General features: G+C 35.3%; 1 protein-coding gene and 1 long non-coding RNA gene across 4 annotated transcripts; one reads left to right on the top strand and one right to left on the bottom strand.

Annotated features, from left to right (window-relative positions):
- Positions 1–39,338: 39,338 nt before the first annotated feature.
- Positions 39,339–55,929, top strand: LOC136232797 (protein PHOTOPERIOD-INDEPENDENT EARLY FLOWERING 1). Of its 3 annotated transcripts, XM_066022217.1 has the most exons (22): positions 39,339–39,545; positions 39,718–39,754; positions 39,890–39,935; positions 40,768–40,848; positions 40,936–41,043; positions 41,218–41,298; positions 41,388–41,476; positions 41,574–41,701; positions 41,788–41,852; positions 42,572–42,707; positions 43,028–43,102; positions 43,179–43,252; positions 43,336–43,470; positions 45,397–45,435; positions 45,578–45,646; positions 45,778–45,840; positions 45,927–49,020; positions 49,541–49,605; positions 49,687–49,751; positions 51,564–52,335; positions 53,196–53,722; positions 54,944–55,929. In XM_066022217.1, exons 3-22 carry the CDS (start codon positions 39,891–39,893, stop codon positions 55,389–55,391), a joined length of 6,159 nt encoding a protein of 2,052 aa, XP_065878289.1. In that variant the 5' UTR covers positions 39,339–39,545; positions 39,718–39,754; position 39,890; the 3' UTR covers positions 55,392–55,929. The 3 variants fall into 3 exon arrangements, with proteins under 3 accessions (XP_065878289.1, XP_065878290.1, XP_065878291.1); XM_066022218.1 differs by having other exon boundaries at positions 39,339–39,754; XM_066022219.1 differs by lacking the exons at positions 39,339–39,545; positions 39,718–39,754; positions 39,890–39,935; ... (5 more) ...; positions 41,788–41,852; positions 42,572–42,707 and having other exon boundaries at positions 43,045–43,102; positions 43,179–43,259.
- An 11,783-nt stretch (positions 55,930–67,712) lies between these two features.
- LOC136234068 (uncharacterized) lies at positions 67,713–69,293 on the bottom strand. The gene is made up of 3 exons (XR_010691030.1): positions 69,106–69,293; positions 68,173–68,370; positions 67,713–67,908 (listed from the first exon to the last, which is right to left on the bottom strand). It is a non-coding gene; the product is annotated as an uncharacterized lncRNA (long non-coding RNA).
- Between the last annotated feature and the right edge of the window lie 2,796 nt (positions 69,294–72,089).

Here is a 72,089-nt window from a genome sequence, read left to right as displayed (position 1 = left end):
TTTTCAGCGGTCAGTAGGTACTCAAGCCTCCATCTGCCTCTAATTTCAATGATAATCAAACACTTTATATCTCTGGTTTAGAGTAAAATATAAAAAAGATAGAAGGACCAAATTGGTTATTAGTAATTTAATAATTATTTTAATATTTTCAAATAAACTGAACTAACTTAACCTTTTGTTGTGCTTGGTTGTTGAGAAATGCCAAGGAAAGTGCTCTTTTTTTAGTTAACTAAGTAACCAAACTCAACTAAACACTATGCTTTTCTTTATTTCCTTAATTAATTATGACTTTTTTAGTTTTTTTTAAACAAGAAAATTACTTTTTTTTTAAATATATATAATAAAATGGCATGTGATGAAATAGATACAAATTATAATAATTATGGATAGGGTACAAAAATACCTTTATACGTTTACAATAAGGAGCAATTTTACCCCTGATGTATGTATAAAATGGTGTAATTTTATTTTTAATATTGGCAGCTAATAATAATTTTACTCTAATGTTCAAATTTGATTCAATTTCAGACATTATTATAAAACACAGATATTTTGTTTTTTATTTTATACCAATTATATATCAGTTTGTTTAAAAAAATCATATCTTTTGTGATTTAATAATAAAATTGAGAATTAATATTTAAAAATTCGATGAAATATTTTTGTCAAACTCATACAAAAGACAGTATATTTCTTATTTTATTTTTTTAACTTTTTCATATTTAATCATATGTTTATGAACTGTTACTACTGGGTGATAAAATGACTTACATGTGAAGTATAGATGATAATATTTACGATGGATAAGACATTGTGATAAATTATTTCTCAAATTGACAATATTAGGGGTAAAAAAACTCTTGGCTGCCAACATTAAGGGTAAACTTATACTATTTTAGACGTTAAAAATCAAATTGCTCCTGACTGTAAATGTTAGGGATATTTTTGCACTTTGTACATATAATAATTATGATGTTTGGTTACTAAAAATAACAAATTTCTTTTTTTTTTCTTGTTTATAAAAAAAAGGGTAAAGTTCAAATAAAAACTCATGTGGTTTTATTAATTTTCAGATAAAGGATTGTGGTTTACTTTTTGTCAAAACGATGACTGAGGTTTTCAACTTTAGCAAAATAAGGACTTTTTCGATTCATATTATTAAAATCACCCTTAACAACTTCAAAAATGACATATTTTAAGAATTACTAATATTCTAAGCAACTTTAATTCTTCAACTTTTTTATTTCGGGATTATTTAGATGATATTTGATAAAGAGAGAGAAAGTTTTCTAAGCAACTTTAATTCTTCCACAGAAAATATGACATTGAACAACTTTAATTTTTGAAAATTTTCATTTTCAGGTCGTTAAAGATAGTTTTAATAGCATTATTAAAAGTACGAAACCTCAGTCCTTGTTTTGACAAAAAATAAACCACAGTCCTTTATCTGAAAATTAGTGAAACCAAATAGGTTTTATTTTAACTTTCCCCTAAAAAATAACAAATTTCTAATGGAAAAATGTACTCCAAAACCATTATTTACTATAATGATCTCAGAAGATCACATTCTCATTATTATATATATATATAAAATTAACCCAGTATTTTTTACAGTATATTAATGTATTATTACTCAAATTTTTCGGTTCAAAATTTATAAATTTATTTTAATGTAGATATTTTACTGTGCAGTTAAATCTCTTGATATATCTTCTTCAAATTATATTTTCTTGTGTATATTTTTTCGGTTAAACATTTTCTTGTGTATATTGAATCTCAGAGTTGAGATAAGAGATCTACAACTCTTAACCTTTCAACCCAAATTATTTGGTTGTACAGTTTATTTAATTTTTACCAGCTAAAAGCAACGTTTGGTAAGTGTAAAATTGCTTTCCATAAAAACTCGGAAAACTGCTTGGTAAGTGTAAAATTGCTTTCCATAAAAACTCGGAAAACTGCTTTTTAGAAAAGCTATAATGATCTTGTGTGGCAAATAGTTGTTAGATGATTACATTAGCTGTTAGCTTATTATCTTTTTTATTAGCTGATTCTATAAACTTGTTTGGTAAACCTTAGTTGATTACTAATAGTTGTTCGTGTAAAAAGATAAATAAAGACATGGTAAAACCTCTATTTGGAATTAAAGGGTAGTAATTAAAAGTAAAAATGACATTCAAAAGAGATGGACTAATAAGTTAATTGAAAAAGCTCCTAAAACTAGTTTTTTCAAAACTAGTTTTTTTGAATCCAATAACATCTTTCAAACCTCTTTTCACTAAATATCATTATCAGAGGTTTGATTAGTCAAAACTTGTAAAATGGCTTAAACTTCTAATTTTACACCAAAAAGCTCTTCACCAAACACGACCAATTTGTAACTTTTTTGCGAAAGTAGTTTTCACAACTTATCTAGAAAAACTGATATTATTATTTGATTAGGTATATGAATCTGGCCCGTTAGGCCCAGTCTAACCTCGAAGGGTCTAATGGCTAACCCGAAAGGCCCATAAGCACAGGCCTATAAAGACACATCCAGACCCTCCTCAATGGTACGTTCTTGAACCCTAACACCTCGACTGTATTCTTTGTGCACCTTGCCTAGAACTACTAACTGTCTTAATCGTCGGAGTGTTTCCAGGGACCGATCCCCCCACAGGGACGCAACTCAAAGACCCAAGCTCACAAAGGACCATCGGAAAGCCATACGAGCCGACCTCGATCACTGTATAGTCTTACGCCTAATTATTTGGTGCAGTGATCATGGACTACAAGTGACCTCAGCACATCGGAAGAATGCAAACACCAACTGAGTCTACCCCGGCGAAGGAGCCTACGACCGGAGCAGCGAGCTCCATGACAAATGAACCCCGACCTGCGCCAGCGCTCTCCATCTCTCCCAGGAACCTAGCTCCCCTGTTGGAGGAAGTCGACCCAGCAGAAGAAGAAGCATACAACACCTCGTAGCTTCTCAGCGCGATACGCGGTTTCCAAACTACTCAAGTTGTTCACACGGCGGTCCAGATGAAGATCATCGAGCAGCAGAGAAGCCTGCAAGACGAGAACCCTAAAATCTGGCAGTACCTCAGACGTCGCGGAACCCCGACGAGCGGGCATGGCCACTAGAGAACCCACCGGCCTAATTACCTTTACGGAAGGCCTGCCAAGGATTTCCAGAATTTCACCAGCAAGAAAAGCAGTAAGCTTCGAGCCCCCGGCGGCCGCGAGTAGCGAGGATCTGCTGGAGCTGAAGATTCAACGTTTCCTTGATAAGCGGGCCCTCGGAGGAGTTATGGGGGGCAGTATCACATCCAGCAAAACTCTACTGGAGCAAAGAATTATTGAGACCAGGTTTTCGCGAGACTAGAAGGCGCCTCGCCTATCGTAATATACCGGAACCGAGGATCCCAATGACCACGTGGCTTCTTTTATGAGCACCATAAACCTCTACTCCAAGGATGAGGATATTATGTGCAAAGTTTTTCCCACAACCCTCTCGGGGAGCGCACAAGAATGGTACCGGGGCCTGGCACCCGAGTCTATCAACTCCTTCGATCTCCTGAAGGATCTTTTCCTCTCGAGATTCACCGCGGCCGTAAAAGTAAGAAAAATCAACTCCGACCTTAACGGTCTCAAGCAGCGATCGATGGAACCGCTACGCAACTTTCTCTCCAGATTTCATCACATGGCTTCCCAGGTCAAGGGCCTCAACCTGGAGGTCGCGCACGATGCCCTAGCTAAAGGGACCTCATGCGAACCCCTCAAGCAAAAGTGCTTCCGAAAGATGCCTTGATCTTTCGAGGAACTAATGACCATGGCTCAGACTTTCATGTAATACGACGACTACGACTGCCCACCAGGATATGAAGAATCAGAGAAAGACAAAGCCAGTGGAGATGCCAGGAAGGAGGAAAAGAGCAAGGCCTTATCGGAAGCCCGCGATGTGGTGCGAGGATGCAGGGATGATGCCCCCGTACTCCACCACCCGCGAGGGGTGCAGTCGCACAGGACATGAGAGGTGACAGGACATAGGGAAAGGAGGTCCACTACGCCACACAGCTCGACCCGAGGAAATATGGACACCAACTCTCACCTGTTGATAAAGGAAAATCCCGCGTCGAAAAAGAGTATTACAAATATCACAAGTCCTCCGATCACTCAACAGAGAAGTGTCACCAGCTACAAAAGGAGATCGACAGGATAACTGAACAAGGGGCACCCCCGAGCTTCTCTAGACAGTGAGAGCCCAGCCTGAGGCAGAGAGATTCCACCAGGTAAGACGATGCCAAAAGACCAAAATTTCAGGGTGAAATCCATATCATCAGCGAAGGGACCCCACACACGGCGAAACCTCAGGAGCATCTCGCAAAAGAAAGATGACGGGAGAAACCCTAATGCTTCAGCCTCCCCTCCGAACCGCCAATTTAGAGGCCCTCATAATCACGCTCAACATTGCGAATTTCAGCGTGTATAGAGTGTTGGTAGATACAGGGAGCTCGGTAAACCTGCTCATCTGGGCGGCTCTGAGCGCCATGAAGAACGTTGGCGATGCCCTACGGGCGGGCACCTTCCCATTGGTCGGACTATCCGACATCGAAGTACCAGTAAGAGGGATCATTTCACTCCCGGTGACCCTAGGCCAGGGTAGTAAAGAGCAGGAGTGCATAGCCGATTGGGTGGTGGTTGACATTCCTTTGGCCTACAACGCCATCATCAGACGACCCTTCCTAGCGACTGTAAAGGCCACCATCAACATCTGTGACCTCTGCCTCACCCTACCTTGCCAAGGCAGCCTCATCACAATACCCAGCGACAGAATGTTGGCCCGAAAGATCTAGTGGCAGGACATGCAACCCCGAGCAACAATGTATCTAGAGGATGACCTGATGGACATGAGGGGCTACAACCCCACGCCCATCGAGCAGGTTGGCGACTGCTCCCACGGCCATAAGCAAAATGTGAAGCTCGGAACACAGATGACAACCGACCTCACTGAGGCAGTAAGTATGGTGCTCACCCGGAATGCAGACGTGTTCGCTTGGCGCACCGAGGATATCACTGGTGTGTCTCCCGACCAGGCCACGCACAAGCTTAACATTGACCCCACCTTCGCATCGGTCAAGCAGAAGAAGAGGATGCAGGCGGTAGATAAGCAAATGGCTGTCAAGGCCGAGATATAAAAATTGTTAGCTGTAAAATTTATCTGCGAAGTACACTATCCAGACTGGCTTTCTAATGTCGTTCTTGTAAAGAAAGCCAACAGAAGTACCGAATGTACGCTGACTTTACCGATGTTAATAAAAGCGTGTCCCAAAGATTATTACCCTTTGCCTAATATCGATCAGTTGGTCGGCCAAACAGCTGGTCGCAAGATCCTATCACAATTTGACACCATCGCAGGTTTTCAGCAAATACCGATGGACCCTGCCGACACTGAAAAAACAGCTTTCATTATCCACGAGGATACTTACTGCTGTAATGGCATGCCTTTCAGCCTCAAAAACGCGGGAGTGACATACCAGCGGCTCGTTGATAAAATGTTCTCCCACCTCATAGGAAAAACAGTGCAAGTCTACATGGATGACATGATTGTTCTCAGCACAGATGAACGGGAACACCCGCAAGACTTAGAGGAAGTATTTACCATCTTTTAGAAGTTCAACTTGAAGTTAAACCCAGAAAAATGCTTTTTCGGCATCCGGTCAGGGAAGTTCCTCAGCTCACAGTTCGACATTCGCTTCGAGCCACGAACTACCATAAAGGCACATGTGCTCTCTGATTTTCTCTTAGATTTCAGTGGAAGCACGACCAAGGACGCGACACGCACTGACAATGCATCCTTAGCCGACCAATGGAGCATGAGCGTCGATGGCTCATACGGACCTGGCCGAGCCAGTGCCGGTGTCGCAATCCGAGTACCGAACAATCTTCACCTCCGATATGCTATTCGGCTCGATTTCCCATCCACCAACAACCAGGCCGAATATGAGGCACTAATAGTCGCACTGAAGCTGGCAAAGACCTTAGTAACATGACAACTCACCATCTACTCGGACTCTAAACTAGTGGTATGTGACGTGAATGGCCCTTACAAAGCCAAAGATCGTGTCATGATCTTGTACCTGACGTTGGCAAGAGCCTCATCCGAGACCTCACAGATAAAAAAATCGCTTTCACACTGATCCTAATCCCCCGAGAAGAGAACGAGGAAGCAGACGGCATTACCGCCCTAGTGGCAGGAGAACGATCCAGTGATGCAAACACACTGATCGAGGTAGCCTCTACTCCCGCAATTCAGCTCGAGTGTTCTCTTCATATCGACCAAACAGGCGTCGGGACCACCGGTTGGAGGAGCAATATTATCAAATTCCTTCAAGAGGGAACACTCCCCAAAGATAAGATGCAAGCCTCTCTCATCGTGCGAAGGTCCTGGAGGTATGCCTTGATCAACGAGGTGCTCTATCGGAAGGCTTCTTGCCAGCCTTGGCTAAAATGCATTTCGGAAGAAGAGGGGGACCACTGTCTGAAGGAGATACACCAGGGTGTCTATGGTTCCCACTAGGGGGCTCGATCCATTGCCAAAAAGGCCCGACTGCAAGGGTTATACTGCCAAACGATGGACTCCAACGCTGTCAAACTCGTGCACAGCTGCCAAGCCTGCCAAGCCCACGCCAACACTTACCACGCCCCCGGAGCACCTTTCAAGGGTATCATTATACCCTGGCCCTTCACCGTATGGAGCATCGACTTGCTCGGACCCTTTCCTATTGCCCCAACGCAGAAGCGTTTCGTGGTAGTGGCGGTCGATCATTTCACTAAGTGGGTCGATGCTAAAGCAATTGAGAAGATCACCACGGAAAATGTCATTTCTTTCATGAAAAATGCAATCATCTATCAGTTCCGGGTCCCCCACTCTTTCATAACCGACAATGGGAGGCAGTTCGACTGTAAGGAGTTCTATAATTTTTGTTCGGCCTGGAACATTAAAGGTTGTTTCACATCAGTAGCTCACCCGTAGAGTAACGGCCTCACCGAGGTTACGAATCGAACAATCCTTCGGAGGATCAAGTCCCGACTCTACGACAAGGTCCAAGATTGGCCCGATCATATCCCATCCGTGTTATGGTCATACCGAACCACACCCCATTCGGGGATGGGAAAAACACCCTTTTTCCTCACCTACGGGGCAGAAGCCATGGCTCCCGCGAAGGTGATACTACAGTCTCCACGGTGCGAAAGTTTCACCGAAATGAGCAATAACGAGGCTCTCTTTGATGCCGAAGACAGGCTCAAAGAAGAGCGTCTGAATGTGCTACTACACATTACTACTCACAAAGCAAGCCTTCTGATGAGTGTCGAATTCACCAAAAATAAAATACCTGCTCTTGGAATCCAAAAACTGTAGTAAATATGGGGTAGGGTCGAATCCTCAGAGACTGGTAGAATTATAACTTTTCAGAATTAACAATTAAAAGTAAAAGGGGGGTTTTTTTTTGTTTGTAGAATGAAATAAATAGAAAATAACAAATAATAATAAAATAGGAGAAAAATTAAATAGTTGAGAAATATATATGAGAAAGATTCCAGCTAGAGGTTAGATTTGAGTCTTGAATTGAACAATTGATCATCGATCATAGAAAATATAAATTTCAACCCTTCAAATAAATTAGCTATGGTTATTAAAAAGCATTAACAACCTATCTCTTCTTACCGATTGGACAATTAAGAAAAGCTCATTAATTTTCCCTAATCAATTAAACAGTTCCAAACAAGCTTCGAAATTTAATTTGATTGAAAACATTAAAGTATGAAAGAGATACCAATTCTACTCAATAATCACTAAAGCATGATTATTTAAAGCATATCAATTACATTCACAACATAGGTTAAAAGTTTGTCCACAATTAACTATGTTATTTGCTACTTGCATTGGATGAATTAAACGATTACGTATTTAAACATCTAATTAGCGAAACGATTACAAGTAAATAATCAAATCAAGGATTCAATTAAATCATGCAATACGAACAAGAACAGAATAGAAATTGATTACTTGAAATAGATGAAAAAGATTAAGTACAGAATGATCTCCCAATTGATTGTTCAAGACCTAAAAACCTCTAGCTAGAAATTGGAAATTAGTTCATATTGGAGGAAGAAGAAGCCATGGAAGAATGATGATACATGAAAAGCCTTTGATATTTTTCTTGTTCTCTCTGTGTGTGTCTGTCTCTATATGTGTGTCCTCCTCCCCAAATGTGGTTCTGACTGTCTCTTTTTATAGCTTTCACAATTGTGCCTCTTGGCTTTCAGGAGAGAGAAAACTGACTTTTATTAATTCCTCATAAAAATATTAAGAGAAACTCTCCTTTAGAATTAAACTCTAAAAGAAACTTCCTTCTAGAATTAAACTTTAAAAGAAACTCATCTTTAGGATTAAACTCTAATTAGGACTATTTAAGAAAATCCTAATAGAGTTAAAATCTCATAAATATTATATATGTTAAGAATCTCATAACATAAGTCATCAATTCTCCATTAAATACTTATTGATCCACAGGTATAGGTTAGGACAGATCATCATTTGAAACTCCTTTTCAGCACATGACTTGACAAGTTTCTTCAAATTCTCTTTAAGCTCCATAAAATCACCATTTTAACCATCAATTTTAAATGAGTCTAAAAAAATACCTACAAAACAGAAAACGAGGTAAACTTGCACCTAAACAATAAAACTTAAAACTAAACCCTAAGGAATTAAGATATAAAAATATGTATAAATACGGACCTATCACCTTCGTACAGTATCACGACAGACGGATGCGCCCTCGTAATTTCCAAGTGGGAGACCTAGCGCTCCGAGACGCCGTCGCTTCACAATCCCCTCTCGCTAAAGGCAAACACGACCAAGCATGTGAAGGCCCTTACAAAATTCACACAATTCTTCACAATGGGGCATACAAGATAGCCTCCCTAGACGGCACGCCATTCGACAACAGTTGGAATATCCAAACTTTGTGGAAACATTATCAATAATCCATGTAGTCAATGTAACAACCACATCTGAATAAAAGAATTACCACAATTACCTCCGCAATTCATTTCAGTGGTCACAAAGTTGTCAATTGAATCACAATCAATTAAAGCTCGTTTCTCATCATGCTCGAAATACCCGTTCAATGACCCCATGTCATTGTCAACAATGGAGTAGCAGAGCAACGCTCGACTTTCGAGCATAGAGCACTAATTCATAAAATCATGCTCAAAATCCCCGTTCAAATACCCCATGTCATTGTCAATGGTGGAGCAGCGAAGCAAAGCTCGACTCTCGAGCATTAATTCATAAAATCATGCTCAAAATCCTCATTGAATGACCCCATGTCATTGTCAACAGTGGCATAACGAAGCAAAGCACGACTCTCGAGCACTAATTCATAAAATCATGCTCGAAATCCCTGTTCAAAGACCCCATGTCATTGTCAATGGTCGACTCTCGAGCATCAGTCACAAGATCATGCTCAAAACAGTGATTCGCAAGATCATGATCGAAACCCCCATTCAATGATCCCATATCTTTGTCAATGGAGAAGAGAAACAAGGCTCACTACTCGAACGTCGACTCGCGAGCACATGCCCACATTACGTTCGATAGGGCTCACTACTCGCTCACCACTCGATCTTCGAAGCTGATGAACTTGCTCACAACATAACAAAACAAAATGCCAGTTCATTCAACAGAACGAAACAGATCTCATCAGCCATACACCTTTTTTCATTCACTACGTTAGCAAATGCCAACACACTACACACAAGAATGAAATAACCATAAACAAAAAGGCATTACACATCTAACATGAACATTACAAAAGGTAACACCACTAACAACATCAGCTCTTGCATCCACGACAATCAGTACGGACCAAGTTGATCGGGATTAGGGATGGCCTCGTCATCCATCAAAGCCTGATGTACGGATCTCCACTCATGGCACTCGTCGGTATTGTGACCATTTTGTCGATGATATAGACATGCTTTTCCAACATGAGTAACTCGATGCCCTGGGTCCGCGGGAATCGACCCTATCACTCCTTGCCTTGAAAACTCCAGAAAAATCACACTTCATGGCTTCAAGGGATCTATGTACGTTAGACTATTAGGTCTCGAGGGCGAAGGATGCCGCCCTATGCGGCAGTAGTCCACGTCTAGAGGAAGACCTAGCACACGATCCATCTCGTCCACTAAAAGCCGCTTAATCTAGAAAGGATGAGGGTTCACCACGGCTACGGATGTCTCATCAGGGCCTAAAAACCCAATCACCTCTTTCGTCAGCGAGTCCTTTCCGCTAGCAGACCACCCACTCGCCACAACATCGCACGAATCAGTGGCGAACCCCATATAAGGCGCCAAACTCTCACTATCAATCCTGCAAGCTCGAGAAATATCGGTTTGCCTTGTCCAAACCGGCGATGCATATCGAGCCCCTCGGTCACTCACACGATCGGCCGAAGGAGGCGGATAGTACACATATGAATGGGGCATCGCAGAAATAGCTTGCTGAACCTCCAAACCTTTTGCAGAATTAACAACATCACAGAGAGACATCTCAACAGTATTGCTAAGGAAAAAGCACAATAACCTATTTATAGAACAAGCATGACAAGACATGAAAGACAACTATAAACAACACATGTCATATCGTAAGTAGAGCATCATTACTAAATTGACAAAATAGGGGCGAGATCTGCAGAAAAGATTAAAAAGTACAATAGGTTCGGGATTTCATAATTACTTAATTGACTAAGAGCAAAATCAGACTTAGTTTGAAAGGTACACAGGTTCGACAAAGCAAAACATCACAACCCTAGTCTACCTAACTACTTTTCTTTTAAAGAAGCTGACAATGGTCTACAGCCTTCTCCTGCTCCACTTTGTCGTACACATTGGGCCCAAATACCACCTCGGCAGGGATTGCGAAGCCAGCAGCATGCGCGGCGCTGAGCACCATCATCCGGTCCATCTTAACCAGCGTATCCTCGTGTTTCACAACAAAGGCCCGAATGTCAGCCGCTTCCTTTCGAGCCACCTCGAGCTCTTTCTCCAATTTTTGCTTCGCCGCTAGCAATTCCATCTTTTCATCAGTCGCAAAGGCTAGCCGCGTTTTCTTCTCTACGAGGACAACACTTATACGGCGGACCCAGCGAATGGAAATCTTCATGATTAGCTCACGGCTTCGAAGCTCCTCGCCAGTCGATCCAAGGCTTTCTTCCACCTCAGAGCATCACCCTCTCACCTGTTTCAGTTGCGACCGAAGCCTCTCTATCTCGGCAATCTGCCCATCAAGGATCTTCTTCGCCTCAATTATCTTCACATTTGACTTCTCCAGATCAGCGAGGGCACCGTGTATTCCTTTCTTAAGCGTCTCGATAGTCTCCTCCTCTTCCCCACACATATCGAACACGCGATTCGCATCCATCAGAGCCTACGCATGTTAAAACAAAGTTAAGAAAAAGAAGATCAGGAAAGGCTAGGCATAATTGCGAAAGCTTACCGTTCCTAGTGCCGTCATCACCTCCAACAACAGCTCCATCTTAGTCATCCCACCGACCCTCTGCGCCTCGCTAGGAATATTTCCCAACCTCGCTAGAGCATGAGACAGGCCGGAATTCAACATCTCAGCGCCAACGAGCAAACTCTGGACATACTCAATATACAGAGACACCTTGCCCTCCATTCTCGCCATCATCTCTGGATGGGCTCCGATCAAATCATACTCCATTTCAGCAACCGTAGCAGGGGTCTTTTCAATACGAGGTTTCTTAGAGCTCTTGACAACATCATCCGCACGAGCATCCACATTCGACTCTAGCATCTTCATTTTCTCCTCATGACCGATTCTCCTTTTACTCTGTTCGGGACGCTCGAGCTGTTTCTCCTCTTCCTCTTCTTCCATGTTGATGATGCCAATCGCATCAGCCACTCCTTTCTCCCCCTGATCGGTAATCGGCCTCGCAACAGGGATATCACTAGCGACCCCCCAGGTCATCCTCAACATCGAACACTCCTCCTATGCTCTGAACCACTTGGTTCGCATCCTCCAAAGAGCCTAAGGAGGGCAATGAAGTTGAAGTACCCTCAAACGCCTCACCAGGTGTAACCAGACCCACGCTAAACTCCTTCATGTCAAAGTCCATACTTACTCTTGGATCACCAGCACCTACGAGAAACAAAAATCAGCACCCACAACAAGCTTAATATTAGCATGAAAACACTAACTACAAAATAAAAAATCCTCACTCATCCGCACAGCTCACCTCGAACAACAATGTTCACCATAATCAACTCAAGCTCGGTCAACTCCCCATTTGTAAACTGATGCCCTTTCTTCCACGCCTCAAAATCCTTCGTCGACCACCCTGACAAGTGAGTCATTCGCCACTGATTCCAAATCGAATAGCCGCATGCAATATAATGGCCGATCAACCTATCAACAACCTGCTTACTCTCTTGTCATCCAGTAAGCTTTTGAGATAGGAAACTAGCCGCTTCTTCGGCTCCAATATCTCTCGAGTCACCAACCAATAAGCAAAATCCATCGGGTCGCTATTCCAGTTCACTCTCAAAGGGAATACACCTCGCACCTAGCGAATCAGGAAATATCGATGTCACCACTCCTGGATCTTCTCCTGTAAACCCCTGAGCACGTTGAAGTTAGGATATGAAAAGGTCACATGTTGTGATCGCGGCCCCTTATTCGGGCGAAAGAACTTCCGGAACACCATGCCCGCTGCTCGAAAACCCGCCAATCGGCACAGAGAATAGAAGCCAACCAGCATCCTCCACCCGTTGGGATGGATCTGCCCCCTGACATAGATCAAACTCTCGCATTACCTCGACGAAGAAAGGTAATAACGAGAGCCACATTCTAGACTCGAACTACTCCTCATACATGACTAACACATTCACTTCTCCCAAATGGTGCGCTCGATCCTCAGGACTCAGCGCACTGATCTCATAAGGCACCCCAATACGATACGCCATTGACAATGATGCGAGATCCATCGACACTATCATGTTGTATACATCCTCAATAGCGAAACTGTCAGGACACTTGGGACGTCTTGACTTCTCGAATCATTTACCATCCGAGTCCACTGCGCATAGGCAACCTAGTCTATACTTTATCCCTCATCCGTTTGTATAAAGTTTTGAGGTTATTTCCCTATTGAATGAGCTTCTCGAGTACCTTGACTGACACCTCGTATATACCTGCTTTGACCCCACCACAGGGACGCGGAACGCTGAGATCTACACGCGGAATGACAGGTCACCGACTCTTCACTTTCATCTCTCACGAAGGCCCCACGCCAGCCTCCTTATCTCCCTGTCTCTTGCGTTTGGGCACTCGATTACGTGAAGCGTCACGAAGGGTAAAATCACCCGTACTCACTGGGGCGAACTTCACCAACGTTCCTCACGAGGAACCCTCTGACATAATACCCTAAACCCCCCAATTAAGCTTTATATTTTTCGGGGGTTCCTACTACTTAAATCCTAGGATATGATAAAACCTTTATTTGAGGCTAAAAAGTAGTAATTGAAAAACCTGTTAATCAGTTTGTTTAACACAATAAACTATTTCAAACAAATCTTCAAACACGAGGTTGTTTTAATGATGACCGAAGCCATACATACAATTCTTTTCCTCATCAGCTTGCCTAGTAACTTTTTATTGGAGTTTGTAATATCTTTGAGGTGCTCTTTCTTAACAATACACTCTATCTGTTTCATTATCTAAGTCCTTTTAGAAAATGATTTTTTTTCAAAAATACAAGTCATTCTAGGTTCCAAGATTTTTAGTTTAATTTTTTGGTCCAAGCATTGTATTTTTATCTCGATTTTCAATGTATTTATGTGTTCTCTAATATTCCAGGGCTTATTTTCCAACCATTAAATGAGAGAATTTTTTTAAGTTAACCTGTGTAAATTCATTAATTTGACTCTATATTCTATATTAATTGTATTCTTAATTTGTGTGAAACATCTTAGAATGACTTTTATAATGTAATAGTTTGAGTATTCAATATCATATCTTCAAACTATTTCATTCCAGTCCTTGCATATTTCTGCAAAATAGACCTTTGATATTCCTAGTTAGTTCTCTTGTAAGAATTTTTTTCTTCCAAACTATTGAGCACAAAAATCCTTCACTACCTATTTAAACACCTTGTAAATCTGTTTGACACTTTCAATTTGTCCATTCCCCTTTATATATGGCAGCTCACCCAATCAGCTCCTCCTGTTCGAGGAGGGTCCACTTCCAGTCTTCTAGAGCTCGAATGTGGTCCTGTAAAAATAGCATCCTTCTTGTCGTTCGGCCTCCTCGTTCTCAATTAAAAAAAATTCTTGATTGATTTGAGAATGTCTTTCTACGATAGTTGTGGATCCATCTCCCTTTGCTTTGCCAAATAGAGAAAGAAAAGTCCTATATGGTTTGTTATAATGTAGAAAGGTAGAACTTTTCCTTTTAATTAATTCGTTGCTTTTAATATGGGCTTAATACATCCTGACCCCTGAACTTGTTCCAAAACGCCAATCTATCCATTATATCTGATACCGTTACCGATCTGATAAATAGTGAAAATATTTTTTGAATAAATATTTAAATTTCTTTATTGAAATTTATGGTATTTTTGATGGCTTTGTAATGCGTGTACCAATCAAACTCTCTCTATTTATTACACTCCATAATTTCTCAGTCTATACAGTACAGCCAATGAACAACGACGTTTTTAATTGTTGAATTTTTCTGAAGAAAATCGTTCAACTCGCTACCTCGAAACTAGAAAAAGCTTTATAAGCAAGCTTTGTGTTTGAAGTTTATAATCGTTAAACTCCCTACCCATTCTCTTCACTAGCCAATGACAGTTTCTTTAGTCTGTATCAGCGTAAAATAACAGGTTATTTTAGTATTATTAGATTGCTTTTGTTTGTTTTCTTTTTATTATAAGCGTTTCCATTATTTGTCTTATTTTTCTTTTGTAGGAAAATGGCTGGAAAATCTCAAGATGTAGACGGTCTTATTGTGTCGGAGCTGGTAACTTCTTTGAATACAACCGTTCAAAATACTGAAAAAGCTTTATTATCGGGTGATAGAACTCCTGAAAATATTGTGATTTTTTTTAAAATAAATCAAACAGAGCAGAACACTAACTAAGCACACAAAACCACCAAGCATTTTACAGCACGAGAAGGAAATGTTGATAAAGGATAAATGTAAATGTATGTTGCAAAATTCTTTAGTATGCACACCACGCGATTGAAAAATCTGTTGTATTTATAAGGAATTAGTTTTTTTTCACGTATCAACAAGCTAGAACTAAATTAGGGGGTCCAACTCTTAACCCGAGCCCTACAAGGACCTTAAATAACACTACCAATATCAATACCAATGTTGCATCCATGAGCTCGTGTGGATAGTTTTCAGGTAAATTAGACTACGGAAAGAGGGATGAGTTTCTTTGCATCTATCAAACCTTTTGTAGTAGGGACCTTTAGTAGTATGGACTTTGATTAGTACAGACCATGTGAGGATTGTGACTTGTCTTGGATTCATGATGTAAAATCAAACATATTTAAAGAAACAAATTTATATTAAGATTTTGTAGTAGAATTTTAAGGAATAATTGTTTAAATTGTTCCCAAATAAATCTTTGGGGTATCAACTTGACTCTTAAAATTGGTCGGAAAGGTCAAATTAAACAGGATCAAATTAGTCTTGAAAATATAATATATTTTTATACCTAAATTTTATCATGCCGTTGATATATCGTTTTGTCGTTTTGTCAGGAGCAATTTTACCCATAACGTTGGAAGCTAAGAGCAATTTTACCTCTAACGTTGATAAATTGGATCAATTCCAGACACTATTATAAAATATAGATATTTTTGTTCATTACTCTGCACCAATTGCATAACGATTCGTTCTAAAAAAAGGATTTCATGTTTTATATAATTTAATAATAGAATTGGAGATTAATATTTATAAATTCTGTAAATTTTTTGATTTTTTGTCTAATTCGTGCAAAAAGATAGTATGGTTTTTTTGTTTTTTTCCACCTCCTAACATATGTTTGTGATTTGTTACCGATAAAATGACGCACATGTGAAGTGTAGATGACAAGATTCATGACTGAGAAGACAATTTGATGAATTATTTCTCAAATTGGCTCAATTTATCAACGTTAATCAATATATATGTTTGTTCTTAATTAGTGGATTTTATATAGTCTAATTAGAGATTAATATTTATAAATTCGGTAAAAAAATTTATTTATTTTTGTCTAAATCGTGCAAAAAGACAGAATGTTTTTTTTAGTTTTTTCCACCTCGCAACATATGTTTGTGATTTGTTACCGATAAAATGACGCACGTGTGAAGTGTAGATGAAAAGATTGATGACCGAGAAGACATTGATGAATTATTTCTCAAATTGGCCCAATTTATCAACGTTAATCAATATATAGTTTTATTATGTTTGTTTGTGCTTAATTAGTGGATTTTATATAGTCTAATTGGAGATTAATATTTATAAATTCGGTAAATTTTTTGATTTTTTGTCTAATTCAAAAGACAGTATGTTTTTTTTTCCACCTCCCAACATATGTTTGTGATTTGTTACCGATAAAATGACGCACGTGTGAAGTGAAGATCACAAGATTCATGACCGAGAATACAATTTGATGAATTATTTCTCAAATTGTCCCAATTTATCAACGTTAATCAATATATAGTTTTATTTTGTTTGTTTGTGCTTAATTAGTGGATTTTATATAGTGTAAGGATTTATTTGTTGATTTGTATAGAAAAGGGGGTTAATTGATTTTGACCCTATAATTTAAGGGGCTTAATGAGCTTTATGCCTATTAATTCTGTTGTAAGTGTAAATTATATCTCTTTTAAATACTTTGATTCGGAAATCGGAACCAGTTGAAATGGAACTCGAAACGGTTGCTTGGGAAATCGGAACCAGTTGGAAATCGGAACTACCAGTTGATTTGTAAATTATATCTCTTTTAAATACTTTGACCCCTCATACGTTGCTTGGGAAATCAGAACCAGTTGAAATGGAACACCTCAAATAAATTCTCCACTTTGCTGTCAAACTATAGTCTTCCTCTCGCTATCATCACTCTGTTTCCCTTTTCCTCCTTCAATTTAAGTTAGCTCCGGCTCCAGCTCCAGCTCCGATGAAAATGAAAGTATCGGATGTTACCGAAGCACTCATGCAGTATGAATTTAAAGATAAGGATCTTCTCCGGGAAGCTTTAATTCCTTTTGAGGAAAGCTCAAAGCTTAATGATGCTAAGGAGGCTGCCCAGTTATCCCATGTGCAATCTGAGCAATTTTGCATTAATCAGCCAAAATACAATTTGGATATTCTGTGTGATCAGATGAAATGGCCAAAACCAAATTATACGTATGTACAACTTCTCTTCTTTATTGATTATTTTTAGAATGGCCAAAACCAAGTTAACAATCATAGTTTTTTGATTTATTATTTTTATTGATTATTTCCTTTAACATGCAGTGCTAAAGAATCGGGTCCTCATCATAGAAAGAAATTTACATGCCTAGTTGACGTTGAAACATCATAAGTTCAGTGATTATAGAAGATCTGCAACATTGACTATGATCATTTGCTAGAGGTTTGCTTTTACAAAGTTCAGTTGGCTTCTCATCCTCTTCTCTCATACAATTTATTCTCATCTCTTAACTCCTCCTCCAATACAATTTCAATTTGCGCAGCTGTTTGGTTTTCTTAAGAACATTAATTTCAATTTATATATATTCAAATTAGCTCCACTTTGTTTTTATGCTCTCTTTTATTGTTTTGTTTTTCTAGCAATTAAGTGTTTTTGAAATAGGGACGTATAATTACGTGTATTAAATATTAAAATGTCATTGAATTTGCTTTTAAATTAAAATGTCGGGGTATTTAAGATGGTATTAATATTTTTTGAAGCGAAATAATGTCATAACAAATAGGGTAAATAATTATGTTCACTTATCATTCTAGTTTATTCAACCAAACAAACAAACAATAGACAATAATAGCAAATTGGCCCAATTTATCAACGTTAATCAATATATAGTTTATTTTGTTTGTTTGTGCTTAATTAGTGGATTTTGTATAGTCTAATTGGAGATTAATATTTATAAATTCGGTAATTTTTTTTATTTTTTTTGTCTAATTCGTGCAAAAAGACAGTATGTTTTTTTTTTGCTTTTTTCCACCTCCCAACATATGTTTGTGATTTGTTACCGATAAAATGACGCACGTGTGAAGTGTAGATGACAAGATTCATGACCGAGAAGACAATTTGATGAATTATTTCTCAAATTGGCCCAATTTATCAACGTTAACCCATATATAGTTTTATTTTGTTTGTTTGTGCTTAATTAGTGGATTTTATATAGTGTAAGGATTTATTTGTTGATTTGTATATAAATAGGGGTTAATTGATTTTGACCCTATAATTTAAGGGGCTTAATGAGCTTTATGCCTATTAATTTTGTTGTAAGTGTAAATTATATCTCTTTTAAATACTTTGCTTCGGAAATCGAAACCAGTTGAAATGGAACTCGAAACTGTTGCTTGGGAAATCGGAACCAGTTGGAAATCGGAACTACCAGTTGGAAATCGGAACTACCAGTTGATTTGTAAATTATATCTCTTTTAAATACTTTGACCCCTCATACGTTGCTTGTGAAATCGGAACCAGCTGAAATGGAACACCTCAAATAAATACTCCACTTTGATGTCAAACTATAGTCTTCCTCTCGCTATCATCACTCTGTTTCCCTTTCCCTCCTTCAATTTGAGTTAGCTCCGGCTCCAGCTCCGATGAAAATGAAAGTATCGGATGTTACTGAAGCACTCCTGCAGTATGAATTTAAAGATAAGGCTCTTCTCCGGGAAGCTTTAATTACTTTTGATGGTCCGGTATTATATCAGCGGCTGGGGTTCATAGGATGTTGTGCTCTAGGACACGCCGTTGATAAAAAAATTCCTTACTTGTCCTTAACTTGATCTTAGCCAGTTGAATCTTTTACATGCCGCTAATATCAGCAATGAGAAACTCGCCCACACTGCCGTTATCCATGATCTCTGTGGCTTCCTTATGCATGATGATACGATAAAACTAAACTCAGAAATCTCTATTAATTGTTGAAATTGCGCCTCATTCTTTTCTATAACATGTTAGGGATTTTGATGGTGCTGTTAATCAATGAAACAAAGCTGTAGCGCACGGCGAAGCAGTTAAATCGTGTAAAATATTGTCTCATCTTGTGGAGTCTTTGGCGGGTGCTGTCTACGTTGATCTCGGTTATAACCCTGAAATCTTTTGGGAGGTGCCTAATTAAAACTTGTGTATTTGTTAATTTTAAAGCATAGATTATGATTATTTCTTTGATTTGATTATGGTATTGGTAGAAATTTGGGCGTCTTTTAGAGCCCCTTGTTTCACATGAAGACTTGCAGAATAATCCAGAGCCAGTTACTTTGTTGAATGAGAAGGGAAAGGAAGTTGATATTGTTGTTGTCTCCGATCCTTCTAAAAAAAAGGAAAGCTCAAAGCTTAATGATGCTAAGGAGGCTGCCCAGTTATCCCATATGCACTCTGAGCAATTTTGCATTAATCAGCCATAATACAACTTGGATATTCTATGTGATCAGATGAAATGGCCAAAGCCAAATTATACGTATGTACAACCTCTCTTCTTTATTGATTATTTTTAGAATGGCCAAAACCAAGTTAACAATCATAGTTTTTTGATTTATAATTTTTATTGATTATTTCCTTTAACATGCAGTGCTAAAGAATCGGGTCCTCATCATAGAAAGAAATTTACATGCCTAGTTGACGTTGAAACATCAAAAGTTCAGCGATTATGAAAGATCCGCAACATTGGCTATGATCATTTGCTAGAGGTGAAATTGATGATAATTTGCTTTTACAAAGTTCAGTTGGCTTCTCATCCCCTTCTCTCATACAATTTATTCTCATCTCTTAACTCCTCCTCCAATACAATTTCAATTTGCGCAGCTGTTTGGTTTTATTAAGAACATTAATTTCAATTTATATATATTCAAATTAGCTCCACTTTGTTTTTATGCTCTCTTTTATTGTTTTGTTTTTCTAGCAATTAAGTGTTTTTGAAATAGGGACGTATAATTACGTGAATTAAATATTAAATTGTCGTTGAATTTTCTTTTAAATTAAAATGTCGGGGTATTTAAGATGATATTAATATTTTTTGAAGCGAAATAATGTCATAACAAATAGGGTAAATAATTATTTCACTTATCATTCTAGTTTATTCAACCAAACAAACAAACAATAGACAATAATAGCAAATTGGCCCAATTTATCAACGTTAATCAATATATAGTTTATTTTGTTTGTTTGTGCTTAATTAGTGGATTAATATTTGCTAGAGGTGAAATTGATGATAATTTGCTTTTACAAAGTTCAGTTGGCTTCTCATCTCCTTCTCTCATACAATTTATTCCCATCTATTCCCATCTCTTAACAACATTAATTTCAATTTATATATATTCAAATTAGCTCCACTTTGTTTTTATGCTCTCTTTTATTGTTTTGTTTTTCTAGCAATTAAGTGTTTTTGAAATAGGGACGTATAATTACACGTATTAAATATTAAAATGTCGTTGAATTTGCTTTTAAATTAAAATATCGGGGTATTTAAGACGGTATTAATATTTTTTGAAGCGAAATAATGTCATAACAAATAGGGTAAATAATTATGTTCACTTATCATTCTAGTTTATTCAACCAAACAAACAAACAATAGATAATAATAGCAAATTGGCCCAATTTATCAACGTTAATCAATATATAGTTTATTTTGTTTGTTTGTGCTTAATTAGTGGATTTTATATAGTCTAATTGGAGATTAATATTTATAAATTCGGTAAAATTTTTGATTTTTTTTTGTCTAATTCGTGCAAAAAGACAGTATGTTTTTTTCCCACCTCCCAACATATGTTTGTGATTTGTTACCGATAAAATTACGCACGTGTGAAGTGTAGATGACAAGAGTCATGACCGAGAAGACAATTTGATGAATTATTTCTCAAATTGGCCCAATCTATCAACGTTAACCAATATATAGTTTTATTTTGTTTGTTTGTGCTTAATTAGTGGATTTTATATAGTGTAAGGATTTATTTGTTGATTTGTATAGAAAAGAGGGTTAATTGATTTTGACCCTATAATTTAAGGGGCTTAATGAGCTTTATGCCTATTAATTTTGTTGTAAGTGTAAATTATAACTCTTTTAAATACTTTGCTTTGGAAATCGGAACCAGTTGGAAATTGGAATTACTAGTTGATTTGTAAATTATATCTCTTTTAAATACTTTGACCCCTCATACGTTGCTTGGGAAATCGGAACTAGTTAAAATGGAACACCTCAAATAAATACTCGACTTTGCTGTCAAACTATAGTCTTCCTCTCGCTATCATCACTCTGTTTCCCTTTCCCTCCTTCAATTTGAGTTAGCTCTGGCTCCGGCTCCAGCTCCAGCTCCGATGAAAATGAAAGTATCGGATGTTACCGAAGAACTCATGCAGTATGAATTTAAAGATAAGGATCTTCTCCGGCAAGCTTTAATTACTTTTGATGGTCCGGTATTATATCAGCGGCTGGGGTTCATATGACGTTGTTCTCTAGGACACGTCGTTGATAAAAAAAAATCCTTACTTGTCCTTAACTTGATCCTGGCCAGTTGAATCTCTTACATGCCGCTAATATCAGCAATTAGAAACTCGCCCACGCTGCCATTATCCATGATCTCTGTGGCTTCCTTATGCATAATGATACGGTAAAACTAAACTCAGAAATCTCTATTAATTGTTGAAATTGCGCCTCATTCTTTTCTATCACAGGTTACGGATTTTGATGGTGCTGTTAATCAACGAAACAAAGCTGTAACGCACGGCGGAGTAGTTAAAGCGTGTAAAATATTGTCTGATCTTGTGGAGTCTTTGGCGGGTGCTGTCTACGTTGATCCCGGTTATAACCCTAAAATCTTTTAGGAGGTGCCTAATTAAAACTTGTGTATTTGTTAATTTTAAAGCATAGATTATGATTATTTCTTTGATTTGATTATGGTATTGGTAGAAATTTGGGCGTCTTTTAGAGCCCCTTGTTTCACATGAAGACTTGCAGAACAATCCAGAGCCAGTTACTTTGCTGAATGAGAAAGGAAAGGAAGTTGATACTGTAGTTGTCTCCGGTCCTTCTGAAAAAAAGGAAAGCTCAAAGCTTAATGATGCTAAGGAGACTGCCCAGTTATTCCATGTGCACTCTGAGCAATTTTGCATTAATCAGCCAAAATACAACTTGGATATTATGTGTGATCAGATGAAATGGCCAAAACCAAATTATACGTATGTACAGCCTCTCTTCTTTATTGATTATTTTTAGAATGGCCAAAACCAAGTTAACAATCATAGTTTATTTATTTATTATTTTTATTGATTATTTCCTTTAACATGTAGTGCTAAAGAATCGTGTACTCATCATAGAAAGAAATTTACATGCATAGTTGATGTTGAAACATCAGAAGTTCAGCGATTATAGAAGATCTGCAACATTGACTATGATCATTTGCTAGAGGTGAAATTGATGATAATTTGCTTTTACAAAGTTCAGTTGGCTTCTCATCCCCTTCTCTCATACAATTTATTCCCATCTATCCCCATCTCTTAACTCCTCCTCCAATACAATTTCAATTTGGGCAGCTTTGGTTTCTTAAGAACATTAATTTCAATTTATATATATTCAAATTAGCTCCACTTTGTTTTTATGCTCTTTTTTATTGTTTTGTTTTTCTAGCAATCAAGTGTTTTTGAAATAGGAACGTATAATTACGTGTATTAAATATTAAAATGTCGTTGAATTTGATTTTAAATTAAAATATCGGGGTATTTAAGACGGTATTAATATTTTTTGAAGCGAAATAATGTCATAACAAATAGGGTAAATAATTATGTCTACTTATCATTCTAGTTTATTCAACCAAACAAACAAACAATAGATAATAATAGTTTGTATATAAGTTACAAATTTATTCTATAAATTACAAAAGGGAGCCGCCTCATGGTTTACTTACAAAAAAAAATATAATCTAAAGCTTGACGTTTAATAAATTGCGCAATTTCAATCTCATTAGCTGAAAATGTGTTTTTTACAAAGAAAATGACTTAACTTTGTGATGTTATATACTTTACTTTATTTCTTTCTTTATAATATATATATATATATATACACACACACACACGTGAAGTATAACAAAAAATATGCATTATATTAAATTTATAAAAATTATATGTTAAAGAATCAATTTAATACGAATAAAGTATCGGTTCTTTCAATCCAATTGGTTTTGGTCCAGTTTGTCGATAAAAAGTCAACAGTTCATTCTAGTTTCGCATATTTTTACTCGGAGATTCGATCCAATCCCGTTTCTCCAAAATGTGTGCCAAGCCCTAGGACACAAACAAATTGAAACAAGGGGTTTTGCGGTCGTCCATTAACTAGGCGCCAGTACACTAAATATGGCGCCAGTAAATGAAACATTGCGCCAGTCCATAACCGTTTTTTTCTTTTGGAATACTAATAAGTATTTTTTGATTCACATGGCCCTTTAAATTTTTTTATAATATATATATACACATGAAGAATAACAAAAAAAATACGTATTATATTAAATTTATAGAATTATATGTTAAGGAATCAATTTAATACCAATAAGGTTTATGAGATTGTATATAAACTATATGAAGTTTACCCTCTGGTGGGTAACTATGGTTATTCAACATACATTCATGGATATACTTTATATATGTTTTGAACAGAATAAGCATATAAAAAGACTATAACCCGCCGATGGGAAATGAGAATGTTTATAAGCTATATGAAGTTTACCTGCTGGTGGGTGACTTATGGTTATTCAACATACATTTTTGGATATATTTTACACACATATTCAACAGAATACTAGATAAGCGTATAAAAAGGCTATAACCCGCGTGGGTAAATGAAAATGTATATATTTTATCTCAATGTTCATCTTTTTTCTTTTGCAACTGTGGGAGAGGTTTATCAGGACTAAATGATAGTCAAATCTTTCAAAAGATTAGTTTCATTATTCTAATTGATAACCATATAATAACCCTCAGGTGGGTATATGAGAATGTTTATAAACTATATGATGTTTACCCTCTGGTGGGCGACAGATGGTTATTCAACATACATTTATGGATAGATTTTATCCTAATGTCCAGAATAATGGATAACCATATGAAACCCAATAACCTGGAAGTGGCTTATATTACTATAACATAAACATGTATATTTTATCCTAATGTTCAGAATACTTGATAAGCATATAAAAAGCCCACAACCCGCTTGGGATGTAAATAAAAAAACAAAATACCTTTACATCAAAATCTAATAAGCATATACAAAGCCTATAACCCACTGGTGGGATATGAGAATGTTTATAAACCATATGAAATCTGCTGGGGGATGTACATTTATGGTTTTAGCTGAATGGTATTGCATCAAAATCTGCTAAATTCATTGTTGGGGAAAAAAGTCTAGATGTGGCCACTCAAAATCTGCCAAATACATTTCTCAATTTCTTTCAACTGAAGATTTCTCAATTTCCTCATCATACATCAAGGAATTTATGGCTCGGTCCCTTGCAATCTCCCAACCGATAAATTTCTTTGGAGCTTGTAAATCAACCTGTACATACAAATTTCAAATCAGGTAAATATCCTACAAAAAGAATCACATGATTCGTCATGCTTACCTTTTCTAGAAATGATGGTTTATATCCCATTGCCCATGATTGAAAAATCTTCAATGTGAGAGGTCCACAGCTGTGTGAATCTTGTTGTTGTGAGATGTTTATAACAATCTTGAAGGTCCATTGTCAATCTTTCTTAGTTAATTGATTAAAAATCCATCCCTACACCCAAAAACGAAAATAAATTGATTCATTCATTTTATGATTTTTCATAGTAAGAGAGGTTGCAATTAAGTTTGTACATACCATAAACTCTTTAAGTGTCGCATAGTAAGATGATTCCCTAATGTTAGTATCCAACATAAAGATTTGATGTGTCTGCACTTCACCAATCATTGAGAACCAATGATTTCCCGTGTTTACTGGCATAAAAATCTGCAATATCATACAATAAATAATCATACAACATATACACTTTATCTTATATCACAAATTGCTTTACTTTAATAAATAATGTGGTTACCTTTGTTGCGTTTTCAAAGGTGCTCATGGGAGTGTTTAAGTAACACCAATCACAAACCTCGAATTTCGGATAATAGAATATTTGATTCTAAATGCAAATAAAAGAAAGATTCAGAAATAAACTTGTTAGCTACAACTGAAAATGGTCTTAATTGCACACAAGTAATTCTACAATATGAGAACTTATAATTAAAATGGGATATATATATGCACAATTCTGATTCTCTTTGGAAAGTAATTGCATGTACACAATCATTATCTATAATATTAAAAAAAAGGAATTTATAGAATTTATAGAGTTGATAGAATTTTTAAAAAACTATTAACAAAAAGAGATAAGAGTTCAAAATCGTAACTGAGACAGTGTACCACAATGCCTGTTGGGCTTATGGAGACTAATATATATAGGCCCGACTGAAGCGATGGCCCAACTGCAGCGATCCAATTTTGGGCGATTAGGGTTTCAGACGGTTAGGGTTTCAGGAGTATAAATGTAACCTCTTTCTCTGCAATCCGTATCTCATTCATTATAGTAAATATCCTGGCTTGGTAGTGCCCCCAGACGTAGTCATTCATATTGAGTGACAAACTGGGTAAACAATTCTTGTGTGTTTGCTTATTTTCATTTATCGTAATTTCAATTATTCCTAACATCGTCGTCCTCCGAGACAACTCGATCCACATTTGTGAATGTTTTCAACATATGATTATTAGGATTCCATACACAAGTCACCTTTGAAAGTGCACGCCAACTAGTGACAATAAAATAGAAAATTAAATAAAAATGACATATTCTTACTAAATAAAGTAAACAACAGGCAGCTTACTCTTCTGGAAGCCCATTGATGTGGCGGATGACAAGGTCATCCAGTTTGTCACATCAAACTTTGGTATTTCTACTTCTTCCAGAAAAATCAATTCTTCCAACTTGACATTGATCAGCGGTTTTGTTTGAAAATCCTTTTCCTTTCTTTTAGCTTTTCAGGCTAAAAATGATAAAAATCAAAGTCAAATAAAGGCATTACATTAAAAAAAATTACAATTTGATTAGAGTTTGACATACAATAGACATAAGGCTCTTGATGCTTTCGCTATTCATCATTTTGCATTCCTGTTTTAGAACAAAAATAAGATATCAACATTTTTATTCATCTCTGTCCTTACACGTATTTAAAAAAACACTATTCCATAAAGTATATAAAAGTTACCTCTTCCTTTTTGTCCTTTGTTATTTCACTCTTCACCTTCGATTTTCTCACATATATTTTAGATGGCTTCGCTAGTTGAAGTGGCTTCACATATAAAAGATAAATCGGGTTAGCCATATACCAACCCTAACATATTTAGAAAGCATTATTCCATAACGTATATAAAATATATGCAGAACCAAACACTATTCCATAGAGGTAATTCTCACATTCAGTTGACTTTTCAATTATTGTTTCCCAACACGAGTTTTTTCCCCCAACACCATTGTTGTTTCCCAACACGATTCCATAATACAATTTTGCTGGTTGCCGTGGGCGAACTTTTTCTTCAGGGGTTGCAAATGGCCTAGCTTTTATGGTATTCTCCAACCACTTTGGTTTTACCCCTACCTTAATATGACATAAGAGAAAGAAGCATCAAAGTCAAGGCAGTATATGAAAAAAAAATACAGTTAGACATACAAACACAAGTTTCTTACCTTTCTCTTTGCTTTCTTTCTTGTTATTTTTCTCTCCTCTTTCGTTCTCTCTTTTAGTTGACCTTTCGCTCGTTTCCTTAGTACAAATCGTACAATTCTAGGAAAAAATTGTGCTTGCTTCCGTTGGCGAACTCTGCCTTCAGGGGTTTCAATTGGCCTATCTAGTATGGTCCGTTCGAACCACTTTGGTTTTACCTTTTTCATTCCCTCACCATGACTCTCAATCTCAGTTGTATGTTCAGATTGATCACAAAAAATTTCTGTTACCTCTGTGGCATCATCAAAAAATTTATTTCTCCGTAATTCCGAATTGTCTTTTGTACCTTCTCCAAATAAATAAAAAATAGAAGTGAGACTAAATTATTGCATGAAATAATAAGACTAATTATACATCATTAGTTTCATTTATACCATCATCTTCCTCATCTTCCATATTCTCACTATTAGTCTCAATCTCAGTCGTATCTTGTTCTTTATCTTGTCTCCAAGATTGATCAGAAAATTGTTCTCTTACCACCATGACTCCATCAGAAAAATTCTTACTCCATAATTCCCAGTAGTCTTTTGTATTGTTTCCTAATAAATAAAAAATAGAAGTGAGACTAAATTATTGTATTAAATAACAAGATTAATTAAAACTTTGACCAATCCAAAATATGCACCTTCTCCTAATAAAAAAAAGAAGTGAGACTAAATTATTGTATGAAATAACAAGACTAATTAACACTTTGACTAAATAACAAGACTAATAAATAAATAATAAGAACAACAGACCTTACAAAACTAATATACAGAGAATAACGTTACCTTTGAATCCTCTACACTTTCTTGAAATCCATCTGTATTTACTGGGTTTAGAATTCTTGTATGCTTCCATCTCTCTCTCTTCCTCTATGGAGAGCTGAAACTGCTTCCCACAAATGATGGGGCTATGCAAAAGGCAAATGTTCACTTTGAAGATTGGCATTATTATCAATCCCATATGCTTTTAATTTCTGTAGTGGGATGGCATAAGCTTGAAACTATTCTCATATGGATTCCAAAAAATGTCATCCTACACACCAAGCATGCATTAGAATACGAACTTTTCAAAGTAGCCTTTTCTTTGACTAGGAATCAAATTTATGCCTACATATGTATGATGCCGTTTATGTAACTAAAAGTAGTGATATCAACTTACATCTTTGATTCTATCCAAGCATTTAAGTACTTTCTTGGAGTGAGACTTCCTATATGTGTTTTGCAGTTCTGTGTATAGCGTGTTAGCCCATCCATTTGCCAATGGGAATGTTGATGGCGGTAAATCTACATTGTAAAGCTGCCGTAATGGTTTAATGTATTGCATAGCAAAAACCTGAAAAATAAAACATAAAATAAATGTCTTGTGCCAAAGAAAATATGATTAAAGAAAATGCAAAAATCAATTCAATGTACTTACCATTAGAGCAAATGCACAACCTCCTATGCCCTTCTTTTTCTTAGAATTATACTCATCTAAGCAACTGTGGATCTCCACTAAGGCAGCCTCTCCCCAAGCAAACTCTTTAATTTCATTAACATTTGTTACAAATTGTGCATAGATTGCACTTATACCTACTTTAGAAGAATTAGGAAAAAGGAAATTTCCTAGTAGATATAAAACAGTTGCTCGAATCTTAGTATTCAAATCTTCGCTATTCAAGGCAATCTTCTTTAACATTGCCAACTTTATGCCCCAATCTACATTATAAAGTCCAAGTAGTTGCGAAATAGATTATTAACTAGTGTTTTTGAGTCGTCTCTCCTTGTTACTAGTGGTTTTCCAGTAATTGGCAAACCAAGGATATTTAGAATATCCCTCAGACCAGAATATAGTTTAACTTCATTTCCAAAAACAAACGTCTTCTTTTTACCATCATACTTTAAAGCAAGAGCTTCAATCAAAGACATGCAATGGAGATGGCTAGTCTTGGCGAAAATCAGCAAGTTCTCAAAACCAGAATTTTTTAAGAACTTAACAACATCCATACCAACATTAAAGTCTTCACCAGCCTTGGTGTGTGCATAAGCCATATCCAAGTGTCTTTCTGCATTAAGGAAACACATAACGTTAACCAGATAGCAGGAAACAACATTCAGGAAACACATAAAACTAATAAAACTTACTTGGAATTTTCCTTTTTCTTTTCTTTTTGATAATGTTCCTTTTTCTTTTCTTTTTGATCGTATTTTCCATAATTCCTTGAACCAATACAGAATTGAACCAAAATCTAAAAATAACCAGACACTAACCCACCGCTGATGTCTTATATACTTCCAAAAAGGAACTAAACGGAACTTCAACAGTCCACGACGCCCAAAGAAAAATTGAACGGAACCCAAAGAGAAACTGAACGGACTTCAACCGTCAATGGCTGCCCAAAGAGAAACTGAACCGTCAATGCTTCGATCGTCAATAAACATACTTTAACCCGCTGGTGTGTTAATGACTTTCATATGTTTTTTGCTTAAATCACTGTTTAGCCCCTGGCCTATACAAAATTTTATCATTTGGCCCCTGACATGTACTGAAATGAACTTTTTACTTATACTTCATGTATATATATTATAAAAAATTCTAAAGGGCCATGTGAATCAAAAAATACTTATTAGTATTCCAAAAGAAAAAAAAATTTGGACTGGTGCAATGTTTCATTTACTGGCGCCATAGTTAATGGACCGACGCCATATTTAGCGTACCGACGCCTAGTTAATGGACGACCGCAAAACCCCTTGTTTCAATTTGTTTGTGTCCTAGGGCTTTGCACACATTTTGGAAAAACGGGATTGGATCGAATATTCGAGTAAAAATATGCGAAACTAGAATGAACTGTTGACTTTTTATCGACAAACTGGACCAAAACCAATTGGATTGAAAGAACCGATACTTTATTCGTATTAAATTGATTCTTTAACATATAATTTTATAAATTTAATATAATGCGTATTTTTTTGTTATACTTCACGTATATATATATATATATATATATATATATATATTATAAAGAAAGAAATAAAGTAAAGTATATAACATCACAAAAAAAATACATTTTCAGCTAATGAGATTGAAATTGCGCAATTTATTAAACGTCAAGCTTTAGATTATATTTTTTTTTGTAAGTGAACCATGAGGTGGCTCCCTTTTGTAATTTATAGAATAAATTTGTAACTTATATACAAACTACTATTATCTATTGTTTGTTTGGTAGTATTCTCTATAAGCATAATTGACATTCAAACAAAATGACCTATAAAAGAAAAGGCCTTAGTTTGAAGCAAATGAACAATTGTAAAAGTGGTACATTCAATGCTTCATTAGCTACACATTTCAACTGTGGAAAGTTGTAGAGACTTTGAATGTGCAAAAGTAAACTTCACCAGAATTTTCTTGATTTACTGACCAAAACAAAATCCTCTAGTCCATAACCCAAAATTTTGTCACATAATGTAGTAACATTTACTCTTAAAGTATTTCTATAAGTGACATTTAACCCATTTTGGATGGAAAATCAACCGATTTGTTAAAACTTTTTCGTCACTGGAATTGATCCAATTTATCAACGTTAGAGATAAAATTGCTCTTGGCTTCCAACGTTAGGGGTAAAATTGCACCATTTTAGGCGTTAGGGGTAAAATTGCTCCTGACAAAACGACAAAACAATATATCAACCAGCCAGAGGGTAAACTTCATATAGTGATAAAAGTGATAATCGTGTCAATTGTAGCACGTGTTTTGTTGCGTAGAGTTGTTTTTATAAATTGTGTTATTTTGTCACTCCTAAATTCAGGTTATATTATTTATATATTTTATGTGATTGTGTATGATATAAATCCTCTGTAATAAATAAAGTGGGTTGCTAAATACCACAATAAATTGGGTCGATGCTGTATTCGCCTGGCCAATGGCTGGGGCGGATCCATTTCTAATATCCAATTTCTTTGAGTTTTTTTTTATAAAAAATGTAAAATTGTCCAAATGGGGCGGTGATAAGTAATTTGGATGCGGTAAATAGCATTGCCCATAATAAATCGTGTAAAAAATGATATATCATGTTACACGGATCATATCAGGGTCTCTCGATTAAATAAATTTAATTAGGTTTAATCATGTAAATGTATGCTGCAAAATTCTTTAGTATGTACACCACACGATTGAAAAATCTATTGTATTTAGATTTTTCAGGTTTTTAAGCTTTATATTTTTCGGGTTCTCTTCCGCACTTCACCACTTCAAATACTAGTTATAAAATTAGTAGTTGGTAATTCTATAATTACTAACTATTCTCTTTAAAATTTCCTTGAGTAGTAGTAGCAGGGACCATTTCTCGTAGTAGAGACTATAAGTAGTAGGGACCTTAAGGTCCCTATAATTTAGAGATTTTGAATGGTAGGGAACTTGTGTAGTAGAGACTATAAGTAGTAGGGACCTTGAAGTAGTAGTGACCTTTTGTAGTAGTGTAGTATGGACCTTTTGTAGTAGTAACCAGTCCGTACTACAAAAGGTCCCTACTACTTATAGTCTCTACTACTAAAAGTCCTTACTACTAAAGGTCTGTATCTTCTTCCAAACGGTGGTGACCCGAGCTCATGGATGCAACATTGATATTGATATTGGTAATGTTATTTAAGGTCCTTGTGGAGCTTGGGTTAAGTGTTGGACCCCTAATTTAGCTCTAGCTTGTTGATTGTCGCGCTTTTCGTGGTCAGGTGCAGGTAAACCGTCGAACTTGTATGCATAATAAATCAAATTTAGCTTTGGCTGGAAGAGAACAGATAATCAGAATAAGAGAGTGGTCAAATTCAAAGAAAAAATTAACTTATAAAAAACAAGAGATATACAGAATTTAAGTAAATTCAACAATGTGGTGAATCTAAATGCAGTTAGGAATTTATATCTAACTATAGGAAATAAACTACTAAAAGGTCCCTACTACTTATGGTCCCTACTCCGAGAAGCAGTTGTTTGCGAAGAAGTAAGGATTTAAGTAGTAGGAACCTTTTGTCATTTAGTTTTATGTCAATTTTTTTAATTTTAAATAAATGATTAAATAACCAAAAACTAAAAGAAAATATCTAAAATTATCAATGGATGTTAATGTTATTTTTTTTGACACATTTTGTCATTAATATTATTTTATTGGCACGATTTTATTTTTTAAGGACATTAATTAAAAATTTATTAAAATGTGTATTTTTCTATCTTGGAGATTTTCTATTATTATTTTTATATAGTATAATTCATATTTTAATTGTATTTATATAATAATTTATTTATTAAAAATTATAAAAATATAAAAATACAAATCCGAATAATCCCTGATTAATTCTGGAGACCTTATCCGCTCGACTAACACCTACCATTTTTTACAACCTTGTCTATGCCTTATTCTGATAGTTTTCTATGCTCAGGATGCACTATACATTAGTTTGCTAAGCTCAATGTCCACTATTACAAAGTTAGTTCATAATTGTTTAGATCATCTAGCTCAATTATAAGCACGTACTGTAATTTAAGCTCATACTTGATGCTCTATGATACAGTTCCCAAAGTTTTAGTTCAACAAGACTGATATGATCTATTGATATAATTTGTGTTCCTATTCAAATATTGTATAAAGACATGGTTATTATATAAAAAAAATAAACAAAGACAAAAAAAACATTGAAAGGAAGTATACTTAGAATGTTTTTTTTATAGAATAAAACCGTGTAGCAGAAAATGGAAAGATAATAAAACAATAAAAGATGGAGAACTAAGTCAAATGCTACTGTAAATTACTATCTATTATCAAATTTGCACGGGACTCGAGAATCATCAAATACTATATTGTGTTAATACGGAAAGTAAGCTATGAGAATAAAATAGTCAAAATTGTCTACATAAGGACACTATAAAAATGAGTAAAACTAATGTAACAAGCAATTGAAAATTAAATTGAACTGCAATATCATAAATACAGAAACTAACACCAACAAAATCAATAAAAAAAATGAAAAAATAAAGACAACAGTCAGTTTGAACCTAAAAGGTAAACATTGTTGAAATAATGACCTTTATAACTAATAGAGTCTTTAATTTAGTTCATTGTATTGTATAAGAGTCATTTATATTTATTAAGAGTTGTGTTGTTTCTCAAAGGGTCATTTGTATTTACAGAGAGTTATGTTCTTACAAATAGTCATGTTTGTAATTTATAAATACATATCAATACAAGCAGTAGAGCAAGAGAATTTTCTTCTAGCAATTATACTCTTCCTCTATACCTCTGAAAGTTTATTTTCTTGATCCAACAAATTAATATCAGAGGCTGACAAAAATTCTCTTACAATGACGAATGGAATGATCTCATACAAATATCCACAACTCTTAAAAGAGAACTATGATAATTGGTGCATTAGAATGAAGGCTTTGTTGGGTTCCCTAGAAGTATATATATGGTAGAAACCGAATATAATCAGGCAGAAAATGAGGAGGAATTGACGGCTGCTCAAACAAGAAATTTGAAGAAGTTAAAGAAGAAGGGCCAACAAGCACTCTCTCTGATCCACACATGTCCGGATGAGAATATGTCCGTGAAAATTTATACTACAATAACAACGAAGGAAGCATGAGAGATTCTTGAAAATTCCTTTAAGGGGAAAGATAAAGTAATCAAGGTGCGTTTGCAAACTTTGAGAAGTGAGTATGAGAAACTCAAGATGAAGGACTCAAAGACAATGGATGAGTTCTTTAATGGAACCTTGGTAACTGTGAATCAGTTGAAGAGATATGGAGAAATGATGGAGGATGTTCTTGTGATAGAAAAAATCATTTGTTCTTTAACTCATAAATTTGATTACATGGTGACTGCCATTGAAGAATCAAAAGATTTAGAGACTATGTTTGTAGATCAACTATTGGGTTTGTTACAAGCCCATGAGGAGAGATTAAAGAACAGAGAAGAATCCATCGCTCAGGTGTTGCAGGCAAAACTTGACTTGAATGATAAAGAAGAAAAGAGGCAATTTGTAGGTGGAAGATCAAGAGGTAGATGTCATGACTGGAAGCATGGATATAATGGAAGAGGTAGAGGTGACAGAAATTTCCACAATAACGAAGCAATAAATTATCAGCAATGGAATGTAAGAGGACGTGGCAGAGGCAACAATTTGCAAGATCGTGGAAATAATTGGCATGGTCATGATAAATCTCGTGTGCAATGTGACAATTGTCAAAGATTTGAGCATTATACTGCAAAGTGTAAATTTGATTCTTATAAAGATAAACATGAAAACTTTACCGAGGTTGAAGATGAAGAATCAACTTTGTTACTCACATGTAACGAAGATGGAGAAGGAGCAAGGAATCTTGGTATCTCGACTTGGGAGCAAGCAACCACATGATTGGAAATAAAGAATGTTTTTATAAGCTTGATGGATCTAAGAAATGAAGTATTTATTTCGGTGACAAAACAAAAGTTCCAGTTATCGGCAGCGATTACATTCTTATCAAACCGAAGAATGGAGATCATCAATTTATTTCTCATATTTATTATGTTCCAGCTTTGAAATCTAATATTTTGAGTATTGGACAGATTTTGGAGAAAGGTTATGAGGTGGAGATGAATAAAAATGGACTGGTTATGAGAGATGGAAAGAGAAAAATGATTGCAAAAGTTCCTATATCTTCAAACAAGATGTTCAAATTGAAAATCAGCAGTGATCGTCCTGTGTGTTTGAAAGTTTCGTCAGGTTCTGCATGGATGTGGCATATCAAAATGGGTCACTTGAATTTTGGTGGATTGGAGCAAATGTGCAAGCACCAAATGGTGCACATATTACCTTCTATAAACCATCCTAATCATATTTGTGAAAGGTGTATGTACGGGAAGCATTCTAGAAGTAGTTTTCCAAATGAGTCTTTGTCATGCACATCAAAGCCACTTAAATTGGTGCATGTAGATATTTGTGATCCTATTAATCTGAGTTCACATAGAGGGAGCCAACATTTCTTCTTATTTATTGATGATTATACTCACAAAACATGGGTTTATTTATTAAAGTCAAAAGTTGAAGCATTTGAAGTGTTTAAGAAGTACAAAGCACTAGTTGAGAATGAAAGCGACTTAAAAATTCAGTCATTGTGAACTGATCGATGAGGAGAATTCACATATGAAAAGTTCAACCAATTTTGTGATTATAATGGTGTTCGTCGATTTCTTATCATTCTAAGATCCTCTCAACAAAATCGTGTCGTGGAATGGAAGAATATAACCATTCTTAACATGACTTAAAACATGATGAAGTGCACAGGTATGCCAAAAGAGTTTTAGGCAGAAGTTGTAACATGTGCAGTTTATTTGAATAATAGAAGTCAGCTTTTGTGAAAGACCCCAAATGAAGCTTGGTGTGGAAAGAAACCAAATATTTTCCATTTAAAAGTCCTTGGTTGTCTTGGTTATGTTCATGTAGCTGATGAGTTGAGAAGTAAATTGGATGATAAAAGTAAGAAGATTGTGTTTATTGGTTATACAAAAAATTCCAAATGTTATAAATTTTATAATCCTCATAATGGAAAAGTTGTAATAAGCAGAGATGCAGAGTTTGAAGAAGAAAGCTCCTGGAATTGGGAGGTTCCACAAGATGAAAATTATGATTTTCTTCCTATATTTGATGCTGATTTTGCAGGCCAGAATGAAGATGTAATTATCACACCACCGAATTCACCTTCCACATCACAAACAAACGTAGCAGACTCATCCCCATAAAACTCATCAGAAAGGCATCCTCGAATGAGAAGCTTGAGCAAGATTTATGAAGAAACTGAAGAAGTAGATAATGCTACTTTATTCTGTTTGTTTGCTAATACAGAACCTGCATAATTTGAAGATGTTGTTCGGGAAAATAAATGGAGACAAGCCATAGATGAAGAGATGAATTTCATAAAAAAGAATGACACTTGGGAATTAACAACACTTCCAAAGGGAAAAAAAGCAGTAGCAGTGAAATAGATTTTCCAAGTGAAGAAAAATGTCGAAGGAGAAGTGGAAAAGTATAAAGCTCGTCTTGTTGCAAAAGATTTTTCTCAAAAGGCCGGAATTGATTATGATGAAGTTTTTGCTTCAATGGCTCAAATAGAGACAACTCGACTAGTTATTTCCTTAACAGCTCAACAAGGATGGAAAATTCTTCAAATGGATGTCAAATCATCATCCTTTAATGGAACTCTTGATGAAGAAGTTTATGTGAATCAACTATTGGATTATACTGTCAAAGGTCAAGAAGACAAGGTGCTGAAGTTAAAAAAGGCTTTGTATGGCATTAAGCAAGCTCTAAGGGCGTGGTATTTTTGCATTAATGACTATTTTCAAATGAATGGCTTCACAAGATGTCCATATGAGCATGCTGTGTATGTTAAAGAGAATGAGGATGGAAAAATAATGTATATGTGCTTGTATGTTGATGATTTGATTTTCACATGATGTGATCAAAAGATGATTGAAGAATTTTATGAAGTTGATGACAAACAATTTTGAGATGACTAATTTGGGGATGATGTCATATTATTTGGGCATTGAAGTTAAACAACGTGATAAAGGCGTATTTTTATCTTAAAAGTCTTATGCGAAAGCTATTTCGAAAGAATTCAAATGGATAAATGCAATTCAACTTCTACCCGTGTGGGTTGTCGAAATAAGTTGTCAAAGCATGATGGTGAAGAAAAAGTGAAACCAACTTTGTTTGTAAGGTTGGTTGGAAGACTGAGATTTTTGACATGTACACGATCAGATATCTTATATGGAGCTGGACTCATTAGTCGTTATATAGAGGTTCTAACTTTAGTTCACATTGAGGCATCAAAACGGATACTTCGATACATCAAAGGTATATTGGATTATGGTTTATTTTACTCTTCTCAAAACAATTTCAGATTGTATAGATTCAGTGATAATGATTGGGGAGGAGATGTTGATGATAGAAAGAGCACAATTGGTTTTATTTTTTTTTATGGGAACTACTGTTTTTGCTTTGAGTTATAAGAAACAAGCGATTGTTACACTTTCAACACGTGAAACAGAGTATGTTGTAGAAGCTTCTTGTGTTTGTCATGCAATATGGTTAAGACATGTTAAAAAGTTTGAAATTTGTTCTAGATGGAGCAACTGATGTTTTATTTGATAATAAGTCAGCTATTGCATTGGCTACAAATCCGATCTTTCATGATAGAAGCAAACACATTGACACAAAGTATCACTTCATTAAAGAATCCATTGGAAGGAAAGAAATTTAACTCAAGTATGTACCATCCCAAGATCAGGTTGCTGATATTTTTACTAAAGTTTTGAAGTTCGAAGATTTAAAAGATATTCTTGGTGTTACTAAATGATGAAGATTATAAGTTTAAGAGGGGGTGTTAAAATAATTAACTTTATAATTAATGGTCTTTAATTTGGTTCATTGTATTGTCAAATAGTCATTTGTATTTATTAAGAGTTGTGTTGTTTCTCAAAAGGTCATCTGTATTTACTGAGAGTTATGTTTCTTAACAATAGTCATGTTTGTAATTTATAAATACTCATCATTACAAGTAATAGGGCAAAAGATTTTTTTTCTAACAATTATACTTTTTCTCTGTACCTCTGACAATTTATTTTATTGATCTAACAAACATACATTCAAATAGTATTGTCAGCAAAAAAACACAATTCAATAGAAAAGGAAAATCTCCTGAGACTATGATGTCATAATCAGAATTCTGCATGAAAGGGAAACAAAGCTGCTACCATTGAAATTCTACTTGAAAGATAAACTTGCAATCGTTTGACTAATATTTTTTTTTATCATTTGTTGCTTATATTTTAATTGAACAATGATAACATTGCCATGGATTGAAATATCAAAATTTTACTTTACAAGAAAACTCTAATTCTACTATAGAAATTGGTAATGAAATTCAAGCTAGCAAACTCAAATTGGGATGACCGTAGATACACGTGAGTAACTAATCTGTTAAGAATTGTAACAACTTCTCCTCATTCGATGTTTTTGAAAAACTAGTTTACAGTTACAAAAACACGAAAGTCGCAAATTTGAAAGGAACAAAAGAAAAGCAAATTCAAAAAATAGAGAACGACAAGAGGAAAGTAAACGGTCATAAACTCTGTAAATGGTGCTTACGTGAAAATAGTTTTATTTAATTATTTTACTAAAATTTAATAAATAATCCTTTAATTAAAAATATGAGTTTTTAATATATTTTTAGGAAAAAAAGCATATGCAATAAAATATATAGAGAAGTTAGCTAAATGTAAAATAAAATTAAAAATGTGATAACTTTGGATGGATTTAGCCCGCGAATGGTAGAGGCTGTGGCACTAACGGGGCGTTTAGTATTCTATTGGGACATGGATAAAGATAAAAGTTGGGATATGGATAAAGATAAATGGTTATGATAAGGATAAAAATATGATAATCGGGAATTATTATTCAATGTTTGGTATGTGGGATAGAGATAGAGATAAAATAATACATTTTACTATTTTAACCTTATTTAAACTACATAACATGAATTTGAGGGATAAAATAGATTTTTCCATCCTATTAAAATCGCAAAAGCTTATCCCACCTCCTTATACCACCCCCCTCATGGGTATAAGATTTGAGGGATAACTTATCCCTCATATGTCTCACTCTTCTATCTCTCAAACAAACACATGATAACTTATCTCGTGTTTTTTTATCCATATATCACCTCTTATATCCCTTCTAACAAATACCCCGTAAGAGCAAGTATGTCGTGGATGTTAACAAGACAATCATATAAGGTGGAGTTCGAGTTAGACGCAAAGGGTGTGGTCGACGCGATCAAAGCACAAACGGAAGATATTTCCGAGTTCGAGTTGATTATACAAGATTGCAGAGATATACTCTCGGTTCAAAAGGATTTTTTTTTGTATCCTATGTTTCTCGTGTAGCGAACGGGACTGCTCAGTTAGTCGCTAGACAGACCCTATCCAATACTATCGATTTTATTTATGATATAATGTCAGTCTGACTAACTAGTGTTATCAGTCAGGATATTTCATCTTGCTCAATTTAATGAAGATTTCTTTTGAAAAAAAAACTTTATAATTTTGTAACCAATTAAAATATTTACGTACATAATTTCCTAAAAAAAAAAAGCATTGGGCTTGTATTTAGCCCATCAGAAGCCCCATTAGATAGACCAATATAACAAGGCCTGGCCCGATAATTACCAGAGAAAAAGCTTCCGTTTTTGCAAAAACACACCGTTTTACACAAACCCTAGCTCTTCTGCAACACCAAATCAAACCTGAAACCTCCCCCACCACCATACTCTCCTCCTCTTCTCCTTCACCAACACCGACTCCCCGTCCACTTACCGCATTTACCACCGCTACGATGACCTCCGATGACCTATCCTACCTTCACGGAGAAGGCTAATTCAGATCCAGAAACGGGGAGAATACCGAGGTTTTTAACCTTCTTCTGTTTTTGTCCAGTTGTTTCATCTATCTCATTTTATTGTTCACGCCCTTGTTAGTTCCGAGATATCAAGAATCGAGAATTTCTGCTCTTATTCAGTTCATATTCTTTCAAGAAATGATATTTTCGTTGATTTTGTGGATACATTTTTTTTCGGCAGAGGAAACCCAGCAAAAGGCAGCATAATAACGGGACAGGTATGCCGGAAGTTTCTTGCTATTATTTTTTTCTTCTTTAACTCTGTAGCTCAACTTCTCTTTAGATGGTGATGCACATTAGCATATGTTTTAAACTGGTTCAGTTCATAATTTTAAATTTTTTTAATGAAACAGGATGGAATGGAACACGAAGGAAGGCATGCAAAGAAAGAGAAAAAAGGTTAGCCGGAATGTGATAATTTCTGTTCTACTTCTCCCACATATTCAACCCATTCACAATTAAAATCCAACTGCTTTTTAGCCTTGAGAAAAATTCGCCAGCACATATCATCTTATTAGTTAAATTTCCAAATTTATTATTTTTAGTTTTGCATTTTTTTTATAGGAGTCATGAAATTTTGAGCTCTTCCAAGAGACATGCTCTGCAAACAATTTATGTAGTGAAAGCTTACTTAGTTAGCTCAAGCTCTCATAATAATACTTCAATTGAAGTGCAGTCTAGCTATTTTTAATGATGTTTTATCCGTTTAATATGAAGCCATATACCACTCAAGTAGCTTGTACTTACCCTATGCAGTTGTATTTAATTTGTATTTTTCTAAATCTAAAGCTTAAATAATTGCTACATTTTTCTTTTCATCATCATGAACAAGGTACCAATGGTAGGTGGTTTTAAGCTCAGAGAAAATGCATAAATTGATAGCTAAATTATGTAATAGTTCAGTTGGTAATTGGTGCTCATTAATTATAGGATTAATAGGATTAATGTTTTGTTTTTTCTTCTACACTATGCATGCTTTACCTATCTTCAAATCTTACACTCTTTTGGAGAAGCAAAGCTTAATTAGAGAACCCCTCTACTCAGTTAATTCCAACATCTATATTATAAAATAATGTTATAATCTAATAACGAAATCTTGCATGCAGTATGATTGCCTCAATTTTTTGCTATTCCAAAATTGTAATATTTTCAACTACTACCTTTGTAATATTGTATTTATAATATATAAACATGTTGCGAGTTATTTATTCTTATGTTAATTTGATGCTAGGCACTTGAAGCTCCTAAAGGACCCCGTCGTCCTAAAACTCATTGGGATCATGTTCTGGAAGAGATGGCTTGGCTGTCAAAGGTGATGTCTTTGCTGATCAAATTGGAAACATAGGCAGGCGGCGCTTCTTTTGTGATTTCTCTTGCTGATGAATCTGGTTATCTGCAGGACTTCGAGTCCGAGAGGAAATGGAAATTGGCGCAGGCAAGGAAGGTTGCTCTGAGAGCCAGCAAGGGCATGTTGGATCCAGCCACTAGGGAAGAGAAGAAATTGAAGGTTCTGCCTTTTAAGTTTCTGCATGAGTTGACCTGTAGAGGAATTTTTATTTTGTGAAGAGTGGATTATATTGTATAAACCCTAGAAACTAAAGAAATAAACGGCATTTCAGATTCACACCACCATCTTCTTTATATTTTGTGGTTTGAATTTCTGGCATTTAATTGTGATCAGGAAGAGGAAAACCGTTTGCGTAAAGTTGCACTCAATATCACAAAGGATGTGAAGAAGTTCTGGGTTAAAATAGAGAAGCTGGCAAGTTTTATGTATAATCATTTGATCTTCAACTTCATTGGGGTTTGTAGTTCATTGCCGTATTCAAGTTTACAAAATTGTTTTCTCAGGTTCTTTACAAGCATCAGATGGAGCTGGATGAAAAAAAGAAAAAAGCACTTGACAAACAGTTGGAGTTCCTTCTTGGGCAAACTGAGAGGTGGGCATCATATTTCGTTGTCTAATGATTAACTCTGGGCATGATCTAGATATTTATGTCGTTGGATAGGTAGCTGACTTTTTCTGGTGGAAGTTAGGTACTCTACCATGTTAGCAGAAAATCTAGTGGACAAACCAGCACTTCCATATTCTGTCATGGATCAGGATGCTGTTCCTGATGGTGGAGATAAAAATGTGACCGAGGAACCAGTAGAATTACATGAGCGTAAGCTGAGCGTTTCATATTGAAAAATCATTTAGCATAGTTGGCATATAGAGGTGCATGTTCTCATTGCAATTGTGTCAACGCAGCTCCTCAGCCTCGGTCAGATGCTGGAGAAAGCGATGGTGATTATGATGTGAAATCTGAGGAATCAGTGAGTTGCTTTCTCTATGTGTTTTAGCAATACTTTAGTTAGACACAGTAATTATCTGAGAAACGAATTGGTAAGCAAACAAAGAAGCCCATTGCTTGTATTTTTATTTTCTTCCAGATTTTAGGTATTTTTGCAAGGAAAAATGTAGCTTATAGAATGTCGTATATTCCTGTTGATGCTGTTAATTGTACGTTGAATGTTCTCTGTTTGAAAGGGTAGAAAATTTGTGATTGGTCAAAAAAGGAATATGAGTTTTCAAGTCCTGGATAGAAGTGATTAGACAAATTTTGATTGTCTTTTTTTTTCTCCCCTCTATCATTCTGCATACATTTCTACTGACATGTATGTATGTGTATCTTAAGTAACATAAAATGGAATCAGGGTTGAAATGTTCAGATACTTTTAAATTGTTCTTTTACGACCCAGATGGGCATTGACATGTATCCTTAATTGGTGGAAAGTTTTTCCAGAATCAAATGAAAATTAAAGGGATTTGAATTGTTAGGATGATAAAATGCCATCTAGATGCTGTCTTCTAGTTACATAGATGTAAGGTTCAGTAATGTGGAGATGCTTGTTCTTTTTCTTTAAGTGTGTCCTTTGCTATATTGGTGTTGGCCATTTGAAGCTTAAAGGTCAATGGTACTAGGATCTTCTCTGTGATGTTTTCCCAATGGTTGTGCAATTGCCAATGTGCTCATGTGATAGTGTTGTTCTAGGAAGATGATGAGCAGACTATTGAGCAAGATGAAGCTCTTATAACTGAAGAGGAAAGGCAAGAAGAATTGGCGGCTTTGCATAATGAAATTGATATTCCAATTGAGGAACTACTCAAACGTTATGCTGTTGAGACAGGTAAGCTGTTTTCATGATTTGTTCTCTTAATATTATTATTTGCCTAGATTATATGCTGAGTTTAGTTATTTTCATCTTGAAATTACATAAATTTTAATTAGATATTAGTTTGTGAACTAAACATTTATTGCAGTTCCAAAGATTCTTCCTTTATATTCCTTCTACTCTTTTTCCCTATCTGGCTTAGACACACTAGTGTGCATGTGTGAAGAAATACTCACGAGGGAAAGTATGGCCAGATGGACTGTTTGGACTGACCAGTTCCTCTTTTTTTCTTGCACTAGTTCTATATTGACTCTGTCTAGTATATGCTTTCACAGTAAGTAGAGAACATACTCCAGAAAAGAGTCAAAATGGACCTGAGGCCACGGTTAACGGGTTGGATCATGTTGAAGGTAAGAGGCTGTTAATGAATGATGTGATTAGTTGCGACTTTTTTATCCCTAATATTAACTGATGAATTTGTTGCAGATGAAGGAAAAGATATATCAGCTACCAGTGACTCTGAAATGAGCAGCTCACCTGTTATTACTGGTCGTCGTTGTGTAAGTTGTATGTGTTTGTTGTTGCATTCATGGATTATAGAGTCAGTTAAGGGCTCAACATGATATCCGTTCCCTAAATACAGAATGAAGTTAATGGCGACTTGCCTATGAAGGAGAATCATTTACTTGAGACGGAGACAGCTGAGACCATATATCAATCTAATATCCCTGATGAACCTGCCAAGGGTCAATTGCTTTATGATTTCAATGAGGAACAGGTAAGACTGTACATGTCATTTCTCTGTTAACTTTTGGATTGATTTACTTAATGTTTTTTCTAGGTTCATATGTATACACTCTGAAGAATTTTGTTTCCATGGGTACCGCATTCCAGTATCTGATATGTGGTCATTGTTCATATATATATTTTGCCATGGTACCAATATCCTCATGGTTGCAATAAATTATTGTTTTTCTTTTTCTTTTTAACAACTTTTACTGTTGGAGTCTATGGTAAGACATCTTATGACTAATAGGTTGGGGAAGTTCTAGAATTGAGTGCTTGAAGGATGATTTTTTCTCAATTTTTTTTCTGCCTGCCAACTGCTAAACCTAATAGTTACTGTCATATTTTAATATGAATTGGGCTTTACCTATCAGCTTGAACTTTTAGTTCAATTGGTTCCATAACATGATATCTAAGCCTCTTTGACCAGGTGATCAAGGATTCGATCCTTCCAACCTCATCTGTTGATTTAACTGCAGGACATGGTAATATGGGCCTGTGTTGTGCACGCTTCAAGCCCTGTTGGCCTTTGTGTGCACAACACAGGCCCATACTACCATGTCCTGCAATTAAATCAACAAATGAGGTTGTGAGGATTCGAACTCTTGATCACTTGGTCAAAGAGGCTCGGATACCATGTCATGGAACCAATTGAACTAAAAGCTTATAGAGGTGAAGCAATCTCCAGGGCATGGTTACAAACAATTAATTACATTGTTAGATTTGACCACAATACCATTAACTTGACGTATTTCTTCTATGGTGAAGTCCATAACAAATTCAAGAATACTGTCTGCAAATATAATATCTCAACTAGAATTAGCAGGGAAAAACATGAAGCTCAAGCATTCAATAAGATCCCACTAACTTCCATTTCTTTTCATGGTCATACAACATCAATTCTGATAAAAAGTAAATCTGCAAAATTGAAACCAGAAAATTGGAGCTTGAAAAGGATGAATAAAATTTTCTGTTGGCTTCTTATATGGGAGATGGATCCCATGATTGGAAGAATACCACGTTCTTCCAGATCTGTTTTGTGTTCTCAGTGCTTGTAGCGAAGAAGGATCCTTTCAGATGGGATTATGCGTTTTCACAAGTCAAAGATGTCTTACATATTCTTGTTGTGATCTATATTTGAATATTGTGGGACAAGGTTGTGTTTCAATTATATTGAATTTGTATGCCTGTAGATTTTACAGTTGGACTAGTATTTCCCTTCCATGCACAGCTGTTTGGCAAACCATTATACAAATGAAAAGTTTGATGATCTCAATTTGTTGTGGAGTAGATACTATTTTAATAAGAGGCTTCCTTTGCGAAAAGCAAACTTACTTGATCACTTCCTGTTTTCTTGTTTTATACACTTGTGGATCTAAGCAAGATGTTTGATCTGTTATAAGTTGGGTATTTTGTTTGGTTTGATAAGTTGGGGACGAAATCTGTTGACTGGTAAAAATCCTCAAATACAATTACAGAAAGTGGTATGATCTTCTCAGTTCTGTAAGCTATCAAAAGAAGTTTCTCTCGTTAGTACTAGTAGTCTAGTATGATTGTATATTATTAGAGAAATGAAATAAGTTTCCGGTTCCGTATCTATATATTTAGTTTGAAAATTTTGTTACGATTTATAGTTGAATGATAATCTTTCTGTGGTGTTGGTTTGCTAAATTTTAGAACTTACATTTTCTTGAAGGCCACCAAATATGAACTTAATAGTTAGAATGTGTTCTTTTCTTTTTGCTTGATGTTGACCCTCAAATCTGCCTAAGATCCCATCTGTTTAAATGTAAATCTTGTGAATTAATCTTCAATTTGATTAGTCATTTTCCCTGTAAACTTTAATTGCTATCATATGTTAGTCTACATTGTTTGTTCCTTAATTTTCCATCTCTTCGTTATCTTTTGCATAATGTAGGAAGATGGAGATTTTGTTCTTGCTAATGGAGAAGAGAAGGTATGTACCCTGTTGCGTTGCTTCTGTTCCATATTAGAAGAAATTAGCTGTTACCTTGCTTCTCTTCCATATTAAAAGGAAGTAGCTTGTTCAAGAGGATGTCGGATATTATAATGTGTGTGTTTTTTTTTTTTTAATTCAGGATGATGAGACAACCTTAGCTGAGGAAGAGGAATTGGCAAAAGCTGATCCAAACATTCCGGTCGATGAGGTGAATATCAAGTTTGCTATGTCATCTCTTTGCATTTATTCAGGAAAATTTTAGTACTAGTGGTTTTTGTCCAGTGATAGAAGACAAGATAACTGGTTTAATTTGTCTCTTTGTATGCTTCTAATTCACAGATTTCATTGCTGCAAAAGGAGAGTGAAATTCCTATAGAAGAATTGCTTGCAAGGTATAAAAAGGTAGGTATTAGGAATAATTCTTCTTGTACCACATATTGCTTGTGTTGTAACTTGATTTTTATGGTATCTTCCATGTCATCTATTAGGAGTTCAACAATGAAGTTTCAGAGGATGAATCTGGACATACATCTGCTTTATCAGACAACGAGCTGGATTCCCTCAACCATAAAGACACCGATTCCCTTGACGATGAAGACATTGAACTGAAGCAGCCGGATATTGTCATGGATGCTAATGCTGATCCTGGTGAATCATTGCAAGTTTCACATGATCCTGATCAAGAAGCAACCAGTGAGAAAATGGCGGAGGATGGAAATGAGAATGAGAATAGGATTGCTGATGCTGCTGCTGCTGCAAGATCTGCACAGCCAACTGGAAATACATTCTCAACAACCAAAGTGCGCACAAAGTTTCCGTTTCTTATTAAGTACCCTCTTCGTGAGTATCAACATATTGGTTTGGATTGGCTTGTGACCATGTATGAGAAAAGGTTAAATGGGATCCTTGCTGATGAAATGGGGCTTGGAAAAACAATCATGACAATTGCTTTGCTTGCACACCTGGCATGTGAAAAGGGGATATGGGGTCCTCATCTAATTGTTGTTCCAACAAGTGTCATGCTTAACTGGGAAACAGAATTTCTCAAGTGGTGTCCTGCCTTTAAGATCCTAACTTACTTTGGTAGTGCAAAAGAACGGAAATTAAAGAGGCAAGGTTGGCTGAAACCAAATTCTTTCCATGTTTGCATTACGACTTACAGGTTGGTTATACAGGATTCAAAAGTTTTCAAGAGGAAGAAGTGGAAGTATTTGATTTTGGATGAAGCTCATCTGATTAAAAATTGGAAGTCCCAGAGATGGCAAACTCTTTTGAACTTTAATTCAAAACGACGGATCTTGTTAACGGGTACACCCTTGCAGAATGATCTCATGGAATTGTGGTCTCTGATGCATTTCTTGATGCCTCACGTCTTTCAGTCTCATCAGGAGTTCAAGGATTGGTTTTGTAACCCAATATCTGGGATGGTGGAGGGACAAGAGAGAGTGAACAAAGAAGTTGTTGATCGTCTGCACAATGTTCTTCGTCCTTTTTTGCTTCGTCGACTAAAAAGGGATGTGGAGAAGCAGCTTCCTATGAAACATGAGCATGTCATCTTTTGTAGGCTTTCCAAGAGGCAACGCAACTTGTATGAGGATTTTATTGCTAGCTCAGAGACGCAAGCTACCCTTTCCAGTTCTAACTTCTTTGGAATGATTAGCATTATAATGCAACTTCGTAAAGTTTGCAATCATCCTGACTTATTTGAAGGTCGTCCAATTGTTAGCTCTTTTGATTTGGAAGGCATAGACATCCAGTTGAGTTCTGATGTATGTTCTATGCTTTCACATAATCCATTTTCAACTGTAAACCTTGGTGACTTGGGGCTGTTATTTACTTGCCATGATTTCAATATGCCTTCTTGGGAGTTTGAGGAAGTAAATGCTATTGCCACTCCTTCAATATTGATCAAAGAGCGTGCCAAGTTGGATAATGCAGAAGAATTTGGGCCTCAACATAAACAGTGGAAGAAGTTACCTGAAACAAATATTTTTGAGGAGATTAGAAAGGCAGTGTTTGAGGAGAGACTTAGAGATGTGCAGGGAAGGGCAGAATCCATTGCATGGTGGAATTCCTTGAGGTGCCGGAAGAAACCCACATATTCAACAACCTTAAGAGAACTGCTTACCATTAAGAGTCCGGTTGATGATATTTATCGACATAAGGATGATCGACTCTCTTATTCATATTCTTCGAAGCTTGCTGAGGTTATTCTTTCACCAGTTGAGCGGTTCCAGAAGATGATTGATGTTGTTGAGTCATTTATGTTTGCTATTCCAGCAGCACGTGCCCCGGTACCTAATTGTTGGTGTAGTAAAAGAGGAACTTCTGCATTTCTGCATCCAACATATAAGGAGAAATGCTCTGAAATTCTTTTGCCTCTTCTTTCTCCCATCAGACCTGCAATTGTCAGGACGCAAGTTTATTTCCCAGACAGGCGACTTATACAGTTTGACTGTGGTAAGTTGCAGGAACTTGCAGGTTTGCTCAGAAAACTGAAATCTGGTGGTCATAGAGCATTGATATTTACCCAAATGACCAAAATGCTTGATATATTGGAGGCTTTTATTAATTTGTATGGTTATACATATATGCGTTTGGATGGATCCACTCAACCAGAGGAGAGACAAACATTAATGCAGCGATTCAATACAAATCCCAAATTTTTTCTATTCATCTTGTCAACTCGCAGTGGAGGAGTTGGCATCAATCTTTTTGGAGCAGATACTGTTATATTTTATGATAGTGACTGGAATCCGGCAATGGATTCACAAGCTCAAGATCGCTGCCATCGGATAGGGCAAACACGTGAAGTACATATATACCGGTTAATCAGTGAGTGTACTATTGAAGAAAACATCTTAAAGAAGGCCAATCAGAAGCGTGCTCTTGATAATCTAGTTATACAGAGTGGAGGTTACAATACTGAGTTTTTGAAGAAGCTTGATCCTATCGAATTATTCTCTGGCCATAAAGCTCTTCCAGTTAAAAATGTCCAAAAAGAGAAGATCCATAGCCATGGGGATGAGATCTCTTTGTCTAATGCAGATGTGGAGGCTGCTTTAAAACATGCTGAAGATGAAGCAGATTATATGGCATTGAAGAAAGTTGAGCTGGAAGAAGCTGTGGACAACCAAGAGTTTACAGAAGCCATTGGGAGATTGGAAGATGATGAGCTTGTTAATGACGATGACATGAAGGCTGATGAATCAGTCGATCTGGAGATGACTACTCTAAACAATGACAGTGCAGTAAACTTAAGTGCTAAAGATACTGTGGAGGAAAAAACTCTAGCTTTTGCTGCAAACGAAGAAGATGTCGACATGCTGGCTGATGTCAAACAGATGGCTGCAGCAGCAGCAGCTTCTGGACAAGCAGTTTCAACCTTTGAGAATAAGCTGCGTCCTATTGACAGATATGCAATACGTTTTCTGGAATTGTGGGATCCAATTATAGACAAAGCAGCCATGGAATCTGAAGTCAGGTTTGAAGAGGAGGAATGGGAACTTGATCGTATCGAGAAATACAAGGAGGAAATGGAAGCTGAGATTGATGATGATGAGGAACCATTGTTATATGAAAGTAAGCAATTTTTATTGTTCTTTCTCCTTATGTTAATCCATAATTACAAACTAGCTTGTGTACTTCTATACAAGCCTTGTTATCCAATCATGTGAAAAGGAGTTTAGTTATTACTTCCATTTGTGAATCATAGTAGGTTGATACTAAATGCCTTCGGTAAACAAGGAAACTATGTGGCCTGTAATTCTGGCTTTTGGGTGGGAATTGTTAGCTAAAATAGAAGTATGGGAACTATACCTTGTTCCCTCTGGTTCTCGAGCATTAGTTGGAGGACAAAAGATCTTCTTTCTTTTATCAATTTATTTGCCCCAATTAGTATGCCAGGATATCATATTCAATTATGGCATATTTTGTTTTTCATTATTTCTGTGCACCTGATGCTACTGCTACTGCTCATGCAACATGGATAGTTTGTATTCAGGGGATTGCTTGTTAATAAGCTAGGAATTGTGAGTAGGTGTAATATATTTAAACTCATCAATTTCAGTATTATGCATATTTATGTTTTAACTAATGTCAGGTTGGGATGCTGATTTTGCAACTGAGGCATATCGACAACAAGTTGAGATCTTAGCTCAAAATCAGGTTAGTGAATTTTCATATGCAACATTTGTAGTGATTTATACATCCCTGGAGATGATTAGTTTGTGTTTTTGTTCCATAAAGTTGATGGAAGAGCTGGAAGCTGAAGCCAAGGAGAAGGAGGATGCAGATGATGGATATTATGACACGTAAGATGATTCAAAACTGATACTGAAATACATCTGCTGGCATATTTGCTTTTATCTTTTCTAGAAAATAGTTGCAAGACAATTAGCAATTGAGAAGCTAATCATTTTCTTACAATTTGGTCACCTCACACTAACAATTTAGGGCCATTTAGACGCTAGGATAGTACCTGATATGATCTACATGTCACTTAAGTTAGAAGGTTAGTGGGCACCTTTTTGATTATACATTCTTGAAATCCATAAATGGTTGTAATTTGCTTGCCTGCAGGAACTGTTCATGGCAATTTAAGGAAAGTGGGGTTGGGGGGTTTACGGAACTCAAAAGAAAGCACCCACTAGTAAATAATAATATATCGTTTTGTAGTGGTAATATTTTATGTACTCTCCATAGGTTTTGCTATGTAAAATATTGCCTAATATGGAAAACATAGTAACTTTGTTGGACCAATGATGCATCTCTGCTCATGGTAATTTGGTGAAGTTGCGGTGATAAGTACACCTGAGAGTGAAGCTAATTGATGCCTGAGATGCAAGTCCTTTCTGTTTACTTAATGCAAAACTATTTGGGGTGTGGGGTACTGGTAATAGAGGACGGATTCACACGACTGTCAAGTGTTATACAGTAATAATATGGAAAGTTCTAAAACCAAGGCAGATAATAAGACATGATTCAATGCTCAACAAGTTTTGTTGACTTTGATTTTGCAAATAGATAAACCTATGATAGGAAGTGCAGATGGATTAAAACCCGGTGGGATAGTTTGATGACCAAAGCTGGAAAATACATGTGGCCATGTGGGGATTCAGGCTACACAGTACACAAGTTCTCTCTGGAAAAATAAACAGTGGTAACGATATCTAGAAAAATAGTTCATTTTGCATTACTTAGTTTAAGTGCATTTAAAAACTTAAGTTTCTTGACATAAAGACCGTGAGGGCTTAGAAGTTACAAAGAATCCTTGTTTTTACTTCTCTATTCCTTTGAATATGATGAATAAAATGGATGAGTGGGTATATGCCCTGCTGTTGTTTTCTTGTTATTGCTATATTCTTTTTTGTTTCTCTTACGGGGTGTTTGTTAGGAGGGATATAGGAGGTGAGATAGGGATAAAAAACACGAGATAAGTTTTCCCACGTTTGTTTGTTTGTGAGATAAAAGAGTGAGACAGACGAGGGATAAGTCTCTTATCCCTCAAATCCTATACCCAGGAAGGGGGTGGTATAAGGAGGTGGGATAAGCTCCTGCGATTTTAATAGGATGGAAAAGTCCATCTTATCCCTCAAATTAATGTCATGTAGTTTAAATAAGGTTAAAATAGTAAAATGTATTATTTTATCCCTATCCCTATCCCACGTATCAAACATTGAATAATAATTCTCGAATTATATTTTTATCCTTATCCCAACTATTTATCCTTGTCCATATCCCAACCTTTATCCTTATCCCTATCCCAATAGAATACCAAACGCTCCGTTAGAGATTGTAGAAACTAGTCCATTTTCTCTTCTGGTCATTTTCATTTAAATTCCAGAACAAGATCCACGTCTTCGAGTTTCCAAAATAAAAATAAAGTATTTAATATTTGTGCGATATCCTATTAAAATTTACAAGTAGTGTAAATATGTAATTTTGGTGGGTTAGGGGTTGATGGTGGTAATCCAATGGGGATTGGGATCCTACAAGATATTTCTTGGGATACTTTTGGACCCTCAAGTCTTTTCATAAATATGAATAGGACTTTTAACTATGCACAGCTTATCTGTGCTTGTTTTTTTGGACTAAATTCGATCACTACTATGTTCTTTTTGCAGGGATAACACACCAAGGAAAACTAAACCGAAGTCCAAAAAGAAACCAAAGAAAGCCAAGTTTAAATCTCTGAAAAAGGGATCGCTCAGTTCTAACTTCAAACAAGTTAAAGAGGAACCGTCAGTAGATACTATGTCCATAGATGATGATGATGCGTATTATCATGTGGAAGTCACTAATTCAGAAACATCAAAACAGCAAAAGCGTAAAAAGGTCGAAACTGTTGATGTTGATTCTGGGAAGAGCTCGAAAAAGAAGTCTAAGAAACTCAAGAGAACTGCTGAAACATGCCTTTCAGATCTAGACTCAAACCTGTCTGGGAAGCAGCAAGAAGATTCAGTGGGATTAAGATCATGCGATAACATGGTTGCTGATCTTGAGCTGAAACCATCAGGAAGAAGTAAAATGGGAGGAAGGATCTCCATTACTGCTATGCCAGTGAAGCGGGTTTTAACAATTAAGCCTGAGAAGTTGAAGAAAGGGAATATTTGGTCGAGAGATTGTGTTCCATTTCCTGATTCATGGTTGCCTCAGGAAGATGCAATATTGTGTGCTGTTGTACATGAATATGGCCCGCATTGGAGCTTGGTTAGTGAAACATTGTATGGGATGCCTACTGGTGGTTTTTATAGGGGAAGGTATCGTCATCCTGTTCATTGTTGTGAAAGATATAGGGAACTATTCCAAAGACATGTTTTGTCTGCTCCTGAAAATCCAACAACTGAAAAGACAAGCACAGCTGGCTCCGTAAAGGGCCTTCTTAGAGTAACTGAGGTAAGCTTAAGTTCATACTTACATTGGGAAAGAAAGTTGTGTGGTGTTTGTCGTTTCTTTTGGATTTTACTTATTTATTCTACGGATAAAGTGCAAATATACCTCTAACCTTGACATCTAGGAGCAATTTTACCCCTAACGTCTACAACGGTACAATTTTACCCCTAACTTTTGCAGCCAAGAGCAATTTTACCCTTAACGTTGACAAATTAGGTCAATTTGAGAAATAATTCATCAAACTGTCTTCTCAGTCACAAATTTTATCATCTACATTTTACATGTGTGTCATTTTATTACTTATTAGTAATAGATCTCAAATGACGTAAAAAAAATAATAAAAAAAAGTTATAATGTATTTTGTACAAGTTGGAAAAAAAAATTTAAATATTTCGTTGAATTTAAAAATCTTAATCTCCAATTCTATTACTAAATAACAAAAAGAAATGTGAACTTTTTTTAGAACTAACCGACTTAACTGGTGCAGAATAAGTAGCAAAATAATGATGTTTAAAATTTACCCAACTTACCAACGTTAGGGGTAAAATTGCTCTTGGCTGCCAAAGTTAGGGGTAAAATTGCACCATTTTAGACGTTAGGGGTAAAGTAACTCTAGGGGTATTTTTGCACCTTATCCCTTTATTCTATATATGGATGTTTATTTTATTGTGATGATATTCATTTATGTTCTACAAATGGTCAACGGACTATAAAGCTGATGCATTTGTTAAGGGAGGGTTTATTGTCCACATAATTAGTCTCAGATGTATTGCGTTGTTTAAGTTTGTGATCAGCTTGTCAGAAAATGTTTAATAATTAAATATTTGAAGTTGTGATATTGCTGATCAACCCTATTGCTGCAGGAAAATATTCAATTGCTGTTAAATGTTGCATCTGAGCTACCAGATAATGAGTTGCTTCTCCAGAGGCACTTCACTGCGCTGCTATCTTCAGTGTGGAGGACGACGTCACGGGTTAACCTACAACAGAACCTCTCGTCGTCTAGACCTGGCCTGCATTTCGGTGGTGGAAGGTTGTTCAATTATTTCAATACGATGTCTTGGAATTCTGTGAAAGAACCTGCAAAAAGGATGGAGTTTAATAATTTAGCACAGAGTAGCAAGTTATTGGCAAATGCACTCCATGAAGCCAACAGTAGACCAATGGATGACCCTGCCTCCATTTCTAACAGGATAGAGGATACTCGTGTTCCCGAGCGGGTCAAAGTGATTCTGAAATTTGAAAAGGAGGATGGTGATTCCTTGATTTCACTGCCACCTGTCATACATTTGTCAATTCCTATTTCAGAATCTCAAAGTTTTGTGAACAAGGATTTGGGTGGAGAAAATCATCTTAGAGCTTCCATGAGTGTGGCTGAGAGCCGTTTCAGGTATTTCTTTCAGTTTCTTGTCAGTTTTTGGCTTGATCACCACACGTTTTGGTGGATGAGAACTGCTTGCTCTGAATCTCTTTATCCTTTTGGCCCATTATATCAATCATTGGGCTTTATGACCATCCCTATAACCCTCCCCGACCTGCTGGCTGATTAAATATTGTTTCATTTCTGTCATGGAACCGTTTTAGCTAAAAGCTCAAGCTGATAGTTAAAGGTCCACTTCATATTAATAGCTGACACACCCCCACACGCGAAAGCACACTTGGGCTTGAAGCGTGACAACGCCGGCCCATATTACCATGTCCTGCAAATAACTCAACAAATGGGGCTGCCAGGAATCGAACCCAGGACCACTTGGTCACACTGGCTCTGATATCATGTCATGGAACCGTTTTAGCTAAAAGCTCAAGCTGATAGTTAAAGGTCCACTTCATATTAATAGCTGACAATTTCATTAAATAATAGGGTAGATAATTTATTAGTCCTCTCCATTCTAATATATTGTTTAGTCCCCCTATTTTGAAAAACACATTATAAAGTGCTTATCCTTTGTCGCTATTAATCTTTTGGCCCTTCTGTCTATTTTTCTTTTAGATTTTTAACCATTATTATATTGGGCATAAACAGGCACAAAGAAAATAACAGAGTAATAGTCATTTTATTTCGCACTATGGCTGTCCTTAAAGCTAAGATATGTTTGGCTAAAAATCTAAAAAAAATAGATAAGGGGATCAAATGGTTAACAACCACAAAAGATAGGGACCTTATAATTTGTTTTTCAAAATAGGCGACTAAACAGTGTGCTACATAAAAAGGTGGGACTAATAAATTATTTACTCTAAATAATATGTAAATTCTGTGTATTGATTTGTCTTCTATGAATTTATATGATAATGTGTGCAGTCTCAAGTATCTAGAGTAATTTAAAGTAGGGTGGCAATTTCTAACACGATTTACATAGACAACTCGACTGACACGATATGATTGACATGATTATCATTTTCATTTTTGGCATTTATATCATATATATGATCATATGAAAGAAAGATATAGAATAACATAACTCAATTATGACACTAAACCGAATTGCCACCCACCCCAATATATAACCCTTTTTCTTTCATTTATATTGTATATATAATCATGTCTGCTGTGTTGATTCTATTCTCGGACTTGATTCTCGAGGGTGCTAATACTGAAACAACATTTTCTCAGGTGCTCAGAAAGAGCTTGTGTTGAAGGAAGTCTAAGTTGGGCTTCATCTACATTCCCAGCGAATGATCTCAAACTTCGGACAGCTGCAAAACCACAGTCATTGGGTAAGCATAAGCTCTCTCTTTCTGATTCGATGAAGCCACCCAGATCAAAATCGAAGAAAACTTCAGAACACGGCCATGTAGCTCAAATGTTAGAGCCAGTATTTCAATCACTGCACGTGGTATCATCGAAAGATCCCAACTTAAAGTTTGAGTTCACTCCACCAGCTTTTACCGAAGATGGTTCCATGAATGATTCATATGATTATTATTCTATATCTTGTTTGGATAAAGAGACTTCATCGGAAACAGGTTGTTCCGAGGATGTCCCACATAATTATGTTCCCGATTTAATTTCCGGCTTAGATAATTGTTTGTCATGGCCAGAACTTACTGACATTGGGTAGGATTAACAATGACATGAATCTGAGTTGAAGTGTTTTGCAAAGTTTAGTTAGAGAAGAAGGTGGATTCTTTCTGCAAATATGTACAGAAAATCAAGCTGTGGTTTCATGGTGGATATGTGAATTTATGCCGAAAAGAAAAAAAAGGTACGTATTCCCCTCGTGCGTACCCGTTCATTCACACGCTGGACCACGAAGACTCCGAAATGGCTGTGCAGGAAGATTAGGGGGTAGGAAAATTAGAAATTGTAAATTTTTTTCTTTTTGGGATGTGCCAATTTTGCAGGGGGGCTCTTTCTGGTTTTAACTTATATAAAATATTTGGCATTGTATCCCTCATAGAAAGGAAGTAGATTAGCAAGAAAATGAGAAGAAAATGACAGATGCAGATGGATAATGCAAAATTCTTTTTGCAATTACAGAAAAGCATCTGGTTTGTTTGAGGGGATAGATCATTGGAATGCCCTTGAAATTACTTCCGTTTCGGCTTAATACATCATCTGTTCCTGAATTTGTTCAAAAGGTTCGATTGATTCTTGAACTTTTAAGGTGTTCCGATAGATTTCTAAATTTGCTTAAAATGTTTCGATAGTCTTATCAACTTGTTTAAAATGTTTTGGTAGTTTTATTAACTTGCTTAAAATGTAGTCAAGGAAATGCTCGATCCTATAAATTTTTTTTATTAAAAAAAGAATTTACTTGCGTAAATGATAATTATTTCAATTATTTAATATTTTTTTTTTGCAGGTGTACGACTTTTAATTTCTAAGAGCAATTTAAAAATTTTTTGTTAAAAAAAGAATCAACTTACAATTTGCAGGCACTTGCAAGACATTTTTTGAATGCAATCGAATGATTAATTGATTACATTTTAAGTAAGTTGATATGTCAGATATTCAGTATATCTTAAAGCAAGTTGATGAATTGAAAGCTTTTTTTAGACAAGTTTAAGAGTGAACGATGTATTAAGCCTTTCTTTTTATAATAACTAGCGAGGTAACTGACATAATTAATGTTTTTTTGTTTCACGTTAACATTTAAGTAAGTTTTTATATAAAAAGTCAAAATAATCTTGTCAAAACCAAATGTGAAATTCAGTAATTGATTCAAACAACGCTTAATAAATCGGCTCAAAGCATTTTAAAGGTTCATTTTTAAAAATAGTGCATAAGCAAAAGTGCTTCACCGCTATCCTAAAGGTAGACGGTCTTGTCATACAGTTGGAGCCTATAATCTCTTTCTTTCATTTCTTTCTTGTCGTTGTCTTGTCTGATTTCATCCGCACTAAAATCCTTGCGATTTCATCATTGCTATTAGAGAATGACTTATTTGTGATTTAACCAGTTATTTACACACACACACACACATATATATATATATATATATATATATATATATATATATATATATTAGTTTTTGACCCATGCGATGCACGAATTCATCTTAATATATAAATATTAACAAAAATATAATTAATAATTACAATTAATGATATAAAAAAGGAGGAAGTGACACCTCAGCTCCATCGTTACTGTTTTATATTATATATAGATATGCAAAGAAATAGAGAGATTTTAGGGACTAATTAGATATGCAGAGAATTAGAGAGATTTTAGAGATTAATTTAAATTCTGTAGAACTCTTAGATATAGTACGGATAAAATAATCTTTTTATAAATAAATATAATAATATAACTAAAGTTAATATATTATATTTATTATTATATATTTTATTAGTAAAAAAGGAGGAAGTGACACCTCAGCTCCATCGTTACTGTTTTATATTATATATAGAATATAGATATGCAGAGAATTAGAGGGATTTTAGGGATTAATTTAAATTATGCAGAACTTTTAGATATAGATATACATAAAATTAGAGAGATTTTAGGGATTAATTTAAATTATGTAGAACTTTTAGATATAGATATGCAGAGAATTAGAGAGATTTTAGGGATTAATTTAAATTCTGTAGAACTCTTAAATATAGTACAGATAAAATAATCTTTTTATAAATAAATATAATAATATAACTCAAGTTAATATATTATATTTTATATTATATTTTTTATCAGTAAAAAAGGAGGGAGTGACACATCAGCTCCATCGTTACTGTTTTATATTATATATAGATATGCAGAGAATTAGAGAGATTTTAGGGATTAATTTAAATTATGTAGAACTCTTAGATATAATACTGATAAAATAATCTTTTTATAAATAAATATAATAATATAACTAAAGTTAATATATTATATTTTTTATTATATTTTTTATCAGTAAAAAATGAGGAAGTGACACATTAGCTCCATCGTTACTGTTTTATATAGAATATAGATATGCAGAGAATTAGAGGGATTTTAGGGATTAATTTAAATTATGTAGAACTTTTAGATATAGATATGCAGGGAATTAGAGATATTTTAGGGATTAATTTAAATTATATATAACTTTTAGATATAGATATGCAGAGAATTAGAGAGATTTTAGGGATTAATTTAAATTATGTAGATCTCTTAGATATAGTACAGATAAAATAATCTTTTTATAAATAAATATAATAATATAACTAAAGTTAATATATTATATTTTATATTATATTTTTTATCAGTAAAAAAGGAGGAAGTGACATCTCAGCTCCATCGTTACTGTTTTATATTATATATAGATATGCAGAGAATTAGAGAGATTTTAGGGAGTAATTTTAATTATGTAGAACTTTTAGATATAGATATGCAGGGAATTAGAGATATTTTAGAGATTAATTTAAATTATGTATAGCTTTTAGATATAGATATGCAAGAATTAGAGAGATTTTAGGGATTAATTTAAATTATGTAGATCTCTTGGATATAGTACAGATAAAATAATATTTTTACAAATAAATATAATAATATAACTAAAGTTAATATATTATATTTTTTATCAGTAAAAAATGAGGAAGTGACACATCAGCTCCATCGTTACTGTTTTATATTATATATATATATATAATTTTCCGTGTCCCACCGCACCTGTGTTTCATATTTTCTAAAAATGCCGCACCCGTGTCGGTGCTTCATAGATAAGAATCAATGTAGTAAGAGCATCTCCAATAGACGGTGCTTAAAAAAGTGTGAAAACTAACACATAATCCCAAAATGTAATATTTTATTGTCTCTTTCATCCACATCATTTTTGGCAACTTTTACTTAAAAAATGCTCCAATAGAGGTTGCTTAAAAAAGTGTGAAAACTAACACATAATCCCAAAATGTAATATTTTATTGTCTCTTTCATCCACATCATTTTTGGCAACTTTTACTTAAAAAATGCTCCAATAGAGGTTGCTTGAAAAATTGCCATTATAATCCTACAAATTATTATTTTATTATAAATATTAAAAATAAAAGGCTCCAGATTTTATTATGCCTAGGAGAGGGACAACATATTTTATATTAAAAAATAATAAACAAGGTTGCCAAAAATTAGCAACTTTCCTTGGCACCCACAATCACTCCAATAGTGGGCACCCTTCAAAAGTTGCCAAATCCAATGTTATCCAGCCCGGACCGGACCGGCCGGTCGGACCGGTTCGACCGGGAACCGGCAGGCAGTCCGGTCCGAGCTGGACTGGGTTTATTAACTCTCAAAAAACCGGAGTGAACCAGTAGTGGACCGGTTCGACCGATGGTTAAACCGGATCCGGTCAACCCGGTTCACACCGGTTTAGACTAAAAAAATAAAATTTTAGGAAATAATTAATCTTTGATGACATAATTTAAGGAAAGGAAAAAAATAAAATTTAAGGAAATAATTTAATGTGATGAAATAATTTAAGGAAATGAAAAAACTAAAATTTAAGGAAATAATTTAATCTGATGATATAATTTAAGGAAAGGACACAAAATAAAATTTAAGGAAATAATTTAAGAAAAAGAAAAAAATAAAATTTAAGGAAATATTATTTATTTATTTATTATGTCATCCGGTTCGACCAATCCGAGCCATCCGGTCCGACTAAGTGATCCGTGACCCAATCACCAATCCGATTTGATCTCCGGTCCAGTTCTAATAACATTGGCCAAATCTGATGTCACGTCAGCTGTCACTCTTTTGGGCATCCTCTATTGGAGATGCTCTAAGAATATAAAATTCTCCGCTTACTTCAGACGCAAGAGCTTCACAAGGGGATCTGTTCGTCCAGGCAAAAGTGAGTTCGGAATCTTCTCATCAACTTGAAACCAAGCAAGCACCAAAGAAGGCATGACATAATGACAAATTACTTAAGAAGACAAATAACATAACATAATAACATTCAGGTACTATAATTTGAAACATTAGAATTAAAAGGCAGCATCAGTATCTCCAGCATACGAATTTGATTGAGACATTCCTTTCTTTTGGCACAGAAACTGCAAATTGCAAAATTTTAAATAGAAAAATGCAACTGTCTTTCTTCCTAATGACCAAATTAAACACTTTCTCAATGCACTCAAGAGGATCTAACATCACAATCTCATGGATTGGATGTAAATTCATTTGGTGAAGTAACTCAAATTTGTAACAGCACAACAGATTTGAATTAGCCAAGTTAAGTTTAATTGTCTGTTTAACCTATACCAAGCTAAAAGATCATAGCTCACAATTTTGTCTAAATCAAAATGATAAAACAAAACCAAGTCAGGACCAATTCCTCCAAATCACTCTCTCGTTATTTCTATCACTACTATACAGTCTATTTCTCATCACCCCAACAATCTCTCTAATCACGAAACAATCATATTCCAAGGATGAACCACTGTGATCTGACATCGATTAGCCACATTCAACCAAAGCACACAATAGAAAAAACAATAAAAAATGAGAGATGGTTTCCCTATCACCAGACAACAGAAAATGAAACTCAATCTTGGAATGTGATCCTTACACCAGACAACAGAAAACCATTGCATTTTTTTGAGAAACAGGTCTCAAAGCAGATTTAACAGAACCACACAATTGCCAACTATTTCAGAATTTCTATTTGATAGGAAGCAAAGTGGAATTTTATTGCTAACACAAATATGATACTAAGAATGCAAACATAAATACCATCTTCAAAAGATGCAGCAATGTGTTACGAAAATGTTTCCCATGTCTGATAATAATCATAACCTCCAAGCAATCAAGTCAAATTAATATTCTTAGAAATAATTGGCTCACATTGGTAGATTAATCAACTAACTGTGGAAGCAATCCAGCATATCCATGTTCAGTAGATAGCTCTTCCAAGTCAAAATTAACTGTGCATCATCCACCACTTCTCTAGTAATTCTTCATTTTGGAAGAGTCTCTCTTTTACCAAATGCTCACCAACCTTTCAAAAGCAAACATTAATTTCAGAACAATGCAAGTAATATAAGTTTATAGCAACTTAGTGCAACACAAAAATAAGGTGAAAGAAGTTGTAACATAAGAAAAGTTCAGTTCATTGTTTTACCGTGATATCCACAAATAAAAATTTATAGTAATCTCAAAACGAGATTAGTATCTACTGCCAACGCAAGTGTGCGCTCAACTTCCCCTAATCCCTTATCATGCATCTCATGAATTAGTTCTTTTGTTCTTGATAGATCATTGTGCCGGAGAAATCCACCGATCATGACATTATAACAGCACCTATCCGGGGAGCAACCATTCTCTTCCATTTTCTTAAAGACACTATATGCTTCATCTAACCTTCCTCCTTTGATAAGTCCACCAATTATTATACTAAATGTGTAAACATCTGGCTGCAACCCATCAACAGAAAGCCTAGAAAGTAATTCCTTCGCATCTTCAAGCCTTCCAACTTTGCACATGCTATCTATTAGGATATTATATGTTGACAAAGATGAATCTACCCATCCTGTTATCTCAAATCGGATCCCCAATCCTAATGAACAACGTTTCATCGGATCTATGTAACTGTCCAGTTATCTGTATATATGAAGCTTGCGAGACCAGCTTTCTATCGGATAGAAGACATTGTTACATACAAGTCTCGACAGTGATATATCAATCCTAAATATATCACTTGACTTGGGGTGGTTTTAAGTTTATTAGTTTATTATAAAGTTTTGTCTCACTTCATGCTTGTATGAATACTTTATAATCACTTTAAACAAACTTACGGATTTCCTTTTATTAGACTTTATTTAGTGCTTAAAAGGGATTGCCTTTATATAGTTATAAAACATATATCTCATTAAAACAAATGATATAAAGAACAATTCATTTACATTAAGTTTGTATCCTAGAACAATTGTCTATAGGACACCAAAACCCCAACAACAACAACTCTTCATTTATTTCAGGCGTGATTTTTGGGGAAACGCAGTCCAGAATGCTATCATCATCTGTAACACCTGCAGTAAAAATCTCAGAAAAATAATTGAATAACAACTCATCAAGACATGTCTCCCAGTTGTGCCAATTTCCCGCCCCATCTCTTAGCTTTTGAATGTTATTTTTCTTTCGACTGCCAAATGCCGCTACATGGAAATATTTAGAATTCAAATCCCCGGCTCGTAAGTAAAGTTGTCTTGATCTCTGCTTCCAATAATTCTCTTGTTCGAGAAGCAGCACCTCAAGCCTCTGTCTTGCTGCTCGAAACTCAGCCTGCGCCTGATTATTAGATGCCCTCTTCCACTTACGGATATCCGCCCTACACTGCCTTAGCTTCCTACTAAATTGCTTGCGCAGATTATTTCCCCAACTCAAAAGCATTTCGCTGCACGCCTGTAACCGGGGCAGCAGCTCGATCGACACAGCCTCCCTCCACGCTGATATAACTGTCTCCTTAAATCCCTCATCTCCTCACCACGACGACTCAAAACGAAAGCGACTATTTCTCATACTGCTGGCATGGGCAACTGATAAAAATAGGGCAGCGTGATCTGAGCTAGCCGCATCTTCATGTTGCACCAATGCCTCAGGGAAGCACGCAAGCCAAGTAGCAGAAGCAAAGCCCCAGTTGAGCTTCTCCTCAATACACCTATCTGTACCACGACTTTTCTCCCAAGTAAATATGTGCCCCACGGTTTTCACCTCAATCAGCCCACAAAAAACAATGGTCTCCTTGAACCCCCTAAGAAGGGAATGCGGGTGCCTTTGACCCCCAACCTTATCCGATTGCAGTTGCATATCGTTGAAGTCACCTACAATAACCCACGGTAACTGATACTTACTAGCAAGTGATTTTAACAATTGCTAAAATTCCACACGACGGCTCCGTTCCGGGAACCCATAAAATCCGGTTAATTGATACTCCGGCAAACCTATCACAGTAACTCTGATATCAATAAAATTAGAAGAGAAACCAAGAAGATGAGCATAGCTAGGGGATTTCCACAATAACGTTAAACCACCCCCACAATTTATTGGATCAACATAAAAGAGGCTAGCATAATTAAGCTTTCGTTTTATTGCTTCAATCTTAACACGGTTACACTTCATTTCGATAAGAAAAATAAAATCAGGGCGAAAATTGGACACAAAATCTGCTAACATGCGAACTGTCCGGGTATTGCTCATTGTTGGGCATGAATATGACTGCAATTTAACAGCTTATTTTATAACATTTTTGTGCAAGAGAGGCAAAATATTCCGAAATATATGGGCTTATAAGTGTTTTATGCAGATTGTATTGATCAAGTCAAAATAGATGAGAACACAGCCTGTTTTGCAACAAGCCATGAGGAGTTGAGCACCCTTTGATCCAGTGGTTTTTCGTTGTGTACCCAGTGAAGGATAATGACTAGACAAGTGACAGGAGCGGCGTGACAGCAGTTGCAGGAGCGGAGTACGGTGGGAGAGCAGGAAAGCAACATGATGAAAAGATGGATCACACCTTGAGTGTTCAAGGGTCAACTGAAATTAATAATTTCCTAGTTTTAGTAGCTGTAGGAAAACAATCTTATTTTTGTAATATTTTGGTACACTGTTAGTTTAGTTTTTCTTCCTCTTATATAGAGACGGAGTCGACGGAAGAAAAGTGTGCACCTTTTTGGATAATTAGTTAATAGAACTTTTGAAGGGAGGCGTGTCTCTCTTAGGAATGAACCCTCCAATGGAGGTCTGTGGAACAAACTCACGTTATTCACTCTTTATCATGAGTGAGTAGTCATTTGAATGGGTATGGCCAGTTAGGGCCGGTTACGTAAGTTTTCTATTACCTTATTTATGAAGGAATGGTGAGATGAAAGTAGTGTTATATCATGCATCTAACACTATTTATGAAGGAATGGTGATAAATTATTTGTGCTTGATAAACTTTTAACTCTATAGGCATGTATGTTAGTGTTAGATGCATGATATAACACTACTTTCATCTTCACGGAACCGTTTATCAAGCATTCAATCCCCGAAGCAGAGATGTTAGGAGATTGTATCAAGAGTTTTCTTAATAGAAATGTTGTTTCGATTGTAATGCAAGAAAGAACCAACTTTAGGGACACTTAAGGTTGTAGTAAATCTTAGAATCTTAAGAACACACGAGAGTTGACTTAGGTGAGCATTAAAGCAGAGACCTTGACTTCACTTTACATCATTCATGAATAAATAGGGTGTATGGAGATTGAAAGTAACCTGTTCCGCTGAGCTTAACATGTTCTGCCTTTTTATCATTAAGTACTCTTTAAAATCAACTAAAGCATTGTCCTTGTTTATGATTGAACAAACACCTCTCCAATTACAAGATTTGACACACACCCTGTTCCATAAGTTATTTCTGTAAATTTGATTCTCAATCCCCGTGGATACGATATTGGACTTATCATTTTATTACTTGTATCTAGTGCACTTGCTAGAGTCTATTCTGAGGGCAACACCCATTCCCCGACAGTTCCAGCTTAATACGCTCATTGATGCTCGCAGGTCTGGTTCCTAGAGCCTGCTTGATTAATGTTTGTTACACTGGTATTCTGTGGAACACCCTCCTAGCGTCTCCTCTTCACCACAGTTATCACCACCCCATCAGAGTCCACCTATTCGTTATCCATCTCCACATCCCCACTCTGAGATTTTGAATTCTGATTAGTGCTACTGGTCGCTGAACTAGTTGTCTCTGTAAAGTCTACTGCAGGGGCGCTGATAATAGGAACTTCGACGGCGGAGGAAGGGCAGTTCGACGGTTCTGAACCTTCATCCATGGTTCGTACGCTTTAATAGCTTTGTTTGGTTCAGACAGCTCTATGAGATCAACGCAAAATTTGTCGGCGTGACCTATCTTACCACAATAGTAACAGAAGGTAGGCAAACGTTCGTATTTGAACTCCACCCAAGAGAACTCCCCCCTTGCTTACTAATCTTCATTCTTCTTTTCAGAGGCTTCAACACATCCATTAGGACCCGTATACGCATATAGGTCCTAACTGTTCCACTAAAGTTATTAGCATTTGCACTCACAAAACGACCCACAAAATTACTGATGCTCTCTGCTACGCGAGCAGACATAAATCCCACAGGTAAGTCGAAAACCTGAATCCAGAACTCTGTCGCACTCAACGACATATTATTTGGGCAATCATCCCCCTCCACATAGTTAAGAATCAACAAGTGTTGTTCGTAGGTCCAAGGGCCCCCCTGAACCACCCGGTCCCGTTCTAACGGGTGGTAGAAATCAAAATGGAATCTATTAGCCCTCAGGTCCTCGATAAACATACCTTTGGACGACCGCCACAACTCCGCAAAGGTGTGTTTCATCATCGGGGCACGAAAGCTGCGGTCCGTGAGCAGCCGTTCGGCTAAGCTCCAGGCCTTAGGTCTCTGCTTCACTATCACATCCTCCGCCGCCACCTCAAGGCACGACGAATCTTCTTCTTCCAAAGTGACGTGATTCTGAAAATCTGCTGCGAGATCCATGGAGAGAGCAAAGGTGAAGTTTGGATATTAGGGAGAGATTTTGTTGAAAGGCGCCGCAAGCAGTAGGAAATTGATACTAGAAACAGGGCAACCAAGTAGAAACCTAGGGTTCACTCGTCAATAGCGAGACAGAAAAGTCACTCGTCAATAGCGAGAATTCCTTTTTTGACAAACAATGATTTATTATAACAGAAAATAAAAGATCAAAAGCGCAGATTTTCTTACTCTTGTTCAATCTATTATGAAATCTCGATACCCGGTTATGAATTGCTTCAATATCTTTCCTATCTATTATACATGTTGTTTAGATGATGTTTGGTTCATGAATTGGAATAGAATAGGTATTGCCAAAGAATAGAATATGTATTCTGTAAAAATAGTTATTCCTATATTTGATTAGTGGAATAAAATAAGATAGAATGGTTAATTTTGTAATTCAAAATACAACTTTACCTTCAAGTATAATTTCTTATTTATTTTAAAATCTTAATTATTATCATCAATCATTTAAATATTTAATATATATTATTTATAGAAAAATGTGAAAAATGATAAAAACGTAAAAGCGTGAAAAAACATAAAAACATGAAAACAATTAAAATGCAAAAATATATAAAAATTGTAAAAACACGAAAAAAATACAAAAAAAAAAAACGTGAAAACACGAAATGTGAATTTTAATTATTACCACTAATTTTTCACGTTTTTCTAATTTTTCATATTTTTACCTTTTTTATTTTACCATTTTTCACGCATTTATCATTCCGTGTTTTTTCCTTTTTTCACATTTTTACCATAATTTAAGAATAACTATTCTATTCATCCTTGTAGTTAACCAATATAAGCACTTATAAATAGCATTTCACCTATATAGTTAACTAATAATAATATGAGATACATAACATATTCTTATGCTTAGAGCTGGATATCTAAAACGGATTCGTAATATGCCAACATTGGATTAGATGGCTCTAATACCATATTTGAATAATAATTTTAAGGATCATAAACATATAGACTCCAATGTAATTAGGTTAACAAACATAGATTTCTACTCTAATGCAACTCAATAATTCCATGAACAAAATCAGGGCCGATTCTAGAATTTTAGAGACTTAGGCAGAGCTGGTCCAGATATTTTTATGGACCTTAAGTGAAAAAAGAGATAAAAAAGCTATTGATAAAAAAAATTGTATTTAAAAATTTAAAATATAAATTTGGACCTATTTTAAACTTAAAATATCATATTATTTGGTTATTTTTTTAAGTATGAATGACTATTATAGCTACATTTAAAAAAAATTACGTAAAAAACAATTTTGGCCTCTTTTGGATCAAATCTTAGGCAGTCGCACTTCTAACCTATGCTCAGGGCCGGTCCATAAACGTTTGGGTCTTTTTATGGATTACTATCCTACTAAATTATAATTTTCATTTTGAATTTGTAAAAATACTTATCATAAAAAATTTGATCGGTACAGGTTGTTACGTGATTAACTCAATATGTTATGTTATAAAAAAATCATTTTTTATTAAATCACATCATAAAACTCAAATACCAAGCTCAGTCTATATAAGCCTGATAACAAGTGGAGAAATTCTGATCGGAGTTCGTCTCTGTGGGGGGGCGTCGTTGGGTTCGACGGGCGGAAGCTCCGATGCCAAAGTCAGTAGAGATTTGGAGAATAAACTGAATTGACAAAGCTTAGAGAATATAGAAAGTATGTGTACCTTTGATAGCCTTAGCTCTAGGCTATTTATAGGATTTGATAAGTTATAACAGCTCAGTTCCATTAATGCTTCATTAATGGCGGGTTACAGGTTTCTTTTAAGATGACCATTAAAAGGAAGTTAATACTCATTTATTAGCTTTTATTCCTGCGTGTAACTTGACCGTTCATAAGGAGATTCGCCTTGGTGATCCGCCTTTGGCGGAGCTCTTTGATACGCCGGACTGGCGCATATGGTGGTCAATATCTCATTTGGTCCTCTGATACACTACTACAAAATACCTATTTACTGACGGAAGATTCCGTCAGTAAACAGCTAAATTCCGTCAGTAACTTGGTTTACTGACGGAAGTTTGACGGAATGAAATCCGTGGATAAAATCCACGTCAAAGATTTGTCTTGACATTCCTCCGACGGAATTGTCTGACGGTTGTTTGATGGAGTTTCCGTCAGCACATTCTGACATTTTGATTGACATTCCTAACCGTCAACGCGTTTGACGGACATACTGACGAAAATAATTTCCGTCAGAATATTTTTCTGTCAGAATGTGATATTTTGACGGAAGCATCCATCAATTATTAAAATAAAATTCAAAAAAATAAAATTCTTCAAATTCTTGGTTTAGGATAAAATTATAATCCGTTAGTAGCTACATTTTATTGCAGCAAAATTAGTTTTAGAATTTATAAATATAAATACACAAAATTATAATTAATATAAACCAAACTTGTATATATTAATAATTATAAATTTAAAAATATATTCATAATTACAAAAGTAACCTAATAAACTAAACCTATTATAATCTTAAGTCTTACATCATGTACAAAAATATTGTCCAAAAAAATACACCATACATCAACATGCTTCAACTATCAAATATGTTGATATTGATGGCCTCCTTCATGAGTGTAGAGTATATACCTGTTAAAAAAAAAGAGAACACAACATATGAACATCAACCAAATTGCAAAGTAAACTACAAATGTACTATTAAATAATAATGAATTCTTTTTTTAGTGAGTTTGAAGAAGTCTCCGTGGCAAAAAAAAAAAAAAAACACGATAAGGAAGTTTGATTCAACACAGTTTGGGATAACAAAAATCCCAAACTAGTTTGGAGAGACTGTTAAACAAATCACACAATGAAACACAATATTTGTAAATCGAATAACATCAAACCGCTTACCTGCATTGCTTCAACAACAATCCCAAATCTCAAACCACTACATGGAAAAGCAAAACAATAAAATACATAATTATTTCAAACCACTACATGGAAAAGCAAAACAATAAAATACATAATTATTAGTAGGCCAAAAGTGAACTATCAGTTCCCATAAATAAGAAATATTTGCTTCGGCTCCAAATTCACCCGTTTGTACATCTGTAAATAACAAAAATCAACTTTTAAACATAAGAAGAAACAAGGAACTAAACTGAATCTAAACAGATCTTACTAAAAATAAGAACCTATATTAAATATGAATAGTTCACAGGTCAGAGGATGACCAGATGGTCATCTAAGAAAATAAAATTACCATATAAATAGTTAACAAACCCGAGGATGACCGTCTTCAATAAAAAATAATATCACCGTAAAAGGAGACCGTAGACAGATCGAAGCTGTATAGCTCCTATTCTTTAATATTCAAAGCAAATTAAAAAATAGAAATCTACATTTGAAGATGCAAAAAAAGCCACAAAGAAAATCAAAGTCCTTAAATTCCTGCTGAAACTAAAAAAAAAACATACAAAAATGAGAAAATACACATCCACGTAAAAATAAAATGATTAATGCCTAACCTAATAAAAAAAATAGTTCCAAAATAAGTGAAATAAGAAGACGAGCAAAAATGATAATGAAACAATAAGAAAAAGCGAAAGTACACTGAAACTTTCTTCCTCAAAACATCAACCAGTGAGTTTTTGGCTTGCTCAATCTATTTGTACATCCAAATACCCCTCCATTTTTTTAAAAGATAATAAAATAAAGAAATAAAAATCAGCTGTATAGCATGGATCTAATGGAAACATAAAAATCAAAACAAGATAAGTATATAGCTTAAACAATATAGATCTAACCAAAACGTAATATGAAAAAGAAGAAGAATCAATTTACCTCGACATTAACCGCAGTAGAGACAAAGCAACTAAACCGTCAAGAAAACGCACAGCGGGCAGACAACGCGAACAGCCCAGGCAGAGGATGGAACGCCCATAGCCGACGACGGTGGCAGAAGGTCCGGCCATGGCTGTTTTTCCTTTGTGAAAGATGGAGAAAGAAGGAGAAGGGAAAAAGAGGGTGGCTGTGTGTGAATAAGGTTTAGGTTTAACCCTAAACTTATGAATTTATACCCCTATTTATCTCAAACCAGTCCATACATACTTTCTATTATTACGAACTGACCCCTCCTGTTTTTTTATGTTTTAAGTTCGACCCTATTTATTTTATTTCACTCGATTAGATCCTTCCCCATCACAATTACCACCCTTTTAGCTTATTTAAGTTTCAATTTAACCCATTCCCTAAGGATATAATATTTATCTCAAACCAGTCCATACATACTTTCATTTATTACGAACTGACCCCTCCTGTTTTTTTATATTTTAAGTTCGACCCTATTTATTTTATTTCACTCGATTAGATCCTTCCCCATCACAATTACCACCCTTTTAACTTATTTAAGTTTTAACCCATTCCCTAAGGATATAATGATATATAATTTATCAATTATATATCTGGATGAATCTAAACTTTATCAAAATGATACCACTGTTTTCAATGTTTTTTTTTATTTTCTTTAATCTTCATTTTCTATATATTTAGTGTAATATGATTATAGAATTTTGACATCATGTGTATAGTAAATAAAGCACAAATTTATTTACCAATTTTTAAATCGATTAACTTAGAATTAAAATGTCAATTGAATTTAAACATATATTTCTTATATTTATGCATTAGCATACGATTACCCATTTCATTTCAGCCCCATATGCCCGCTCAATTGCGCCTGCCCACATATCAAGCATTGCCGCAGGCGGCCTGTTCTCTTCTGTTTGATCAACCTGAACATCGCTGGTCGCTGGTAGACTAGATGGTGTTACTGATGGAGTTTCCTCTCCTCTTGTGGGATTTTGATCTGCACTTGTCATATTTCTCGAAATGTTCTTGTAGAAACCTTGGTTTGAATTAAGGTTCCACGCTCACCGCACCAATTGATAACAAGTGGAGAAATTCTGATCGGAGTTCGTCTCTGTGGGGGGGCGTCGTTGGGTTCGACGGGCGGAAGCTCCGATGTCAAAGTCAGTAGAGATTTGGAGAATAAACTGAATTGACAAAGCTTAGAGAATATAGAAAGTATGTGTACCTTTGATAGCCTTAGCTCTAGGCTATTTATAGGATTTGATAAGTTATAACAGCTCAGTTCCATTAATGCTTCATTAATGGCGGGTTACAGGTTTCTTTTAAGATGACCATTAAAAGGAAGTTAATACTCATTTATTAGCTTTTATTCCTGCGTGTAACTTGACCGTTCATAAGGAGATTCGCCTTGGTGATCCGCCTTTGGCGGAGCTCTTTGATACGCCGGACTGGCGCATCTGGTGGTCAATATCTCCTTTGGTCCTCTGATAATAACCTAATGTTATCAAAGCCCACAGAAAATACATATATTATTTTTAAGAATAAATGGTTTGCGGCGGTCCATAACATTTTGCGGTGGTTCATAAATATTCGGACCTTCTTATAAATGGATGTCCTACTAGATTATAATTTTCATTGTGATTTTGTAAAAATACTCACCATAAAAAATTTGATCAATACAGGTTGTTATGTAATCAGCTCAATAGTAGGAGTAAATTAGCGAAAATTAATTGTGTCCTAAAATATATTGTAACAAGTAAATTAAAATTTATAAATCAATATATATTAACATTTTAGATTGAATATATATTAATATTTTGGTTTAAGGAAAAAATTAAGATTATAAAAAAATAATTATTAAAATTATATAATAATAATAATAATAACAAAACATATATGAAAAATAAAGAGAAAAGAACTTTATTATAAGAAAGAAAATCAGAACCAAAACATGTATATATAAAAATCGAACTCCACTACGTTTTTCCTATTCAGTCTAACATTATATTTTGTTATAACTCCAAGTCTACATAGTTTTTATGGAAAAGTACAAAAATAAACCTTGTGGGTACACCTGTTTTCGATTGAAGCCTTGTGGTTTAAAAATTTACAAAATGATATCTTGAGGTTCATTCCGTTAGCAACCACATACCAAATTGACTAACAGTGTTAAAAGTAAAAAAGAAAGTAGTTAATTTGATCCTTATATTTATTTATTTTATAAATTAACCCTCCTTATTATCTAATTATTACAAACAAACCCCAAAATTAAAAATAAAAATCAAATACACTTTCTTCTCTATCTCTCTAATTTTTTATTTTTTTCTTCTTTCTCATCATCTTTGTTAATTTTCCGGTCACACGATAACGACGTTTACGTTGCGCCAAGGCCCGCCCTCAATCAGAATATATTTATGCTAGAAAAAGAATTAAATGAAATGAGGATAAAAGGGCTAATGATTTGGTAAGCTTTCTAAGAGGGATGATAACTATCCCAAGATACATACTATGCAGAATCTTTGCATTTATTTGGAACCAAGTGTATGCGAACCGCTACGATAAATGACATTTCATTTATCTAAAATATATGATACACGAGTACAGCAGAAATATGGAAAATTTTATATATAAATTAATAATATATATATCATTTGTAATGGAAAAAATTAAATGGCACATAAATATATAAACACAAATCATATTCATAAAGTCATTATAAAACCACAAATAAACAATATTAACTAATAAGTCATTAATTTATAAAAGGCATACATTTAATACTTAAGCTACTTGAAGTCAAAGTTGAACAGAAGTCGAATGAAACTTCAATCGAACTGAAGTCGAAGTTAAACAGAACAAGTTATGCGAACAGAACCTACATGGAATGGAAGTTAGGGTTCGAGAGAAAACTAAGAACAATTTGGGTGGGTTTTTTAATTTTTTATATCTCTGTATGT

The sequence above is a fragment of the Euphorbia lathyris genome, chromosome 6 (genome assembly GCF_963576675.1).
Source record: "Euphorbia lathyris chromosome 6, ddEupLath1.1, whole genome shotgun sequence".
Classification (NCBI taxonomy): Eukaryota; Viridiplantae; Streptophyta; class Magnoliopsida; order Malpighiales; family Euphorbiaceae; genus Euphorbia; species Euphorbia lathyris.
This window is presented reverse-complemented; position numbering and strand designations above follow the sequence as displayed.

Coding starts and splice junctions, on each gene's coding strand:
- LOC136232797 (XM_066022217.1), top strand. CDS start 39,891: ATGGAATGGAACACGAAGGAAGGCATGCAAAGAAAGAGAAAAAAG. Junction 41,853..42,571: donor ATGTGAAATCTGAGGAATCA/GTGAGTTGCTTT, acceptor GTGTTGTTCTAG/GAAGATGATGAGCAGACTAT. Junction 53,723..54,943: donor GTGGCTGAGAGCCGTTTCAG/GTATTTCTTTCA, acceptor ACATTTTCTCAG/GTGCTCAGAAAGAGCTTGTG.